This window comes from Pteronotus mesoamericanus, unplaced genomic scaffold, assembly GCF_021234165.1.
Source record: "Pteronotus mesoamericanus isolate MK-2021 breed Mesoamerican mustached bat unplaced genomic scaffold, CSHL_Meso_final scaffold_651, whole genome shotgun sequence".
In the NCBI taxonomy this organism is placed as follows: Eukaryota; Metazoa; Chordata; class Mammalia; order Chiroptera; family Mormoopidae; genus Pteronotus; species Pteronotus mesoamericanus.
The window spans coordinates 45,944,136-46,016,224 of NW_026555325.1; the positions used below are offsets into that span (position 1 = coordinate 45,944,136).

Here is a 72,089-nt window from a genome sequence, read left to right on the forward strand (position 1 = left end):
ACTCATTGAAGAACTCAATGTGTGATAAGAATGTACGTACGTACTTATTTTTCTTGCTGTAGATAAAATTTCATGTGTATTGAAGTATCAATGTGGTAAAACTAAATCTCTCTTTTTACTTTATTAGTTGCTCAAAATCTTATATTTTTAAAATTGATCCATAATCTTTGGGTAGAACATTGTATATTTGGGGAGGGGGTGCTTCTAAATTGCCTTCTTATTTTTCTTGTTGATAAAATTAATGTGCCCCCCTTCAATCCTTAAGTGTATGTTTTTTTTATTTGTTTTGTTTTTCTGAAGACATTTCTTCTGAGACTCTTCAATGTGTGCAGCTGTTTCATACACACACACACACACACACACACACACACATCTTGATTATTCTTGATTATATCAACCCTTTATCACTCTGCTCTTTGTATCTGCAACACCAAATTCTCCTGGAACTCCACTCAACAATTAAATTCTTGTCTACCAATAAGCCCAACTTTATCATTTGTAAGGTCTCAGGTAAGAGAATAAACAGGCCCATGTAACATATGACAAAATATTTAAAGGTTATAAATTAAGAAACTGTTAATAAATTATGCTTTATCCTGTATTTTAACAAATATGTACTCATAAAAATATAATTTAAAATATGTGTAAAGGTATGGTTTGCATACTACTGAATGTTAAAATAATATCAAGGATAACTTCATTCAGTTATTATTGTGCATGTAAGCATTCTGTTGATCACCTGACACTTTTTTTGGAAGAAGAATACAATGAAGATGTAATAAACAAATTATCATACATGCTACATAACAGTCCATAAAATTTGCTTTTATTCATTTTTATTGTAGCATAATGTTATTGTATGACGATATTAAAATATGGAACTGCAATTGAATAAAAAAAGAATAAAAGTTAAATAAAAAGTGAAAAGTAAAAATAAAAAAATCTATTGTCTGCTGTTCATCCACTGTCATTTTCTGCACTTGTATGTACTCTTACCTTTTCTTTGATTAACAGTTTTATTTAGGTACAATGAACATAATAAATTACACAAAAATACAAAATAAAATGTAATTGTATTAAAATTGTAAATTTTAAAAAACCCAAAGTGACTAATTTATATTTACACATTTTCTAAAGTTATTTTTATAAATTATTCAGAATTATCTATGAAAATTTAGGAGCAAAATATAATTATAATTTACAAATATGTAATAATTAATTAAAATTTATTTAAATAAAGCCACATTTTACATAAATCTTTGGAAATTAAATACTGTTATATCATTTAATGTCCATATAGTTGCCAATTCAAAGTATCAATAATAGTAGCCCACTTTAAACATGGTATGTCTAGGCCCCAAAGAGACAAAATAAAAATAATATGTTTAAGATTAAGAAAAAGTAATACATTATTGGTTAAATTGCAAAGTATTCCCCAGCTGCCATGATCAATCCTTGCGAATATCATGCTAATTTGTTGAGAATCTCCAAAACCACATATTGGAACATAAAGAAAAGCAAAATAAAATGGGACTCAGCACTACTGGTCAATGATACTTCCTTAGGCAAGAGTCTCTGGTAAGGAAGTCTCTTTGGAAGGATATGACACAATGAATTTTTCTTTTCTAAACACTTCTGCCATTCAGATCTCTAGACACTTCTGAACACTGTCAGTCTGCAAATTTGGCATCACACGAAATTTTCGCAGCAGTAGGACCACATTGACTTGAGCTTCAAGAACAAAGGACAAGAAAAGCAGAATGTTTCCTAAGGCTCTGAATGGTGTTGGTCCAGAGTGTGGATAATTAGAGTAACAGTTTCCTGTGCTTTGGTAGTAAGTGCTAGATCTTGAGTCGCAGAGGAACTCATGGGTTGCTTAATGTGTAGCGAAAAATAAACTCTACCCAAAGACAGGTCTGGTCTTTGTCCTGAGCTACTGGGAGGTGACTCCAGCCCCCTGGAATGCCCTGCTTGATAAGCATATCTTTGTTTACAAGAGGTTTTGTCCATCAGACATTCTAATAATGTAATTTATGTTGGGGCAAAATATAATTATAATTTACAAATATGTAATAATTAATTAAAATTTACTTAAATAAAGCCAAATTTTACATAAATCTTTGGAAATTAAATACTGTTATATCATTTAATGTCCATATAGTTGCCAAATCAAAGTATTGATAATAGTAGCCCACTTTAAATATGGCATGTCTAGGCCCCAAAGAGACAAAATAGGAATTGGATAATAATGTAATTTATGTTGGGAGCTTTGGACCATGGCATGTTAATTCTCACCTCCGAGAACTGGACACTAATGATATTAGCTGAACACCTGATAGGGGTGTGTACTGGAGCTTACAGCTCAGCAATGTGTGTAGTATGTGATTGAGCCCTAATAAAAATTCTGGACACCCAAGACTATAGTGAGCTTCTCTGATTGAAATACTCTTTATGAGTCATCACAGTTCAATGCCAGGAAAGTAACATGTCCTAAAGGACAACAGAAGCTTCATGTTCAGAGCCCTCCCAGATATATCCTATGAGTCTCATCTTTAGCTGTTTCTAATTGGTATACTTTCACTGTAATAAAACTATAATTATAAGTATAGTACCATCCTGAGTTCTTTGAACTATTCCAGCAAATTATCAAACCTAGCGGGATTCTGGAAACATCTGAATTTTTGGTCAGTTGGTCTGAAGTGAAGGTTGCCCTGGGCGCCCAAACTTGGAGGTGATACCTGAAGTGAGGTCAATGTTTCCTCAGACTGTGCAGTTTGACTAAACTCCATTGCATTTGATGTATTTGCTGAAAAAAAAATGCCAAATTTTACGTTAATTGGAATTTTTAAATAAATTATGTTAATTAATTTAGGGAAGAATCTGACTTGTTCTTAGGCTTTCATATTGTAAACATGTACATTTGTGTTTTGTGGTTTGGGGAGGTCCCTCTGCAGCAGTCAGCCGTAGTTTTGTCTCCCCAACCACATCTGTATTTATATTAATTTAAAATATGGAGAATATTACATGCTTTCAAATGCCAAAATTACTCAAGAAAGTGTCACTCTTTCTACCTTATGATTTCTATTCATTTATCCCTCAAACTTTCTTATTACTCTTGTCTTTTCAAACTATTGTGAACCTTTGATTCATGTATCAAGCCATGACAACATTTGAACTTGGGGAAAATGCAACATTTATATATGAATTATTAATTTGACTTCTGCTGTTTTTCACTCTCTCTTACCCAAGTTCAATTAGAAAAGTTTTATATGGCACCAAAAAGATGTAAACAGAAACAAAGGCAGGTACTATTGTTAGGTATTACTTGATTATAGAAGTGTCATACATATTTTCAACCATGTACATAGGTGTACATGTGGATGTGTGTTTATCATGAAAATGAGAACACAGAAATATAAAATTGAATAGGAAACTCATTGACCTCTGAGTATTCGTCTGTGGATTCAAATACAAGTAATGTGTGTTTTCCCAATTCTTTCTCAGGCATCATGCCATAATCCAGAAAGAAGAAAAGAAAATGCTCTCACCTTTATTAACAGACATAAGCCATTGTTTTTTTCTCTTCAACAGTATATATTTTTCAGAAATGGGAAGTGGTATTTTGAAAAATTTGTAATATATGTAGGTTACAGTGAATACAAAATATACATGTTCTTCTTAATGGTATGAATGGTAAATATCAGGGGGAAAAAATCCTGACCTTAACTGACAAGTGATTTTTTTTCACACTCTTCATTTGAGTTTTAGTACCAAATATAGTTCATTATAAAGGATTATTTATTAACTGAAGGATGAGGATATATTTTATGATAATATTTTAATTATGGCTATAAGATAAATGAAGATTTACCCAACTACCTGTTTTCTTACACCTTTCACCTCTCTTCTCTTCTACTCCTAAGCTAACCAGCACTCCGGCTCTAATATTTTTTCCATCCCAAAATCTCAGTCCAGTCAATTCCTTTTCTGAGTTATGCCACATGTTAATTTCACATTCTTTCCTCTCACGTCTCAACTCTCATTTAAGGTAAAAAAATGTTCGTTTTATAATTGTATAAATTGCATTACAATAAATTGACAATGTTGTGGTAAACTTATATTCAATATATTATAAAATTATTTTGGTAATTGCAGATAAAGCTAAAAGAACAGTAAATAACTAGTATCAGTATTTGATATTTGGCTTTAAGTCATAAAATCTGGTGAATTCTTAGGTTAATATTTCATAATTTAAGTCCTCTTTCCCACGTTTTACTCCTTTATTTAGTTAGGAAATGGTTGTCATAATCATAGTTATCTTGTAAGCAGAACTAGAAGAAAAACATTACACCAAAATGTGTCTTGAAGATATTTGGACAAATAAAATTCAAAGCACAATAAAACAAATGAGGACTAAAATATTCCTCTGTAAAATTTTTCTCTGTAATTTTTTTTATTTTGTTATCGATATTTTATTTTTTTACTGTGTATATAATTTTGCCAATATGGTATGAAAAGAAAGTTCTATAAAATAAGATAGGGAGCTCCTCATCAGCACACTCTCCTAAGCATGAAGATTGAGTTTAGCTCTCTAATGATACCAGATGGTGTACTGTGCTGCAATGTTAGCTCATGGTCTGAGGAGAATAGCAACATGTGGCAGAGTCAGTTTAGAGATGGATTCCAAACCCTTAGCAGAGTTCTGAAAGATAGCAATAATATTTTGGCAAGGAAAAATCAATATGCATGGTCTTGGCAGCGTTTTCTCAAGCTTAGACTGGTTCCACCCTTTTTCTTCACCTACATTTCCAACTCTGTCTCAAAATGGTTATTGTTGCAGACTTGAGAGAATTTTACAAACAAAAATCCTCTAATTGGGCTATCTATTTGTGAGGGTTTACCGAGCCTTATCGACAGCAATACTTCTGGGTCCAGGCAGAGCGATAGTTGGAAATACTTGCCTCTGCATTGTTGAAAGACAGGGGCAGATTAAAAAAATGATCAAAGTAAGAAAAATAAGAGCAAAGCTAATCATCTGGTGGTTTGGAGTTGTTCAAGAAGTCTGAAAAATATTAGAAATATTGGGCATCCTAGAACATTTTGGATATTTAGTGTTAGAACAAGTGAAAAGATTAATGAACACAGTGATTAACAATTTGTGAAACTTGATTAAGAGCTGATACTGCCTAGATGTAACAATTTAATAATGACTTTGAGGAATATGTAGATAATGAAATTCAACCGACTTAAAATTACTTGATTGAAAATCTGTCATATAGAGATGACCTCTGAAAGTCCCCCCATCTGTTTCTATCAATGGAGTTACTTACTCTCAGTCTCATGTTGAACACTAAGCTGAGTGAGCCCTGTCCTGACCTCATGGAGGGCTTTCACTAAGATACAGGAACTTTACTAACACATTATCTATGTACATTTACAATGATTACCTTTTATTTGGCTGTAAAAAGAAAATGTGGCTGTAAAAAAAAAAATCAGACATTTATTTGGTGCCTGGAATGGCCTACTGAATATACTAGGTTAACTATCTGTCTCAGTTTCCCTATTTCATTTGTCCTGTCTCACCAGCCTGTCTAATTAGGATAAAAAAATATACCTAGATTACTCTAAAATTAGACATTTAGACATAACTCTTTCTCAAATGAACCACAAAATTACCTAACGCCTTTCACAGAATATAGTATGTAACAAACATCTCTCTTACTGGTAAGCATTCTTGGCATTACTGAAGAATAGGGCTGGTTCAGGGGCTAATGACTTTGTGGATGTGTTTGCTCCACCTCTGAATGTTCTGAGGATCTTGGAATAGACCTAGAAATAATAAAAATAACTAATCTGTCTTTTACATTTCTTCTATATATCCTCTACTTTATCTCATAAGAAAAAAAAAAAAGCTACTAGAGTACATGACCTGAAACAACTTTGTTTCTTATACAGGAAAAGGAAGAGTATTATGAAAGCTCTTCGGCTTTCAGAATATATCATTGCTCAGTTGCACATTTATAAGACTATTCTGGGTGGTTAAGGGAGATAAAAATGGTACCATGTTCAATCTTTCCCAGATAGTACAGATGAGGAAGAAGGATAGCAAGATCATTATAGAACAGAGCAAGCTTGGGATCTAGATGTAATAGGATGAACCTCTTTGTGTGAGACTGGTGGAAAATATAACAAATATCATTTTTTATATCAATTCCTTGGAAAATCTGTCTGGAACCTTATAGACTAGGTTATATACCTTTCACATATTTGGTACTACCTTAATCATAGCATTTATTACTCAGAGTTGAAATTGCTTCTTGTCAGTCCTGCAGACCAGACTGCGGACTGATTAAAAATATTAGTGTCTGTTTCATCACAATCTCTGTGCCCAGAAAAATGCTTAGTACATAATGGACACTCAATAAATGTATGTTTAATTCATGAGTGAGGCCATGGGCCAATTCAGCTGCCATACTTCCCAGCCAAAATCAATTAAGACCTACCAACCATTATTTTTTTTCCACATCAACTACTACTATGAGGCCATATTTTTCTTCACCATGTTCTTATGCAGGTTTTCATGGGTGCTTTTACCCTTATCTCTTTTTACAATGCTACTATGTTGATATTAGCTCACCATCACTACATTTTGAGATTTTTACTTTAATTCTAATGTTATCATGCAATATCTATCTTTGTATCACTGACAAGTTTGATCAGAATTTCTACTCTATTAGTCATTGAATATTAGTCAAACTGATTTCACACTTCCTATTTTAATATTACCCTACCGAGAGGTTTAATATGAGAGACTTTGCCAAAATTGACTAAAATGAACTTTGCAATATCAGAAAGCTTAGCATCTCCAATTAGCCCCAAGCATGTAGAACTGTCCAACCTAAAAGTCGTAATTTTGAGATTTATGTCCTGTCGTTTCCAAGCATACTCACTCTTCTCTATATAAATAAAGGTTGCATTATTGTCAGCACTTTCCTAAGTCAGAGTGAAGCATTTGATTAGAAACGCTAGAAGAAAGCATGCATGCAAAACCTTGGGCCTTATATAGGACAATATGAATCAGACTAAATTGCTTTGAATGGAAAACAGAACAATGTGGCAGCCAGATGAAAAATATGCCTGCCATAACTCAACAAAGCAGTCTCGAATGGGCTAACCATCCCACCTTTGGATCAGGAATATTAATAGTTTCAATCATTTATTATGTAGCTAATAACTAATCTTAAAGATCCTACTTCTTTCAATGTGAACATCTTTGATGTCTCGTCATAAGAAACATAATAGTTGGTGAGAAGGTAAATGTTTTCCCCCATTTTTCTAGGCTCAGTTGGCTAATCCGTACACAATAGGAAAAAAGATGTAACCTACAAGTAGTGAGAGTTTGAAGCATATGATCTTACCCTGAGTCATTGCATTCAAAATTAAAAAATATCAATTAATCAGCCTACTCCATCTGAAAACAAAAATGAATTCAAGCATAATAAAATAAATAACAACAACAAAGAATTAATATTGAGTATGTTTAACCCTCTATTTTAAGTATAAAAACCTTTAAGTGAAAAATACCTATATATCAGTTCCAGAGAGAGCGTAAATAACTTAGCAGTTGAGAAAATATTTCACAAGCAGTTAAAAAAAGTTTGGTTTTCTTTACCTGTGTTTTATAATAATGTGTGCCTGGGAAAAAAAGATAATACTCTGTTACATACAGAGAACAGATGCATCTATTTCTGAGGGAGGTAGTGGGTTGGCCAAAAAGTCTGTTTAGTTTTTTCTGTAAAAAAAGGACATATTTTTCTTTTTTACCAACAACTTTATTGATCTGGATATTTTGAATATGTCAGCTATCTCTTGCTATTGGCTTCTAGTGGGTAAGGCCAGGGGTGCTGCTAAACATCTTTCAATATATAGGACAACCCCACAGTAAAAAATTATTTGGCCAAAATGTCAATAGTACCAAGAAAATTCACAAACCACTTTTGACACTTTCAATCAGTCACAGCAGCTTCTCCACACACTGTACAAATCTTTTTTTGCATTTCAGTTGCATTTTTACCTTTTTGAAATAATAAAGCATAATAGCCAAAAATGTTTTTTCTTCCATCTTCAATATTAAAATTGCTGCACGAAACTTCACCAATTTTGATAAGTTGTTTTTAAATGCATGCTGATATGACAGTTGTCACAGTACAATCTAACATAATAGTTTAGAATGAAGTTAAAGACAACTGAACAGTATTAGAGCCATTGTATGGAAAAAAACTAAACAAACTTTTTGGTCAACCCCATATTTCGAAAACAGAAACTTGTGATAGATATAAAACATATTACAGAAAGGAGAAACAAAATTGAGAATATACTTGAAATTTCTTTTTAACTCGGGGGAAAAAAGGTTTACCATATGATTTCTTAGAACATTATTGAGTATTCTAACTAGAATAAACGAAAATCAAATTATGTTTAACCTTATCATTTCATAAATAAATTTATGTCCAGTGACCAAATGACTGGTTCAATATTAAATAGATTATATTTTTTTTAGAGCAAGGGGTTATACAATACTTTTTGGTTTATACCTTGCTTTGTACACAGTATTTGAATATCATAATTAATTAATTGAATTAAAACTATTTGAACTATCAATTAAATACAACTACTCATCTAAAGGCATTTACACTAATTATTGGAAAATAATCTGGAGCCAAAAAAAAAAAATAGTAGAAAGTGCACAGTGTCTTTGAAAATCAAAATCTGAAAAGTGAGAACAAATGACATCTTCTATCAAATAATTAAAGTAAAAAATTAATTTAAAAAATTAGAATTAGGTTAGCTGCTTAAAATTAACTGTTAATAATCCACAACACCTCCCAATTTAACGTTTTTCATGTTTTTTGATTACTTCTTGGCATTGGGTAAGAATGTACATGAAAATAAAAATGTTGTTTGAAGGAAAATTTTGTCTTTCAAATTGAAATTAATCAAGCTCTCTTTTGAAAAAAATAAGTGGTAAAAAGAGAAAGCGATTAATATCAAGCCAAGCAGAGAAGTGTTGGAAAATCTAAGGAATAATGTTGTAAAGAAAAGCCTATGATCCTCTTGGAAATATTTGTCTAAGTATGTCATTTTGGGACAGCTCCCTGCCACATATGTAAGTTTTGTTGGAAACTGTGTTCATTTCTGCACTGTCAGGATCGGATCATTTTGTACAGTTTACAACGTGGACAGGTCCCCCAAGGGAGGGACAGTGTAATTTTTCACTTTCTGGTTGCTTGGCTAATCCTTGCTTAATACTGACTACAGGAATACTTGGATGGTCCTAGCAGATTCTGAGGAAAACAAAAATAGGATTAAAAACATAATTTTTTAAAAAATGAGATTCTACTCTGGGTCTTCCAATGGGTCTTACACTCTCAATTCAATTCAATTCAACAGATTTAAAAAATCCTTCCATTTTTAAATTCCATGGAGTACTGAGGTTTTTCTTTTCTATTCTTTTCTTTTTACTAACACAACAGAGAAAAGCATATTTGGCTATAGCCTCACATTTTCAAAAACACATTTGGATCCATTCTAGGACTGTTTTTAAATGAGAGGTTACAAAAATTAGAATCATTACCTTATATTTATATTTTTCATTTTTTATGCATTGTCAAAATGGTTTAATCCTATTTATTTACCAAAAATTGTAACAAATTGTTTTTGGTAGTTTAAAAAAATTAAACCTATCTCCAATGAATCTACCAATGGAAACACTCAAAATAATATGCTTCAAACAAATATGTAATTGAGGAAAAAACTGAACTAAATAGTTACTCCAAATTTTTCATTGAAGAAGAAAAGACTGATTTGAATATAAGGTTTTGATCTGTTTAAAGGCATTTAGAGCTACTCCATTCAACATCATACTTGGGAATTTAAAAAAATGGATTTTGGAAACAAACTTTCTGGATTTGAATCTTGGCTTTGCCAGTCCACTAACCAGGTGATTTTTGGAAGTCATTTTACTCATTTGTAAAGCAAGTATAAAATAGTACAGGCTCATAGTGCCTGTACATGCGTATTAAATGCGTATTAAATGAAGTACATGCACTGTATTTGTATATATTTATTTTATATATTATATTAAATGCATATATAATTATTGTATATATAAAACTTAGACTAGAGTTGGCACATAGGAGTACTACATAAGAATTGTTATTATTATTATTGAAAAGCTTTGTTTTTTGTATTATTTATGGACTATCATCCACAATTATTTTTCCTGGCAATAACCTTCTTCATACTAATAAAACCAAAATATGTAAACCCACTCCATAATTCATTCACTAAATAGATATTTACTGACCACCTTATGTGCCAAGAACTGGATCAGGCATTAGATATTTAATATTGTTCAGATTTCATTTTGGAATGACTGAAGTTTTCTGCCTAACAGTCTTCAGGCCTAAGTACTCAAATGGCATAGTCAATACCAATTTCTGAGAATATTTTAATTGAGGAAGACTCTGCTTCTCTTTCTTACTCATTCCTTGCCCTTATCTATGCAAACTAACATTTAAAGGCCAATTTTTTTTTTCTTACAAGCTTTAAAAAAGAAAATCTTTTGGATAGCGATTCAAAATAAACAATTCAAACAAGATATGCTTTGAGAAAATATTAATAAACTTGCCTTTGGCAAATTATTTAAATTTGCTTGTATTTCTTTCACTTGGCAGGGACTTTATTTTGAGATTTAAAAAAATAAGGAACTAAGAAAAATGTCTTAAGACATTACAGATGGATACTTTTATTCTAAAGTGATGATTTTCTTATAAAATCACTATCAAAGTTGAGCATTCAGAGTTTTTAAATTTAATTTAATTGTATGCATTAGCCTGGAAAAATAATGAAATCACAAGAAAGCTTAGAATCATTGGCATTGGACTAGCTCCTCAACATCTCATCAGCAAACAGGTCCTCACTGAGTGCCTGCTCTTTGAGACCCGCGAGCGAGGGGCTGGAGAAGCCATGACTGCAACAAGCACAACCCTTGCCTTGTGGGTTTTAAAATCTTGTGGGCAAGAAATATAAAGGGATAATTTTGAGTATTCAAGTAAATTATTATTCTAAGTAAATAACTATCAGAAAATAAATTAAGCTCATTTGGAATGTGGCCATTTAATATGGCCCATACTTTGGCACTGCTTTTAAGTATTTTAAAACCCTATGAATTAAGATTTTCTTTGCCCCAGCCTCTTAAAGCCCATTTTCCCTAAATTCTAAGCTGTTGAGAAGAGGAAATGAGAAATATTTTCTTTATCTTTTTTAGCCAAAGGGGAGAAAATTTACACCAATATAGTGCTGGGAAGAACAACAAGGAAGAAAGCTAACACCATGAGGGGTACACATGGGCACTGAAGATGTTGATGGACCATAATTACTGCTATTGTTTCCTCTCATTCACTTGTTTCCTTTGGTTCACTTGTCAAGCTTCCTTTTTATTAACAGCTAGGAAGGATTTTACTAACAAGTATGGCTGCAATCATTAAAAATTTGGTGAAATTCCAAAATCTACAAACCCTAGAAATTTTCCTGGATCCCCTACTTGGAGAAATACTGCAAGCAACTTACGACATACTAAATCAGAAAGGCTGGACTGGAAAACCATTTATGTAATTTCTCTGCTTTTGTTTTGGGGAATCTTCCAAAAGAAGTGTCTAGAGAATCCGATATAATTATGAGCAGGGTCTGCTAACGTGGCTTCAACAATGATTTTACTTTTCTTGTAACTTAGCACTCAACTCAACATCATTTTTTCCAACGGTGTGTCATGCTGTCCCAGTTGACTGTCTGGCCATATTCTACCCTGGTGTTGGCTATAGCAGGAAGTGTGGATATAAAATTTCCTTCTTCAACTTGAGGTTAATTTCAGTGAACTCTCCCAAGGTGTAGCCCCTCTCCCTTCCTCCCACCCACTAAGTCTGTATGATTTCAAAGAGCCCATCAGTTTTTAATTCTACTTAAAATAAGAAATAATAATTTTGGTATTTTAAAATAATTCAAGAGCCTTATTTTAGCTGTGAATTTCCTCTTAGTCATCATAATTAGGAACTAGTAAACACATTTCTTTGTTTTTGCCCACCTTCCCTATCATAAAAGTATACTGCTGGAAAACAGGGCCGGCCAGGGGAGTCTCTCACTGTCCTACCCAGTCTGATCAGCGCTGCCTCCAACTGCGAAGTTCAGCTGTTGCCCTCCCACTGTCGGTCACACCCTAACTGAAACCTCAGCAGTGACTCTTTTAGCTCACACCAGGCAGCAGTCAAAAGAGAAACAACATTGATGCTGAATCTAGGTCAGTGTGGCTGCCTACTTTGCAGCTAACCTTGCCCTTAACAAGTTAAAAAAAAAACAACAAAACAACAGATTCCAATTTTTACATGCAGGGGACATCTCAGTGTATCCTGACTTCTATAAATGCTTTGACATGCTTGACTAAACAGACAGCAGTTTCCACAACTGTCTAGAGAATTTAAACCAAAAAGTGCAAGCAAGGCAAAGCAAAGCTTTAAACATTTGTCTTACATTATGTATAGGGTGTCCCATGTTTGTGGAAGGGAAGGGGAATTTCAGTATTTTGATTTGATACTTTATGTTATTTTTTTCTTTTTTAAAAGTTCAGCTGCAAGGAAATGAAGTCAAATAAATGTGAAAACAAGGGGTGAGAACTTCTCTTGGAAGTATTTTGTTCTCATGATTCTCATTTACTTGCCATTTTATTTTTATCTCTAAAATAAAACAGACTAAAATTGTGATGCATTTCTATTTCAGTTATTTACATTTAAAGTTAACTTTTGACTTTTCTGTTATTCTCTCTTATAATCCTTGGTAAAATACCTGTTTCTTTCCATTTTATAATTGTGTGTGTGTGTGTAATCCCTTATTTGTGATACTTGCGGTAAACACAGAGTTTGACTGCTTTCAATTTGTTTGCTAACCAGTTTTATTGTTTACTTTTTCTATTTTAGAAATAAATTCATAACATCTGGAAGTTTTAAAAATCCATCATAAATCCAAAGACTTCCTATGTTGGAGAGAGTAACATCCCTTTTTTCAGGATGAAAATACTGGAAGTAATTAACTTACTGAAAATTACATGAGTTTTAAAGGACACAAAAGAAATAGATCACTTTTTTGTATTTTGCTGGATTATTTCATATTTTAAATCACTGCCATTTGATATTTATTGATTGCGTACTATATGCAAGGCCATGTAATAACAACTATGGGGTATAAAATGATGAATGAACTTGTATGTTGCCTTCAACTAGCTTTCAGTCTAGTAAAGGAGACAAAAAGCTCTAAGTGAAAAGAAACTAAGAGCCACAAGAAAGGTAAAGGAGATCAGAAGGGGAGGAGAATGATCTCAAAATGGAGGATCCAGCAGATTTCCTATATTAGATGATCTTTGGCCTGAGTCTTGAAACTTAGGTAAGATTTGAGCATGTAGAGGTGTGTAAAAATAATTTCAGACAGAGAGTCAGCATAAGCAAAGGCATGGGAACAAATAAATATGTTACGTAGTGGAAAAAGAGAGTAATTCAATTTATTAAGCAGGTAGTGCCTAAAACAGGATGAATTGCATATCAGAAACTGCCTTAAAAAGTCTCTTGTTGAGGTGGAGGCAGAAAATAGGAAGGATGGCTGGACATGGAAGAATAGAAAGAAATAGTGATCTATTCAGTATCACTCAAAGATGATCGCTTTGAATAATCAAGATGGCATCATTTCTATGTGGAAATTTCCTACTTGGAATGGTTTGTTTTCATTAGTCAGACTTAATCACTTCATGAAATGTAGCTAACATCTGTAAAATGGTGAAGGGTAGAGGCAGATTCCTGGTCTGGGTCTTATAAATTTTAAGAAATGCCTACATTATTAAACACCTAATTTTCCCCCACAATTTTATTTATTTGCTTTTCAATAAGTTTAAATCCATGAGGGGTACATAAACATATGGCTTCTGAGTCCAAAGGCCTTAGCAGGAAGATTGTTTCAGAACTTGGCATGAACCACGCCACTGTTTCCAGGGGCACGAGTTACCTTTCCCTAAATCACTTTGGTTTTATTCAGTTTGCCACCAGAAGTCACTCTGTTGTTCTCTGACATGTAAACGCAGTTCTTGCTCAAATGGAGTTCAGTTTTATCTCAAGCATAAGCATATTCAAGTTTACGAAGAACTGTGTGTTCCTTCCGTTCCAAAGATGCTACTTAAGCCAGCAAAAATGGCTTTGGACCACAGCCCTCCAGGCATATCTGCCATTTTAGAAATCCTGCTTCCGGCAGGTTTCCACAGGCCCCAAAATGGCTGGAGGAGAACACCTAATCTTTCGAAAACTCCATTTCAATTCACTCGTTTTTGTTTTTTTTTCCACATCTATTAATACTTATTATGTACAAGAGACTATTCTTGCAACTATGCATGCTTTTAAAAAGGGGTTGGTATAAAAAATAAAAATGGCATGTAAGAAAGAGTAATATAAATCAATAAATATAAATATAAAGCAGAGCTGCTGAAATGGACATTGCCACATGAAAACCAACACTCCAGAGGCAATGCTTAGATCCCTGGAAACAAAAAAAAGCACTATGGAAACAAACAAAAAGGCTATGGCCTCCTTCTACTAAGAATCTAATGTGGGTAAGATTCCATAGACCAAAAGGGCACATAAATACAGAGATTCTTTAAGAATGATTTAGCAGCTAGACAACATAAATTCTTCAGACAGTTCAGCAGAACATGAGAAATAACGCTGATCTGAAGAGGAGTTAGTCATATAGAGTGATAGTCAGGATAAGTAAAGGACGGAATGGCCACAGTTATTTCCATTTATTTGGCAAGGGAGGGGCTCTAAACCTCTGTGTCCTTAAGAATTACTTGTATTAAAATAATTCTGGATCCCCACTGAGTATATGAATATTGAAAATATTAAGAGGACGTATAACTAGTCTCCATTTGAAGCATGCAAATCCAGTAAGCCTGGCTTTGGCTTATCTTAGGCTCCTATCAGAAGATTGCAATCTGGGCCTTCTTTTTATCTTCAGACAGAATTGGCTACATTTGAAAAACTATTGCAGCTGTGTTGGATACTGCTGAAAATTCCTAAGTATGACTCAGATGACAAATTATATTTGATAGAGAGTCTAGTGGGATGTGCAGAGTGGAGCTTCAATCCTGAGAATGATTAAGTTAACCAAATACCCAACAAGGAATACTTGAACTCCTACAAAGTGTATCCCAGCCTCTCTGTCACCTCTGCGGTAAAATTTATAAAGTAATTACATTGTTCTTGGGTGAGTCAGCATGTTAGGTAATGAGATGAATTCTAACTTTCTATGAATTTTCAAATATAATTACAATAATTATGATGGAAAATCATTATCATTGAAACATAAGTATACAAAGACTTCATTTAGGAGGACATAATTATAATACTTCAAAAACTTTTGCAGTTCAGGAAATTTTACTGGTTCAAATTTTGTCAACTTTTAAACGTATATGTGTGTATTATATATAATATATATTTTTATATATAATTATGCATAGAGACACATATAAACACACACACAAACACATATGTAAATTCTCTTGCTTCCCCTAAGAATGGACTTCATCAGTCAGTATAAGTTAATGAGCATTTACTCAAATTTTTTTTAGTTATAGCAATCCTGGAAATTACTTAAAGATTCATGATAAGCCAAAGATCAGAAGAATAGGGTTTTTTAAAATTGGCCATTAACTCTATAGCTCTATCCTTTTTCTTCTCTCTATCCTTCACAATCCTCTATTAGAAAAGAATACAAGATTAAGTGTCACTTTGTATTCACACAATTCCTAAATTGTATAAAAATATTGTTATTGCAATCAGTGACTAATCTAAGTGAAAAACATGGTGAAAAATTTTTGGAAAGTGTGCTATTTAGTTCCAATTCTAATGAGTAATCTGGAGAGTCCTATAACCCCATTGAACTTCCTGTTTAATCTTGGGGTAATTTTTAGCTGAAAACTACAAGGAAAGAAATGCAAAACTTCAGGCTTAACAGCAAAATATTTAAAATAAAAAAATATATATATATAGTAAAAAGAGATATTTCATGTTTCTAAAATGATTACATTGTAGCATGCTTCATTTTACTAACTGTCAAGGAAATTTGGGTCTTGTCCAAAAGTAATATTTTTAAGCTAAAGAGAAGAGGTTATCAATATAGTTTTATAGCAACAGGGGCCAATTAATTAACTCTACCTTAGGAATTGAGAGGAAATTAAAGAAAGGGTCTTGAATAATTAGAGTAATCACTCAACTATTTCCCTATCACATCCCACGACCAATGTTATTGCCTCAGTTTTGGATATCTATGGTTAGATATGCCTCAGTTCTTCAACTACAACATGACATTTAACTATACTTCTGGCTCTACTAATACACATATTGGTATTTGTTCACATTCTTTTAAACAGAACACAATTCCCCAAATGTGATTTTTACCAATGTAAACTAAGTGAACTGATCCATCATCTCTCTAGAAATAGTGAAAAAAATTTGCATTCTATTTTACTATTATTTTATAAGTTATTTTAATTTAGGTTGCAATTCTGCTATGGATTTAGCTTATTTTTAAGTGTATCTTATCATAAATGCATTTTAAAGGGGCTTACAGTTATTTAAAAGCAAATAAAAATGTCCACAAAAATAATGCATCTCCTTGGCTTAAGAAAGAAAACCACACACGAAGCAGTACAATGAGAGAGAGGGAGGGAGGGAAGGAAGGGGAGAGAGATTCTCTTCCGTGTGTTTTCCATGATGGAGATAATTGATTTTCTATTACTATTGTAGAGAGCACTGCTGACATTCACTGGCCTACTGAGTTCATCACAGCTGTGCTTATGCATCTCTCCCAAGCTCCGTGTTTTACAGAACTGGAAAAGATTTAAATTTTTGGTTGATAATTCACCACACCCTTGCTTTGCCTCATCTTTCCAGTCCCTCTTTGTGAAAGGAGAGCCTGACTAATCAGAGCTTTAGCTGGTGAAGGTGTTTAGAAATGTGTTTAGAACTCCAAATGTAATCCAGAGAGCAAAATGGAACATTTGTGTCAGCTGGTTAATGTCAGTGAAGCTAAGGATGTATAGAAAGAAATGTGTCTAGATTCACCCCAGCGTCAGCTTAGACCCGCACCCATCTAGATACCGTATTAGAAAACATATTGACATGAGGAAGAAGACGAGGTCTGGGACACAGAATGCAAAGTATCCTGGTGCAGGACCTCCAGATATGTTTGAGGTATTGAAGAATGTGAAACCATAAAATCTGGAGTATGTGATTTCTTATCTCTGTATCTCCCATGGATGCCTTAAGAACAACAATACTTTCATGTGCAAAATATCATCTAACTTTGCTTAAACGAGGGCATCAGTCATGAATTTTTCTTATGAGTATAAATAAATATAAAACTTTTATTTGACTAGCTAAAAACAAAAATACAATAGAAATTGTACATTCAATGCCTGAAATAAAGCATAATAAGCATTATTTATAACTATTTTTTCACAATGGAAAATAATTCTAATAAATTCAATAAATTTCAACTTTATTGATCATCTACAACAATAAGATAATAAATATATATATGAATTTTTATGCAAGTTTCAAAGACACCAGGAGAAAAACAAATAATGTTTCTGAATTGATTTGAACACAAAGAAATTTTTTAAAATATAAAATGAAGATGATTGGAAGATAGAAAGATGAACATATAACAATCTTTTCCCCTAATATCTTTAGTGTGATCCAGAAGAAAAGCTTATTTTCATGACCATTCAATAGTTGTTTTTTTTCCACCAAGTAGTGACTCTCTAATCTAAAATCAGAAGATGCAGAATGATTGGTCCAACCAGTTCTCTTTTCCTGTTATCAGATGATATCATCTACATTGGGACATCTTCATTCTTTTTGTAACTGGGCCTGTAGGGAAGCAAGTGTTCCACTGTCCATGCCTGTAGAATAGATGTTCACTTGGGACTATACATTTAACATGTGAATTGAGTAAAGACTAAGTCACATGAATTGGGGGAAAGAGAAAGATGAACATAAGTTTAAAGGAAAAGAGCTTTGAGTTGGGTTTCAAAGAAGTGACATCAGTAAATTGGTGTGATGCAGGGAGAATTTTATGTGCATACACGTGTGGAGGTGGACATAGTTAAAGTTAACATGGGAAAAAAAAAAAACAAATGAAGGTGATCTTGATTAGAATGGAAAAGCCTGTGCAGAATATAGAGGTGAATGAAGGAATTATGGACTGGTGATTTGGGTATTAAATATCTTGCTTATTAGAAATATATTGATTGCTAGAAATATCTTGATATTGTAAACAGCATAATTTTCTTGCAAAGATTTATTAAAGAACTATAAATAGTATATGTCTCTTTTTCAAATATGTCCCAGAAATTATTCCTTAGATCCAGAAATACATTGAAAATCTGTGTTAATGTGACCCAAAATTTATATACATGAAAGTCCAAATTTGGAAATACTTATACTAATCTTTATATGAATTCAGATAAAATGACAACTTCTTCTGGTACTCTTTTGATATTTCATTTGATAAGATCTTTATTTCCCTGTTTCTTAAAACAATCAAGACATGAAAAGGCTAACTTTTTCTCTAGAAAAATCTGCCCTGGCTTTCACAAGCAGCATAAAAATGTGAACTCTTAGAAGAAATCACTCTTTGGCTGGCTAAAGAAACTTGTGAGAAATAGGAACTGCAATAGATAAGTATTTAACTTTTAAAATACCATTCAACCATAACTCAGATACTTAGTCTTTTGACATTTGCCTAAAATTAAACCTCCAGTACCCAGGGCAGGTGGATGAGTGAAAGGGACAACAGGCTTTTCTTTCAGTTAATCTTTTACATTTTCCTCTTGACATTGAGTTAGAGTGGAATCTGGCAAAATCCCTATGTGTGTGTTTGTGTGTGTGTGCACACACACACAAACACACACACACACACACACGCACTTCTAGGAAGATATGGTTTGCAAATTAGCTATGTGCAAGCAAAGGGCACCAAGCATTTTCTCAAAATTATGAAGGTAATGTTACAAGGGAAAATAAAAAAATACATACATTTAATTATTTTATTAAAACTCAAGGCAGAGTATTTTGATGTATATTCTTAAGTTACATAAACATATATGTGACTGAAATATGTAACAAACTTATGTGTAAATAGATGCACACAAGTTCCAGATGTGCTATTTTTCTTCGTGGGTTGTGTCTTCTATAAGGGAAAAAGACATATTAATCATTTCTCTTTCTGCTAAGGGGATGGGTGCTGCTCTCATATTTCAGAAAGGGGCTGGAAAGTGAGGGAAGCCAAACTTTTTCCTATTTAAGGCCAAAGCAAAGGAATCTCAGTGGCTGACTTTTATGACGGGCCCGGTGCTGAAGGGCAGGGAACAACTGATGGTGCTACTTTGAACTGCTTTTCTTTTCTCCTTTTTGCACAAAGAGTCTCATGTCTGATATTTAGACATGATGAGCTTTGTGCAAAAGGGGACCTGGTTACTTCTTACTCTGCTTCATCCCACTGTTATTTTGGCACAACAGCTCCCGGGAGGTGAGTAGATACTGATTTTTTTAAAAAAGAAAACTTTATGGGCTTTTTTCTTTACTTCTGCTTGCAAAAAAGTTATCAAGGGGAAAGCAGTCTCCTAAACAATACTTTCTTCTGTAAGATCCCAATTGTGAAGCATAGAACTGACCATGATAGTACTTTTTTATTACATTCGCTCAGAAAGAATATTGTCATTTTTGTATTTAACAGTTTGCTCGTTGTTTAAGATAAAGATGTTTTTGTACTAACTTGTTTTCACGCTGGTGGCACTGGAAACTCTTAAAATGACCTTAAAAAGTTGTTCTTCTCCTGGATTGTAAACGTCTTGGAATGCTTCCCTAGGCAGTCTGGAAGCTATTGGTCTCCTGCAATACGTTTATGCTTTCCTTTGTATGTCGGGTCCTTTGTAAGGATAGAATATTGAGCATTGTTTCTCCAATAAGATAATGCATTTACAAAATAGCATGCATGAAGAATAGTCTAAAGGAAAATTCTACACATTATTAGAATTACTGATTAGATTTCCTGCAAAATGGCAACAAGATAACAATATCTCAAACCTTTAAACGAGTTCAAACTCAAAATATTTCATGGCTCCTATCTTTATTCTGTTTCAAGCACTTACATGGTTAATTAATGTGTAATTTCTAATGGATTGTTGTTAAGAATCTGGTGTTTTATGTAAGTTCTACATTTTTACCTACATTTGCATTAATAAAGAGAATATTTTCCATCATATCTGCAACAGAAATGTCTGATTTATCTGCAAACAAGGTAAAGACACAAGTACTGTTTGACTTCAAAAAGATCAGTTTGTTGTATTTTCTAATAAGTGCAAACGATGATTTTTATGTTCTAATCTCCCTAAAACCACATTTGTCTCATCATTCTATTATGTGAAAATATTCCTTTTAATTCACATGTTTCCCTTAGTCATGAAAATACTGGGCACATTGGAATACAAACAAATAGAAATAAATATTTAAATGTTATATTTGAAGGATGCTAGAGGAACGCATTACACATCAATTTCTATTTGCACATAATCAAAAATGCTTACATTTAAACCTATAGTTTTTGCAAACATGGTATCTGAAAATGGTTCTTTGTTTTTAGTATCAAATATTTTTGATGTCCTCATAGGTCATATATGTAAATAGGGGAAACACCCAATGACATTTCTTCATTTATACTCAGTCTATGGCCACAAAAGAAAAGAAACACCCATATTTCTTGTTCCTTTCATCCCCCCCACCCCCTTATTCCTCTTCTCCTTTCCTTTCCGTCCTTCTTATCTCTCCACCCCTTTTGGCTCCTTTGCACTTCCTCCCTCTTTTAATTCTTTCACTCATCACCCCACCCACTTCCTAGGAAAGCCCATCTCTTCTCAACTCTTGTCTTTCCCCTTTCTTTATCACCCCCTCCCTCATCATCACGTGGTGTCCTCCCTATGCCTCCATTTCTTTCCCTCTCTCCTCTTGCCTCCACCTTTCTTTCCTAGAATCCTCAATCCTGCATCCTCTCTTATTTCTCTACTCTTTTCTTCCCCATTCTGTGTCTCCCTGAGGATGCTACAACTCCCAGTGCTTGGCTAGAATACCAAGTGGCTATTATCACATCCTCATCTCAATAAAGACTTTTACCTTTTACAAGCTCTTACATTTTTCTGATTTCTGACAAAAAAAAAATCAGAGTTCCCATTTGTTGGAAAGTCTACAAACCTTTGGTGTATACTTCAAAGACTGACAAAGTATTTGTAATTCCCTGGTGGTTATAATTTTTATAAGCACTATGGCTGTTTTTCTTCTAAATCCATCTTTAGGGAGGAAAAAATGTTTGATACTTAAACATTATCTTTATATCACATGATTTTTTAAAAAATTTTCCCTTTTCTCTTAAGCTGCAGAAAATAATAAACAGCTATAAAATTTTGCTGACACATTTGTATACTTGTAAGTTCCAAAGAAATTGAAAGGGATTTTGTTCAGCTTATTGTCCTTGTTTGTCATAAAAAAAAAAAAAAAGTTTAAGTATTTTAAAATAGGACATCTTATGTTCCTCATAGGTTTTACAAGAAAATTCTGCTACTGGATTAGCTTTGGGGAGGTTACAAGAGACAGCTGAATGAATACACAGTCCATAAAGAGCAGTCATGCCTAGTTCTGGGGTATGGGTGCCTTATGTATGCCCTGAGAATCCCAGAAAGGAAAGCACAGCTCTAATAAACACTAACTTCTAGTCTACTCACATGAATTTCCTGGAGTATAAAGCATGTCTTCACAAAGAATTGTGATCTTTTTAGAAACTTGCAAGAGTTCTATTTAATTCATGTATTTTCTTCCGCCAATGGAGAAATGTGGTCTGTTTTATATTTCCTGTAGTTTATAAACATGCCAAGTTTTAAGCACAAAGACTCACCACCTAGCGGCTGACAGGCAGAGTTACATAACTGATGCCAACATAAATGTCACACACAGCTGGATTCCTTATTTTATAATGAGATTTAAAAATATTACATGTACAAATTTTAAATATTAAATACTATTTTCCTAGGAATATAAATATATTATTGATAACATATTGCCAAATACATATTCTTACACACACTGGTAACAATATTTAGAGACTATTTGGAAATGAGCTTGACATTACGGCCATTTTCAAAATTCCACATATAACTATTCCATGTATCACATATAATGACTTTTTTAAAAATATTTTCAAGTTTCTGATGTAGTCCTTATTTGGCATAATATTTTAGTACCACTTATTGGATAGATAAATTGAAAGATGTTACTAAATAATATTACTTCAATTGGGCAGGATGCTAAACTATATTTTAATCAAAAGTATTCTAACTTTTGAGCTTACATTTTGATATTCTGCTAATTCCACTGTGAAAATGAACTGTGGGCCTTTAATTGTTTTAGAATTACAAAGCTGTAAATAGACTCAGAGAATTAGTTCCTTATTACAAGTTATAAGAATCTATCTCATTATGCTTAAAAAGAGAATTTGTAACAGATCAAGTAGCATTCAAGTTTTCTGGTTTGTGCTGCCCCTAAATTAGACAGACCTAACTAATGGGAAAAATCTGGTATAAAAATCACTAGAAACAATGATAATTTTAAGCATAAAGAATGCATAATTGCTCACACACTTCAGTGTCAGAAATCTAACACTGATTCAGTGCTTTGGTTGAAATTACACAACTAAAAAATGACGGAGTTAAACTAGAACCAAAACTCTGTTAAATTTTAGGTAATTAGAATAAATAAAATATACATTAAATTCGGGATATATGAATTTTCTTATTTTTCTGTCACTGACAAGAGATACTAAAAAATTCTATATTGTCCTAGAAAATATGAGAGCTAATGCATTTTTAAAGGTAAAACGAGGTAGTTTTTTTGTTGTTAAGCACTCCACTTTGAATTGGTATGTATCTAGTTTTAAAATGAGGGTAATTTGCTTATTACTTAACCAGAAAATATTTTCAGTTCTGTAATATAAATCTAAGTAAATAAAGTATTAATACAAAATATTTTGTTTTTCATTTATGATAACTCACATTTCCTTATCACCTCCAGAGTATGCAACATCAGACCATCTAAAGATCTATAGGTAAATAAACATTCTGATTAAATTCTGAAATTAAACATCTCAGTATTGTAGGAGCCAGCACATCCACTGGAACTGGAAAAGAAGGAAAGAGTGTGATTAAGTGCCTTTAACTAGTGAAGATTCTTGGATTGATATCTACAGGTCTTATTTTTAAAACTCTAGAACCATTGGCTCTTCTTTCCAGTCAAGCTGAGCCTCTGGATAGCTTCTCAGAATAGCCCCTGTTCCACACCTACAGAGCTGCGTGCCAGACCTCGAATTGTCATGCAGACAAGAGTGCCATCTACTGAAACCCGACGGTTTTCATAGTGGATGATGGCTCTTTGGTACAGAGTTCCAAAGGTTTTGTAGCCCAGTTCTTTTATTCTGCAACATCAAAAGATATCATCGTCTTGAAGTGATTAAAGTGTATTGCTTAAGAGTTACAGTTTAAACATGAAAGATGTTATTGCTTTTACTGGACATGAATAACATTTGTAAAGTTTTCAGGTCTACAGGAACTTTCTGGAAATATCTCAGTGGATTGTTTCTTGTGAAACAGTTTTCCCTGGAAAAAAGCTCCGTCCCACTGTTTTCCACATTCAAAATGTGGGGGTCAGGGGGAGATGTATGGTGTAAAAAAAATACAGAGGTTTGAAAAGGGAACCTTTGCCTGTTTCATGTCAAGATGACAACGGAAAAAATGAGATAGCTATTCTTACACAAATCACTTGTTAACTGCAGTTTAGGGAGTTACATTAACCACTAGAATGTCTGTCTGTGCTTAATGAAAACACAGCAGAAGTGGATTCCTTTCAGATTAACTAACAAATCCCTTGTACTTTCCGTAACTGAGGTCAAGAACTGCCATTTAAAATGCAATGTTAATGAACAAAAGGAAAGTTCAAACAAGAGAGCAAAATTAAAATGCTCAAGCAATGTAAAAGTCAAAGATAAAAGTTGCAAAAATGATTAGAAATTCAAATTGCTTTTTTAAAACTCACATTGAGAAATAACTGCTCCAGTAACATGGCATTTACTTTTCTGAAATTTTGTTTCCCGTAGTATTTGGTATGGAGGATGGCAAACAGAGACTGGGTTTCTCAAGTTAATGAGAATGAGAGAAATACTCTTTGGAGCTGCATAGTATGTTCGTAATGTCTAAACTTAGACAGGAAGCACCTAATGAAGCTAGAAGTTCATTAATATGAATTATTTAATAACTTTTCTGAAAAGCAATGTCTTAGTGTGACATTCTAATAATGTTTTTGACATTGGATACACAACCATTATTATTTGTTGTTGTTGCTGTTGGAATCCTACTTTTCTGTGTATAGTAAAATATATGCTAGGTTTTCCAGTCACATGTTAATCTTGATGGTGATCTGGATGTCATTAGGGAAGCCTTGGAGATATAATTCTTTTTCATAAGATCAGGAGAAAATCAACAACAGAATGAAACTCCAGATGTTAACTTGTTGGTCTGAGACTAGATAGGAAAGGTATTCTGCAGAAAACTAGGATCCCTTGGTGAAAAAAAAAAAAACTACCATTTTTAGACTCTGATTTTAAGTTTCCAGGGTTTAGAAATGATAAAAAGACAGAGCTTTGAAGTTGGCACCTTTAATTCTATCCTGCCCTTGAAACTGCAGAAAAGGAATGGAACACAGTAGGTGAGAGCATCAGATTGAGAGACAGCTTTCCTGGATTCAAATCTTAACTCTACCCCTCACTGTATAACTTTGGGAAAATTACTTAATGTCCTTGTGTATCAGATTCCTCACCTGTAAAATGAGGATTATGTTAGCATTTACATCTTAGGGCCTTTGGGAAGAGTAAGTAGATAGGCAAGACGCTGAGAACACTGGCTACAACACAGAAGACACTGTATAAGCTCTGTCTAACATGTTTTACTAACACTGGAAAATAAAATTACTATAAGGAAGAAATTAAAGTACTTAGTGACTTAGTGATACTTAGTATTTACTGATAAGAGAGGTAAGATATAAAATTTTGATTGTCAAATATAACATTTAAAGATATTTGCAAACTATAATAAAAAGTAGGATATATTTTATTAAGAATCATACAATTTATCATTAATCCAATTATATTGCAATACTATTGCTGATTGTTAGCTATATGATGCTTTTCATTTTAGCTCTCTAATTATTTTTATATTTTACAGGACACAATATTAATCACCTAAAAGGAAACTTCTAATTGGAGACATAAAATAAGAAAACATCTAGGAATGATGATTAATTAAGTTTTTAAGTTTTTTGGTGGGAACAAGGATAAGCAGAATCTAGCTTGTTCATGAAAATATTTTAAAGTTAAAACTATCCATCTATATATATATATATCTACAAATTTTTCCTTAAAAGCCCTTTTTGTTAACTCACATATTTAAAGATAAGTCCAACAAATATATAAGCAGCAGAAACATATTTAATAAAGTATATGTTCTCCAAACACTAGTGTCATTTAAAAGCCACGCATATTTCAGTTGAAATCTTATATATAAACTCCATATATTCACTGACAAAATATTCAACCTTCTGAAGTAACAGAAAAACATTTTGATGACTTACATATCATACATACCAGTAAAAAGAGAAGACAAAAATGTTAAACTTATCATTCAAGCTAAATTAACAATTTGGATGCTTTAGGAAATATTATTTAACTACAAAAATGGAATTGTGACAATTTGCATTTTTTTAGTTACAACAATAAGATCAGCATAAATTAACATGTGAAGGATGAAAACAAAAAGGAAAGCTTTAAGCATATCTAAAAATATTAGGTTATGTTACTTGGTTTTATTTTTCTCCAAAGTTCCAAAACAGAGAGCTAGGAAATAAAAGAAGCTAAGAATGAATTATGTCATATATTAGCTTCATTTTTTTTTTGTATTTTAAATACCAGTAAGAAGATGATTTAAACTAATGAGTTGCTTGTGTGACCATAAGTAAATTTATTTCAGGGCTGTACTTTGTAATAGGGAACATCAAGTGACGTGAGAGGTGGAGTTAAAAATCAATTACAAATTGGAACAGGGAGAATTAGTTTAAGCAATTACAATCACGGAAGTAATTGGAAAATCTATTACTTGTCCAGTAGTGAAAATGAGATTATTTACTTTACTTAACATTTTTGAAAATGTATTTAACTTTTTTTTTTAATCAAAGTAGCTCTGAGATTAGAAGTCTAAGAAAAGAAGGGAATGAAATGAGACTTTATAAATTCAATTTTCTATTCCCCATTTCTAAATGCTGCAAGTGGCTCACTGGATCATTTTATCCTTCTTGAAAACAAAATACTTTTTTTCCCCTTAACTGCAATGGTTTTCCCATGCATAACTAGGCTATAATACTAAAACTGAGAGCCATGAGACATCTGTGTAATAGATTTAGCTTCCGGGAGAACATGTTGCCAACCATATTTTGTCATGCACAGAACAAGAAATTAGAGGAAACTACAAAAAACTCACCATTCTTTAAAAAAAAAAAGCAACTGAGGTAATACAGTAGAGAAAAGTCTGACTTTCAGCCACAAGTTTCTACAGGAACTGATTCTTCAGGAGAGCCAAATTTCTTTCAAATGTCTGTGAAATAAGTTATGGCGATACATAAAACTGCATCAAGTCTTATTTTTAAAGCATTTCAACTTTCTTTTATTACTGAGACTGATCTTACTTTTTTAAAAAAAGAAGCACTCTAAAATAACTTAACCTTTATATTGAGACCCCTGTGTTTTAAAAACCATAAAGCACATGTTTTCTAATAAACTTTGGAAGCAGGAGGCTAAATAACAATTTTTGTTTACATACATTGGGTTTAACCCAATTTTAAAAAATTTGTGTACAATTTTAATAAGTCAATTATTGTGCTCATTTATTTAATAGTTTGCAGAGGAAATGGAAGATCACTTTCTAGTGATGTAAGGATACTTCAATGGGACATAAACATGAGAGGATGAATACACAAGGGAAAAATTTATGTCAATTTTAAGGCACTTTAAGAACATAAGAGAAGGTATTTAAAATATGAGCTACTTGACCCTAGCTTAAACTATTATCCTCATTTGTCTTTAATATCTTTAGAACTCAATGACTAATTTTTATATCAGGTCCTGTGCTAAACAAAAAAATATACCTGATCCAGAGAAAATTAGCTGAAAGATTCATTAGTGTAAACCAGTAGTATTTTCCCCTAGCTTTATTGAAGTGTCATTAACATAAATTGTATATATTTAAAGAGTACAATATGATATTTTGTTATACATATGCATTGTGAAATAAATACCACAATGAACTTACATAATGCATCCACCACTACATGTAGTTACTTTTGTGTGTGCGTATGGAGAAAACATTTAAGATCTAGTCTTTTGGCAAATTTCAAGTATAAATACAATATTATTACCAATAGTCAACATTCTGTATTCTAGTGGTATTCTCAAAGGGAAGGGAAGCCTGAAATCCACATTACGAATGGGGAAAGATTGAGCTAAAACTAATCATTTGGAACATTTCATAAAATTAATTTAGAGAAAAATTTTAAATGATTCATTTTTTAAAAAGGAAGCCAATGCAAAGATCAAAGGAAAGAATTTTATGCAATTTTATTAAACAGGCTTCCATCTCATTAAAGCTTTCAGATCTTTTCTGGAAAAACAGTGAACTTAGTTCTTAAACTTAAAATGTCAGCCATATTTAGAGAACAATGAGTTTAATGCTTAGACCCTCATATTATTACTGTTCATAATAACACAAAAACTTGTGTTTGTACCTCTCTTAAGCATATCTTTCATAACACTATTTAAATAGGCCTACTTCATTTGCATTAGGTAAGTATTTGACATTCAGCTTTTATCTACCTGAGAAAAGAGGAACGATCCTTTAAAAGCTTAGAAAATATTTCTTCCTAATATTCTCATATATTTGTTTCAACCATGGAAGAACTAGAATAACTTTTCCTAGTTAAAATTGCAATAAAATGATTATACTTTCTTATATTAGCTGTAGACCACATTGGGTAATTGTAACACAAAAAATGAGTTTTTAAACTTCTTGAATCCACAAAGGGTAGTGCACAACATCATGAAAGTTGTATCTGCACACATAAATGCAAGCAGGAATGGAGGCAGTTTTAGGAGGCTGTAGAGTCCATAGATTTTGAAAGTCTCTTTTTCTGTGAACTTTTACCAAGCCAACTAAACCTGTAAATCCAAAGTATTTATCATAAACCTACATCAATTACTTCAGATACTGAGAGAACATAGAAAAGGAACTTTAAAAGGTGATATCCATGACTGCATGTAGTATTCAGATATAAAAATCCCAGGGCCCACTCAAAGGCCTCTTGGGACAAGGCAGCAGGGTGTCGTTGTTAATTACCTCTCCAAGGAGGTCTCTTTCAGCAGACATTTTAAGATCTTGGCTCTGAGACAATAAAATAAAAGTTCATTTTTTACAAAAATACAAATACTTAACAGGCGGTCTATCATTTGTTGTTTGCAAAAATTTTTGCAGATGTTTAGAAACTTCTAACTTATTTACTCAATGCTGGCAAGCTATTGTAGTAGTCCTCAAGAACTAAAGTTGTACTCAACCACAACCGCAGCTAATGTTTTAAAAATTGAGACCAGGCTCTATTTTGGCAACCCTTAGGCTGATTCATTGGTAATAGCTGCTGAAACAGTCTAAAATAATGGTTGAAGCAAATTTTTGACCATTTTAAGCTTCAAATACATGGTTATGATTCTTATTTTTTTCCATTATTTTCACTTATTTCTTACCAATATTTGCTTTTAACATACACTTTCTTTTTGTAATTTGGAAACCTTTTTACATCCATATGGGACATCCAATATATTATGTCATATCACGTTGACCTAAAAGCCTAACAGAGCTGGCTGTGATATTCAATACATACATTAAGCTTTGTTAAGGCTTTCCCAGGATCCTGGAAGAGTGTTGCGTTGCCAAGAGCAGCTGAGTTTTCTTCTGAATTTCTCAACTAGGTTAATAAAATCCAGAAAGTCCACAGAGGTAGTAACAAAATTATCATTATAGTTTAATGCTCCCATCTACTGTTAAAGCAAAGAACAGCAATTGGGGCAAAAGGCTTGTTTTCAATTGCACAATTAATAATTAAATGTTTGTGTGATTTCCATTGCTGTTAAATTCTTACTATAAATGGAATTAAAATACTTTCTGCCTTAAGAAAAATTTACTATGGTGTTCCAATGTGATGTTGATAAACAGATTTGGTATTTCAAATAATCTCTTATTACTTAGCAAATTATGTAGGAAAAATATGACATCCTTGGTAATTTAATTTGTGTATTTTTTTTGCATAAGCATTTTCATAATAAGATACATATTAGTTCAATGAAAAGAATATATTATTTGCTTCATATTATCTCTGCCTATTGGAAGCAGTCATGACAGCATAATGAAAATCAAATTTCAGCAAAACATGAGAAAATATCACACCATCTTGCTTATTTTCCAGATATTGATGGAGGATGTTCCCATCTCGGTCAGTCCTATGCAGACAGAGATGTCTGGAAGCCAGAGCCATGCCAAATATGCGTCTGTGACTCAGGATCTGTTCTCTGCGATGACATAATATGTGACGACCAAGAATTAGACTGTCCCAACCCAGAGATCCCATTTGGAGAATGTTGTGCAGTTTGCCCACAGCCTCCAACTGCTGTGAGTGTAAAGAAAATGGATAGATCTCCAAGATTTATATATAAATACATGACTGGTTCCTCTATTGTAAGAGTCTGAAAAGAAGTGAAAGTAATCTCTGTCAAACAATCATGTTTTTATATTACAAATAAAAGGTGAATGAATGTTCTGATTTAAAACTAGAGATTGGATGTAATTTAAGATAAGAAATAAATGTGCAAATTGGGACACACTTCATGGAAAAGCTGTCCCTATGTCTTTTTTAATCTGTACCTTTTTTATTCCTTAGCCTACACGCCCTCCTAATGGTCATGTAGTTCGCGGCCCCAAAGGAGATCCAGTAAGTGAAGATTCTTCCATGGAACAAAATTAGATTTTTAAGTGGTTTGCTTTTTCTCTTGTAGCTTTTTTATATTTGAACTTTCATTATTTATACATTTCCTTTGGTGGCACATATTTAAATAATAATGCAAAATAAACTAAGATTCCATGATTGTACATGTGAAGTTTCAAGTTTCTCAAACTCTATATAATATTTTCATCTCCATTATCAATTTGCAAAATAAAATAAAGGTCAATGACAATGGAATAAATGACAGTGAAATTATTCATATGATTTGATTTAAAAGGTTTATAGTCTCAAGAAAATGTATTATGTATGTTGATTTCTCAAAATATAAAGCAGAGAAACTGCAGTTTGATAATGATTCTGAGACACTAAGATTTTCACTGTTTCATTCATTTTCATCTATGATATTTTTTAGGGCCCTCCTGGTATTCCTGGGAGAAATGGCAATCCTGGTATCCCAGGACAACCAGGTTCTCCTGGTTCTCCTGGCCCCCCTGGAATCTGTGAATCATGCCCTCCTGTTGGTCAGGTAATAAATTCCTGGACAAAAATATTCCCTCCATTAAAATACCTACTTATTTCCTTTTCTTTAGCCTATATTACATCTCACTTTTTTAGGTTCATTACATCTATTCTCTGATTTTATATATTTAACAAATTCTTATTTAGTGCTTTTAAGTGCTGAGCACTATTCTGAGTGTCTTATAAATATTCACTCTTCTTCATAATGCTAATGCTATTGCTACTATTTCCTTGCCACATTTCCCAGCTGCTTAGCAGACATATAACATATGCATCATGTTTGAGAAATGAACCATCAACTTCCAAAAGAATTAACCTAGAGAATTTAGGAATTGCTGCAGCTGTGCCTATTTCCCTTATCATCTGAACAGTAAAGCATCTTAAAATTTGAACAAAAAGCAGTTGAAGAGCTGTGGACAATCCTTATTGACTTTAAGTCAACGGGATTTCTCATCCTATGCATTTACACCTGCCATACCTGCACAGTACAACCTGCTTCTCTTGAAAAGCATGGCAATGAACTAACTTTGCATGTAAAACAAATAACCAAACAAATAAACAAAAGTTCTGTTGTATTGGAGTAAGGAGAAATTTAAAAACACATACAGAAATTACTGCTAGTTTTAAAAAATTTTCAAGTATCAACTCAACAGGAAGCAAAGAATATCATCTAACTTATTCTTATCCTGGTGTCAAACATAACCCATTGTAAAACCTACAATTCAAAATAATCTCTCCAAGGAAATCCAAGAGACACATGAGACTATTCTCTTGTTTGTCTGCTTCTATTCTGTGTAGATGTTTGTTTAGGGGTGAATATGTTCAGCATACTAACGAAAAGCCAGGGAATATAAATTTTACTTCTATCATTAACTGCTGGGGAAAAAATATGACTTCATTTTTCTGCTCAAGATGAGAAGGTCAGATTATACATGCTCTAAAAGCTCTTTCAGCCTCATACAGTCTATGATATTATGTTTCTAATGCTGTAGATATGGCTTAGAAATAATATTTTGAGTAAGAGCATATCGGAAAAAAATTATTTGAGATTGATATTGCATGTAGTAAGTTGAATGATTTGTAGAATACAAAGCAACTATTTCTGTAGACTATCTAAAGCTACAGAAAGACAGGATAAGCAAAATAAATAACACATATCACACCCTTTGGCATGCAGAAAGTTTTTCTCAGTGAATAGTAGATGATGCATGCACTTCTAAATGCTTTTGGGGGGAAAACCCTATTATTTATATATCCAAATGATCATATTTGTCTGATCTTTTTGCTACAGAACTATTCTCCCCAGTTCGAATCCTACGATGTCAAGGCTGGAGTAGGAGGAGGAGGACTCCCAGGCTTTCCCGGGCCAGCTGTATGTCCAAGTGTTTTTCAGCATTTTAGAGCATTATTTAGTCTTCCAATTTGTTAAATCTTGTTGGTTGTTCTAGTGATGTAGTATTATAACACAATTGTAGAAAATAGCTTTTCTCAATTAAGGCTGGGGAAGAAAGTGGTAGGATTATCATGATTTTTTCCTTACCACCTCTCATTTCATGCTTGTTTGCCCACTCGTTTCTTCTTTATACAATCACCTCTAATAGTGAGGCCCACCTGCGTTCATGCTTAGCTCTCACACTCATATATTTTTAATTTTAACCAAATGTTGTTATTTTTTACTTCCTCTTTTTCTCTCTCACTTCAATTTTTCAGAATCTTTTTTCAATGTATTTTCATTAATTAGTGATGAATGTCCAATAATACCATCTGTCTCACCATAAATCCTGGAATCAGATACAATTACTTCCAGAATTCATCAAGTCTTTAAATTCATCTGCCATAATAATAGCTACTCCCATTTTACCCAAAGAGTTAATAGAAGAAAATAGCAAAAATCATTGAAACCTGGGAACAGGCACGTGATACATGGTGTTCCATGTACATGACCCTGTTGCAGACAGTTCCTTGGGAGGGACAACGCTAGGAAAGGCTATCATTTCACTGCCAGGCAAAGGTACATAAGCATAAAAGAAACATGAGGCTGTCTTTTCCGGGATTATGGAGGACTGTTGCTCAGATCGTTGGATCCCATATCTGTGATTCTAAAAAGAGAAAGGACAAAATGTTAACTAATAAATACAAATGAGTAGTTGAAGAAAGAACATTAAAATTCACATAAATGTCAAAAAAGGAATTGCAGCCATCTCTAAAGCTTTAGGGGTTATGATGTTTTTTTTTTGGGGGGGGGGGGGGAGGTGGGTATCTTTCAAAGCCAGAAGAATTATTTCAATTATGTCAGCATCTGGTCTTACTTAGCTATATTCATATTATGAATCCTATTATTAAATCAGATATACAGTTTTTACTTTAAAAAAACCTAAAAAGCCACTAACATTCCAGAAAAGCAGTTACAAGAGAAAAATTTAATTACAACTTAGTTTTATAAATTTATTGTCTTTAAAAAATAGGTGACAACACTGAACGTTTTGGAGTTTAATTTATACTTCTGAAAAATGTCAATTGCTTATAATTGTAATTGATCATGTTGATGATTCTCATATGCACATCTAGATCTTTATGTCTACATAATTCAGTTATGTAGTTAAGAAGTTTTTAGTTGATTTACACCATTATTTTTAGAAACTGGGCTGTGTAGTATGCAGATAACTATTTTTCTACAATGTGTTGGACTACCAGGCCAAAGGGAAAAAATGCTTCTTCACCTGGACCAGTATCCCAACATTGAAGGGATTTTCATAGTATTTTGCATGTATTTTCTCAGATTTTGAATCCCAATTTGGGGGGATCAGGTCAACATCTTATAATATTAACAAATAATTTTTGTTGATTGTGTGGAATTTCATTTAGAGTAACATTTTGGTAATATCTTCATTGTAAATAAGTAAAATAAAATGCAATAAAATGAATATAATATAATAGCCATGAATAGTTATTATATAATAAGGTAGGTTGTTCACATTTTTAAAGATATCAGTGCCCTTCCTAAGCAAAGACCTCTCTTTAGTGCTCCAATACAGTGTATTTCACATACATTTACTTTGTATTTATTCTTCAAATTTACATTCCAGGGTCCCCCAGGCCCTCCTGGCCCCCCTGGTGCATCTGGTCATCCTGGCGCCCCTGTAAGTATAGCCATCAGTGGTGTTTTCCTCCTTACGCAAATGATATAAATCTAGTTAATACAGATCCTGCTGTAATGTAGTCACTTCAGCATGTATTCCCAGCTGAGTACAGAAGTCACAACCGAGAAACTATCATTCCTGTAAAGATGTTGGAATTTCATATTTAATTCCTTCCCCCAACAATTATTAGAAATTAAAACTTTGACAAAGTTAAACCACATGTTTAATTTGCAGGTCACATGACTAAGTTTGAAACAATTCAGTTTCAATGGGATGAAGTGGGTGAAATGAAATAAATTAACTTTATTCTGATCTGAAAAATTTTGGTTTCAATCTTTATAAACTGGAATAAACTTTGCTTACTACACCTAAAAATATTGACTTCATACTGTCTTCAAAATGAAAGTGAATTATATGAAAGTTAAGTTATTTTAAAAATGTGTACACCTCATTCTCCCCGCTAGGGTTCTCCAGGATACCAAGGTCCCCCTGGTGAACCTGGACAAGCTGGTCCTGCAGTAAGTAACAATTATAGCTATATTTAATAAATTGAAAATTTTATTCAAAAACCTCCTTAATTTTCTAAAATATAACTATGGTTCCTACAAAGTATTTGTTAAGTTTTATGCTTTCAATTTGTAATAATAGGTGGTATTTTAATGATAGTTGAATGGGTTTCACAGATCTTTTGTATCCTTTTAATGGTTTAAATATCTTAAAGACACTATTTCCTCTAGGAAACCTCTGGCTAATTAACCGTCACAATAGTCCACTTACTAGTGTGGATACAAATCCTCTGTCTCTTAAATGCAGATTTAATTTTTCCTATAGCCACTCAGTTCACCTTCATTCCTACTCTTCTGATAGATAATTTTTAAAACTTAATTTAGTAGAAATAAACATAATCTGATAGGTTTCTCCAAGAAAACATGCTGTGTAAATAAGCAAGTAAAGCTTTTTAATATTTCAAAAATATTAGGAAATACCTATATAATTAAAATTCAATAACTAATAACTGTAGAAGTGCATCTAAGTTTATAGACACATATAATGTAAAACATAGATGCACGATACTTTTAATTTTCATTAAAAATAAATTTAACTAACAGTAAAATCTTGATATAATATAGGTACAATACTAACTCAATGTGTCATTTTCTTGATAAGAAGTACTGAGAATATTTTCTAAAAGAAGGTTGCTTCCAGTGATGCATATAATATGTAATAACAGAATGACCGTAACAGAAAAATCTACAGATTTATTTGTTCTTTATTTCCTCATTTTCAGGGCCCTCCTGGACCTCCTGGTGCTATGGGTCCAGCTGGTCCTGCCGGAAAAGACGTAAGTTTTCAAGGATTGAATGGGGATGCAGCAAAATTCAACTTAGAATATTCTAAATAGCATATACTGTATGCCACAATTTCAGAGAGAAAACCCTTAGTCAAAAATTGTTAATATCTTAATGACATCTTGGCTCATAGTACTCTTTAAATATCTATTATAGTATTTGCATAACTACACACACCATTTGTTAAATTGCAGAACCCACAAATGTGTTTCTTGACTCTGTCAAGAAGATTTATCCAGGGACTATGTCATTTAATCGGAGCACCTAAAACTTTCTTCCCTTTGTCTCTTGCAATGGAGAAATTAATATCAGTACTTTATGAATTCCAAAACTTATAAACGCCTTTAATATTATACTACTTTTTCTTTCCCATTTAATTTTCTTTTTTAAAATTTATTTTTATTGTATTTTCCCCATTACCCTTTGTCTCCTCATACACTTCCCCCCACCGCTGCAATCACCATCACATTTAATTTTCAATTTCAATTTTTTCTCAATAGCTTGAGAGATGGTCATAATAATTCAGTTAAGAAAGTTGCCTGCATTATTTATAAGTGTACATCAAGGTGGGAAGAGCCCTCCTTACTCCTTCTGTTAAGAAATCTGGTCTCATAGTTACTTGTTTAGCCAACCATTTTCATGAGTTCTTGGTGAGAAAAATGCAAATTAATCAGTTTGTTAATTGGCTATAATGTGTTCTCACTTTTACAAACACCCATGTTTTGCTTATTTCTCTACATAGGGGGAATCAGGAAGACCTGGACGAACTGGAGAGCGAGGATTGCCTGGACCTCCTGTAAGTCTTTGGCATCCACTGAATTAGTTGGAGTAATTACAATGATCTTAGCTTGGAAATTATTACATAATTAAATTATACTAAACTTTCAAATAGAAGGCATTTTACTACTAGACTGTGATTCTCTTACATTAAAATCTTTTCTACTCATTAATTTTAGGGTATGAAAGGTCCAGCTGGTATGCCTGGTTTCCCTGGTATGAAAGGACATAGAGTAAGTAGAGTTTCTAAATTAACTATAAGCTGCTTCTTTTGGCAATGTGTACTTGCCTATCCTATATTATTAGACATTGAGTTTGTGCCAAAAATGGTTGATTTGAACAACAAACTTGTTATTTTATAGAAAGTAATTAAGATGATTTTAAGTGCACTAAAGACTTGGAAAAAATAATGTAATTTTCCTATCATGACCATCAGAAAAAAACATAAGAATGTAATAGTTATGTGTATTCATTGGCTTAGTCAATATGGTTTACAGATAGAATTAAGCAGTTTTATCCTATGCAAAATATGAGGTAGATCCAACCAACTGAGCCAAAAATCTATCAACTTAATACAAATAAAATCTGTGAAACTGATATTTGCTACTCTACAGTTAAGGCAACATCTTAACTGGACTAACTTATAATTTCTAATTAGGTCAATTTTTTTACTACAAAATCAATATCAAATATTTTTGTCTGATTAAAGGAGTTTTAAATTATTTACATTAATGTTGAAAATATCGTTATGTGGAAAACTAGTAACAAAAAATTCAATGTAAAGCTTTCAAGCATTCTGTATTATTAGTAGATTTTAATATTTTTACTGTATTTATACATTTCATAGGGCTTTGATGGGCGAGATGGAGAAAAGGGTGAAGCAGGTGCTCCTGGATTAAAGGTGAATTACAACAATATCATATTTTCATAAGTAGTAAATTTTTTAAATGTTATAGCTATATTTAAGATTTATATTTTGCGATTTAATGGTTTCTGAAGTTTACCTGAATGTTGCATTACAAGAGCTGCATATTTGTTACTAATTGAAATGTTCTATTGAAGCTTCCATGAAAGCTGGTAACTTGAACTGTCTAGACCAAAAGTGCATGAACATATCTGAGTTACTCATTAACTACTTCTATTTAGTCCCAAGTTTTTGAAATACAGAAACTGAGATTTCTGGTAAATAAAATATGCTACAAAAATTTGATATTGTTAAAATGTATATCTTTTTCTTGGGTTCCGTAATATTTTTCATAATATGCTATGATTAAAAAACTAAACATTTTCTTCCTGTTATATACAATGGTAATATATTTTATGTTTCTAGGGTGAAAATGGTCTTCCTGGTGAAAATGGAGCTCCTGGACCCATGGTAATTATGTTTCTTACATAATTTTCAGTGTTACTATTAGCCTCCAACTAACCCTAACATTGCCTTGCTCCCTCAGCAACTGTTCTTAGGCACCTTCAGTTTAGAGTAAAACCATGCTTTCGATTTTATCCTGTAGGGTCCAAGAGGGGCCCCTGGTGAGAGAGGACGGCCAGGACTTCCCGGAGCCGCAGTGAGTGTTGTTAGCAGGTAGCACCGTCACAGCCCAGAGCCACAAAGTGCCTCGGCCAGGTGTATGGGCTCTGACCATCCGCTGAAAGATTGCTTTTCCTCAATATCGCACTTAATGTCACCTCCATAAAATTTTAGTCATAATTATAGGGAAACAAGTGTTTTATAGTTATTATCCCTGTTGAGGATATGTTTTTTAAGTATTAACTTTGCATATGTCACAGAGCCATTAATTCACAGTTTGTAAAATACAAAATCCAATACTTCTGTTAGGTCATTGTTATATGGATAGGTTTTAACAATGGGACTCTACATCATATGTAATCAAGCAGATTTTAAGATATTCAAGGAAAAATTAACTTAATTGAGTGAAAATTTTAATCAAAATATTACTTGCCACCAGTCTTTCCAAATTAGGAGGATATTTAAGACAAATTTCTCTTTTCAGGGGGCTCGAGGTAATGATGGTGCTCGAGGAAGTGATGGACAACCAGTAAGTAAATTTTTATCTTGCCCTGTTTGCTTCAGGGTAATGAGCAATTATGGACTGTGGATTATTGGAATAATATGTATTGGAGACCCAGAACTCAACATTGTTCATAAACATCTGATTCAAAATGACACTAAACCCATAAATACAACATCTAGAATGAGTTAATTAGAAATGCTAAATCCATAAACAGACTTCTGATACTCCTATACTTGGCCAATCACTAACATCTGTGTGGTGCTTACAGTGTTGGTAGCCAGTATTGGGCATGACAATTAAGGTAGACAATAGTGTTAGCTCTATTTTATAAATGAGAGCTCAGGGCTGAGTAACTGGCCTATAGTCATAGAATTTGCAGCAGAGGTCTGGAGCAGGAGGGAGATCCAAATTCTCTAATTTTAGATTTTACTCCCTTTTTATATTACCACATTAGTTCTCCACATAATATTCATCCACAAATGACACATGCTATTTTTATGTGCATAATTGTCTTCTGTATTGTGTGTGTTTATTATTTACTAGTAGCTTAGCTTTTGTGTCCTTGACTCATAGCTCTTGAAATGGTACTTAATTTTTTCAGGGTCCACCCGGTCCCCCTGGAACTGCTGGATTCCCCGGTTCCCCTGGTGCTAAGGTAAACATGTATTTCTGTAGAAGAATATAATATATACCTTGGAGACAACCAAATAATTGGGTGGCTTCTTGAAGATTTTTTTTTTTTTACCAGTCAAGTAGATATCTTCTATCTATACAGATCTTTAAAGTCCTACTCTTTTTTTAAATTAAATTTATTGGAGGTAATACTGGTTAATGACATTCTATAAATTCCAGATGTCCAACTTTATAATATGACATCTGTATACTTCATTGTGTTCTTACCACTAGAAGCCTAGTCTCCTTTTGTCACTTTGTGCTTGAGCCCTTTTACCCTCTTTCTGGATTCCAAGATATCTTATACCTGGCATTCAGCTATCCTGATATCTCTTCTGATGCCATTTCCCTTTTCCCAGTCATTTTCTGGAACATAGAGGTAACACAGTCACACACATAGTTACCATTTTTCTCTTCCTTGATGATTAATGATTCATAGAGTGTATACAGACATTCCTTAGATAGAGTATGTATAGTCCTTCTACTCTAGCCTTCAAGAGATGGGTTTAAACAGGACTGAAAAGTAAATTGGCTAAGAGATTAGAAATGGCAAGGGAAACTCACTATTTAGGGCTTATCCATTAGGGTGAAGTTGGACCTGCAGGATCTCCTGGTACAAATGGCTCCCCTGGACAAAGAGGAGAACCCGGACCTCAGGGACATGCTGGTGCTCCAGGTCCTCCCGTAAGTAGCAGACATGGCTATTGAGAGGGAGGGTGTTGCTACACTTATACCATGAAAGCATATGTTCTAATATTGTTATTAATTGAAATTGCTTTTTGAAAAAAATCTTGCTTAGTGCTCTGCAATGATTCTAACATGACAAATGCCGATTTGATTGGTACTGAAAATGGTAGTTTTTGAGGTTTGCACTCTTCTAGAATTTATAAACTTAATATTTGTAAGACACAGAATGAATTAGAAGATAGATTTTTTTGATACTTAAAAGCATGTGCTCCAAACTTATCACCAATAAAAAATTCAGGGAGGAAGCCAGACTAAACCTCTTCTATTTGTTTATTTAATAATTCAGAACAAATTCATATGATCCCTAATTCATTCCGATAATGATAATATTTTGCCTACATTTTATATGTTGTGGTATAATTGGAAGAATCACCTATATAACACGACACCTACCAGTAAATTTATTTTGCAAATATATGAACACCTTCTAATACATATGCACTATTGCCTTGTTATCAATATGCTTCATTTGCCCTTTAGGGACCTCCTGGGAGTAATGGTATTCCTGGTGGTAAAGGCGAAATGGTAAGATGCCCCCACCCATCACCTTCATCTCACCCCACATACCTTATTGGCTTCCTTGATTTTGCATGACAATACAGTTGTGATGCTTAAGTTAGCTATTCAGAAAAGAAACTTCAAGATGGGCTAATGCTTGTCTTTTGGGGTTGTTTTTAGGGTCCCGCTGGCATTCCTGGAGCTCCTGGACTGTCAGGAGCTCGGGGGCCTCCAGGGCCGGCTGGTACCAATGGCGCTCCTGGACAGCGAGGTGCTCCAGTAAGTTACCTATTATTTCCTCTGTTGCCTGAAAAGTGTGGCTTTATTTTGACAACAAAAACATAAATTGCAAGCCTTTTATGCTTGTTCAGTTGAGTCTGTGTTGATTTCACTCTCATTTTATAACTGAATATTACTGGTCATGATTTTATTAGTCTATTCTCCCTGTTGTTTAAACCGAGATTTTATTTCATTTAGGGTGAACCCGGTAAGAATGGTGCCAAAGGAGAACCAGGACCACGCGGTGAACGCGTAAGTATTACTCCAACAAGTTTGGCTATCCTTTAGGAAAATACAACATAATTAGAAAGTAAACAGGTAAGAATTTTGCAGTCTAATGCAGTCACTATACCTTTGTTGACATCCTTCATCAGGGTGAAGCTGGTAACCCAGGTGCGGCAGGACCTAAGGGTGAAGATGGCAAAGATGGTTCGCCTGGAGAACCTGGTGCAAATGGAATTCCAGGAGCAGCAGGAGAAAGGGTATGTTTTCCATGAACATCTAAAGTGAAAACAACATGACTATCACCTATATAAAACTTTACCTTCAGAGTGAAGCAACCATGATTTTCCTTAAGATGAGTACCCAATATTATTTTAAAACATTTTATAACATGAAAATAATTTTCTAGCCATTCAAGAGTAATGATAGGTTTTGATGCTTTGGACTGAAATATTTGCCTTTCACAATTTCCAGGGTCAACCAGGATTTCGAGGTGCTGCTGGACCAGCTGGCCCTCCAGGAGAAAAGGTAGAAAACTCGAGTTTCAATTTTCATAAATGCTAGGACTACAAATAGGTATATTCTTCTATTCAGTTTCCCATAATTAAAACTTAAATACCTCTAAGAAATATAAGAGGGTTTTCAAAAAATATTAATGCCCACTGTAAAACAATGATTCCAGCCCTTGACGAGCCATCTTCCTACCTTTGTAACTAAAGTCACTTAACCTCTATGAGAATCCTTTAACTTACCTGTCAGTTGGGAACTATTTATCTCAACCTCATGCCTAAAAGTTCTTTGAAAACTTTTATAGTATATTTGCAAATATGCAAATATGATTTCATACTATCAAAGATATTTAACTTTATATTCATAGAAATATATTGTTAAGCCACTAATAACAGCTTTTAAACATGTGATGTTTATCAAAGTTGCCTCAAAATATTTCAAATATAATAATCCAGCTCATAGTTAACAGTGATTTTATACTGAACATGTCAGCAACGCATCAGCTCTTTTTTTTAAAGGTTTTATTTATTTATTTTTAGAGAGATGGGAAGGGTGGGAGAAAGAGGGAGGGAAACATAGATATATGAGAACTACATTGACTAGGTGCCTTTCATACGCCCCTACTGGGCATCTGGCCCGCAACCCAGGCATATGCCCTGACTGGGAATTGAACCGTGACCCTTTGGTTTGCAGGCTGGCACTCAATCCACTGAGCCACACCAGCCAGGGCACAGTAGCTCTTTTGAAGAGACCAAATGAAGTTCTCTAGATGTAACCTAAATATTGTCAATATCTAGGTCAATGAAGGCTATTTTACATATTTGTTGATTCATTTCACCATGTAGGGTGCCAATGGGGAGCGTGGTAGTCCAGGCCCCGCAGGGCCCAGAGGAGCTGCTGGAGAGCCTGGCCGAGATGGTGCCCCTGGAACACCAGGGCAAAGGGTAAAGAGAAATACTGCTATTTATTAAGGAAAAAAGTGCAAAATAAGAAGGTCCAAAGTCATCGTAATCAGACTATACGTTTTAAGGCTCACAACAAAACAAAAACATTTTTAAAGAAAACTTAAACTATTAAAAGAACAGAAAATAGAACACCTTAATTTAGACACTTTACCGGCAGAAAAAAATGTGTGCATATATGCAGCTTCATATGTAAGTGGAAATCTCAGTTTTATAGATGGATGTTATGTTTTTAAAATTATTTTTAAAAATACCTGAATGACTCTTTCAATTTAGGGTATGCCTGGAAGCCCCGGAGGACCAGGCAACGAAGGAAAACCAGGGCCTCCGGTATGTACACGCTTAACATCTCATTTTACATGTCCAGTGAATAATGGCATGCATGGTTGGACCTCTCCTTGATGTACATTTTATAGCCTTGATATGCATATTATATATTTTGATCATATTTTATCAAACCTCTATTCATGTCATTTATTTCTCATTAGGGAGCTCCAGGAGAAAGTGGTCGCGGAGGTCCTCCAGGCCCACCTGGTCCCCGGGGTCAGCCTGGTGTCATGGGTTTCCCTGGTCCTAAAGGAAATGATGTAAGTTCCTGCCTTTATTTCTTCAGTAACTACTTGACAGAAGGCCTTTTACTTTCCAAATGGGAGTACAAAAATGGCCAAAATGTGACCTCTGCTTCGAAGCACAGAAGAACATATGAAATATGAAAATCAAAACACCATGTGAGAAGGGAGTTAAAATATTTTTTTGGTAGTGTTCTTGTGGAAAAGTGGCAATGTTCACAGAAACCCAGTTATAGAAAATAGTCTTTAGTTATGAGTGTATGTGTGTAAGAGTCAGGTCAAAACTCTGAGGGAACAATATGATGAATTACTTCCTTTTCAGAATTAATAAATACTGACCATGTCTTTAGGGTGCACCTGGCAAAAATGGAGAACGGGGTCCCTCCGGAGGTCCTGGCCCTCAGGTATGTTGCTTTCATCAACTTCTTTCCCACCTTAAAAGACTGGCGTTTATCTCCAACCCTATGGCTTTTCTCTACCTCCCTAACTGCTTTTCTGTTTAGGGTCCTGCTGGAAAGAATGGTGAAGCTGGACTTCCAGGAACCCCTGGACCTGCCGTAAGTTTACTCACATAAACTGCACGTGGAGGAGGGTGGAAATAAGGCAGAGGGATGACTTTGGGAATTACATAATCTCTGATACTATATCATAATAATTCTTCAAAGCAATTATTACACTTGCTTATTTAGTTAGCTAGCTAAATGCTGACATTAAGTAAAGTTTATTTTGTATATGTTTCCTTTGCATCACTTCCATAGGCCAGACTCTACCCTCCTTTTACACCATTAACTTTTAAATTAAACCCTGGGCCTGCTGAAATGAAAACTGTGCAAACTAAATATGAAAGGTATCTTTTAATGGAGGAACTCATTACATTTTTCTACCTAGGGGCCAGGTGGTGACAAAGGAGATGCAGGACCTCCCGGTCCACAAGGACCACAAGTAAGAATGTGTCATTTAAATTGTCATTGAGCATCTGCTTCTACCAAGCAATTAAGGACTTTCCTTTGATAGCTGTATTTGTTCATTTCTGTGACACTAATAGGTTATAATTCATCTTAAGGTTAAAATTTCTGTGTTTGTGTTCTACCTTGAAATAAAATGATACACAGTGTGAATAGATAGGCATAATTAATAATTAAAAGATAAAGTTCACATAATTCTATGTGTTTACACTTATTTTCATTAGAATTTAAATTTATATAGCTAACTCCATCTTACCATCATCATCATTTCATTTTATAAACAGAAAGAATAGAAGGAACTGAGTACTGGTTTACTAGACATGATTATCCTATCTCTGTCATTGGATTTTGAGAGTCACAAGGCTTTACCTCAGAAAAGACCATTGAAACTATTTCTTAGTATTTTGAAGAAACATATGAATGAGAGTTTTTTTTTGTAAGCAATGTTTGGAGTGACTGCAAAACACAAATACGATTCTTTGCAGGGCCTACCAGGAGTCAATGGACCTCCCGGGGAGAGTGGGAAGCCTGGTGAACCAGTAAGCTGAGTGCCATTTTTTTCATAACTCAGGAACTGAAAGAACAAACTGTAATCAATCATTAAATTTTCCATTTTCTCATGCCACGATGTCTGAATTTTAAATTTAGTTTTGAAATATTCATTAACAAAACAGAAAAATGATTCAATCATAACTATTACATTGTTCAAATGTTACCATAGAATAAAAGGAACTAAAGAAAGAGTACATGGCTTGAGATTTGTACAAGTTTGACAAATTGTACAGTATGAAAACAAGTCAAATGTATATTGCTTATATTTATATAACATATATCCTGATATAGGCCTAATCATAGAATGTCAATCTCCTAGGGTCCAAAGGGTGAAGCTGGTTCACCTGGAACTCCAGGAGGCAAGGTAAATATTTTAATTTATTTCCTAATGTCTCAGCATGTTATGGAGCAATTGATTAGTGACACATTTTTAGTATATTACACCAAAGTATTCTTTTTAATAACAATATTGTGTTTGGTGAATACATTTAGGGTAACTCAAGACATTTCAAATACACTAAATTTGCTTCATTGGGAAAATCATGTTCTTTGGCATTAGTAAACACTATAGAATCAACTATGGGCCTGAAATTTCAAAGAAAAATCTTTCCAGTGCATTGACTCTATATTTTTTAAAAAGCTGTTTTGGTAGAAGAACCTTAAAAATTTGCTTTTGTGTGAAAAAAATCAGTATAATAGTTTCAAAGCTAATTCATCAGATCAGGTGTCAAAGTTTCCTTGTTTAAGCTAACTTTAAGTTTTCAGATGTATTTTATAAACATTTCCAAATGGTTCAAAAATATCAGGGAAGAACCTGGTAGTCTGCATCAAAACAATATGATTCAAGATGTTTGGGGTTTATTTTTAGCATTGGGTTTTCTAACAGAAACATTACATTTTCCTCCTCTAGGGTGAAAATGGTATCCCTGGTGAAAGGGGAGCTCCTGGAACCCCAGGGGCCGCGGGAGCTAGAGGTCCAGCTGGCCCACCTGGTCCTGCAGGAGGAAAGGTAAAATGCCACATAATTCAATTCACCTAGACTTTACCAAATGCATTGCATTTCCTTCTTATGATTTACTATTTCTCTTTTAACTTTAGGGCCCTGCTGGTCCCCCTGGGCCACCTGGTGCTGGTGGTCCTCCTGGTCAGCAAGGGGCACCTGGGGATAAAGGAGGCCCTGGACCTGCTGGCCCAAAGGGTGAAAAGGTGCTGACTTACTTTTTGTTAATTATGTAACAAAAAAGATTTTGTAGGTTCGAGGAAAATACCACTACTGGAAAGCAATACTCTTTCCAAATTAATGTTATCATTTTATAGGAAGTAAAAATTGTATGTATTCCTCAAGCAACTATTAATCAGAATATCTAATACATTGCATATATCACAGCAAATCTTGAAGGTTGCCTCTCTTCTTGGAAGATTTTCATTGAGGATATTCCTAAACTGATGACATTGGCTTTTATTTGACAGGGTGAACCAGGTGGTCCAGGTGCTGATGGTGTTCCAGGGAAAGATGGTCCAAGGGTGAGTACTCCCTGTGGGGAGAAACATGTCTTACCTGTATATGACATATAATAGTTTCCTCACCCCAACCTCTGTTTGTCCTCAAAACTATTCATGATAAGTTAGACCATACTTTGCTACCTTCTGGGCATTAAGAAAGCCCAAATGCTTTGATAGTTAAAATTTCTGATTTGTATCCCTTATTACCTGACAATTCAACAGTGATCTGAGAATGGAAAATACCAAAAGTATGAGAAAGGTTACAAGCTAAAGTCATAATGAGTCACTAAAATCCAAGACACTGCTGCTCATGAAGGAACTTTTTTGATTTTCAAAAACATTGCAATTCTGTGGAAAAGTCATACCATGGAATACGACTTAGCAATGAAAAGAAAATAAACCATTGATACCTGCAACCATTTATAAAGACCTTAGGGGCATCATGCTGAGTGAAGAAAAGTCATATAAAAAAGATACTTACTGCATGATTCCAATCATGTAACATCGTAAAATAACATAACATAGAGATGTAGAACAGCTTTATGGTTGCCAGGAGTTAGGAATGGGGGAGAGGGAGTTTGTTGTAGCTGTAGTGAGGTGACAGGAAGGAGTCATATGATGATTGTAGCTTTCGAGTACTTTGATTATTGTGGCGGTCATGCCGGGTTACATGTGATAAAATTATACAGAGCTACATACACAAATGAGTGCATGCGTAACTGGAGAAACCTGAGTAAGTCCTGTGGATTGTGCCAGTGTCAGTTTCTTGGTTTTGATCTTATACTACAGTTGTGTAAGGTGTAACATTGTGGAAAGCTGGGAGAAAGGTGTACAGGTTTGTCCCGTATGTTTCTTTGCAAACTTCTATGAATCTCTAACTATTTCAAAATGAATGTTAGAAAAAAACAAACATTATAATCCATTCTATTCACATTAGCAAATACTGTCTAGGTGTAGTCATAATAAACGTGCTAAATAAACACGAAAATTAAGCCATTACATAGATATTATATTTACTGCAGTTGCCTTGAAAAAATTCATAAATACTTCACCTTTGGCAGACTAGGTGGGTAAGCCATCATCTAATTTTAAAAAATAACCAAATTTTTTATTTATGTAAATAAGTAAAACTTTACTATTTGAAGATGTCAATTTGAAACCTTTTTATGTGCAATGACATTTTGAGTAAATGACACATTTTGAATTATTAAGCAACTGAATAAAGCAGTATGTTTTAATTTTTAAGTTATGACATAAGATCTTATATCACATCTTATCTACCTTCTGCGATAGAAAGAAAAATGAATAAATTTCCACTGACTCATATAGTCCTTTAGAGTCATTCCACAGAATTTTATATTTACTAAGCTCTGAAGTATTAACACACTGAAGAAAATATTCAAGCCACAAAAGAAATCATGTTACCTAGTTTATTAGATGAACAATATGTCTATATGCTCTCTGTTTGATTAATAAGAAAAATAATGGTTTCTATCTTCAAAATTAAAAATATATTTTTTGTTTTCTTTAGGGTTCTACTGGTCCCATTGGTCCCCCTGGACCAGCAGGTCCGCCAGGAGATAAGGTAACACTTATCACTATTTAGAAACAAAAAGAAAAAACGTCTTTGGCTTTTTGGGTGAAAGGAGTATTATTTTTCTTTTCTCTTTTTAAAGGGTGATAGCGGTGGCCCTGGAGTTCCGGGTGTAACTGGTCCTCGTGGTGGCCCCGTAAGTGTTAAAGGCATTTTCAACATACTTTTTAACCCCACGCAGGCAGCAACTACTTATATTTAACAATTCTGCCTAGTAGCCCTGAGTCTCAATGGTGAGATAGTGTCTTTAGAAGTCACGTGACATGCAACAGAAGTTAAAATTCTCAAATACAAAATTCACAAGAAAAACTTTAAATCATGCCTTATTTACTAATAATTTTGGAAAAATATAAAAATTGCACAAGTGATATACATTGGTAAATGAGTATTTTCTAAGTCTATAGAATCTTTATCTGAGGCTTCTTCTAGATCTAAAGTTTTCTGTCTTCAGGACCTGCCACTCAGGAGAGACATATAGTAAATGTTTTTAAGTAATTTTATTGATTTATTGATTTCTCAGCCCATTTACCATATATTTAAAATCCTTACATATTTTAGAAGTTATACAATTAAATGTGTTGAATACACCAGAATTCTCAAGTTATTTTTCTTGCAAATAATATCACAGTCAGAAGCAAAAGGAATCAATGGTTCTGGTGGTGGTCGCTACTAATTCTGTTCAGAAACCAAAAAGTCTCCAGATGGTAAACTATGCTAATTGATTTTGTACACTTCCTTCTTAAAGGAAATATAAGACAGTATAGAGGAGGATGTGTGGTCCCTGTGGGAAGATGTCTTCCCTGTGCTTAACAAGGATATTTTTCCCTTCAGGGGGAGAGAGGTGAACCTGGGCCTCCAGGACCTGCTGGCTTCCCTGGTGCACCCGTAAGTATGAACATTAGGTGAATAAAGTTGAAGGGATTGAGACCCACAGATCAGTAGTAATAAAATAGTCAGGAATGTAAAGTGTAGCATAAGTAATATAGTCAATAACATTATAATAACTATGTATGCTGTCAGGTAGATTCTTAAACTGTCAGAGGGAACACTTTGTAAAGTATATGATGGTCTAAGCACTATGTTATACATCTGAAACTAACACAAATTAATATTAAATATAAACTGTAATTTAAAAATATATATGTCACACAGCCCAGAATCACTGTCTTACTGAAAAATGGAAGAAGTGTAAGTTAAGTCTGGATGTAGCCCTGCCTCAGCAACTCATTCCCCGTCCAGTTATTATAGCCCTCACCCCTTTTTCCACTTTATCTCTCTTCCTACTCTTCAAAAGATGGAGATAAAAATACTTGCCCTGAATTTATGCCAGGTTAACAAGGCTAACATGATACCCTATATCAAAAACACTCTGAAACTTTAAAAGTTTTTTCATTATAAAATAATACAATTTAAATTTAGTTCGAAGCACCATCTTTCTCAAATGACATTACTGGTGCTAACTTTCAACACATTCTTGGAGGTACTTTCTCCCTTATGACAAATCAAATACATAGTCATGCTTTCTTGATAATATTCTTTTTAATACAATCCTTACCATATTTTTAAAATATTTTTCCATTACCATTGATAATATTTTTTTTATCAAGGAAATATTTTGAATGACTTTGTTTCGCCATGTCTTCTAAGAGCCTTCTTTTCTGATTTGATTTCAGCATCTCTTTCCCCAAATAGTTCTATTTTCTGTATGTAAGTAACGATAAGCCAGTGTATTTATTGTGTGCGATGTCAGCTCACAGGCTGTTGTTTTGAATGCAGGGACAGAATGGTGAGCCTGGGGGTAAAGGAGAAAGAGGCGCTCCTGGTGAAAAGGGTGAAGGAGGCCCTCCTGGACCCGCAGGAGTCCCCGGAGGTTCTGGGCCTGCTGTAAGTTTTCTCTCTTCAGGCTCATGGTGGAAAGCACTTCGTTCAGCAAGAATTTAATATGTCATAGTGTGAGAGCTTGACATGGTGACAAGTGCAGTCTTCATAAGAGTATTGCTCTGAGTTTGAAGCTTGGTTTGAACAGTCTGAGTATCGTGTCAATCAACTCTTCATAGAGTTACTCTTTGTTTTGGGGGATTATTTTAGTAGATGTTCTCATTTCTATTGTGGGTTTTCCTCCCTTGTTTTATTGAGACATATTTGACACATAAAATTGTGTAAGTTTAAGGTGCACAACAGAATTATTTGATATATGTGCAAAATAATTATCATAATATGTAACTTACTGTCCTTCAAAAACTTACTGCTTTGCCAAAAATTTGGTTTTGGTGTTATTCTTATAAATCCTTTTCACCTGCACTCCATGTAGGGTCCTCCTGGTCCCCAAGGTGTCAAAGGTGACCGTGGCAGTCCTGGTGGTCCTGTAAGTACTGATCCTCTTAAGTAACTATTAAGCACTAATTAATAAAGCATTAACTAATATCAATCTGTATAAAAACTCCTTTTAAAGCACTAGATCCCAAAATAGAGTATAAAAATTATCACATATCATATTTGAGTTATATGTAAATTCCAAGGGGATAAATAAACTACAAGTGATTCAGAGTAGAAAGCAGATCCTACTACATTTTTTGTGCTTCATATTTGTTTTTAGTGGTTAATTATTTGTTCTACTTAATTTTCAAATTCAAAAATATGTTATCATTCCACAGGGTGCTGCCGGCTTTCCTGGTGGTCGTGGGCTTCCTGGTCCTCCTGGTAGTAATGTAAGTACTTTTAAAAAAAATTTTTTTTCACCACATTCCAAAAAGAACATTCATGTATGCATAGGATGAGAAACTAGTCATTGCTGTAGTTCATTGTATTAAACGTTATATAAAGTTATTTGAATGTAAGTAAAACAGGCAAGAAAAAGGTATTATTTTTATTATAAAATACTCAAATTTCAAACATGTCTTGTAGGGTAACCCAGGCCCCCCTGGTGCCAGTGGTGCTCCAGGCAAGGATGGACCACCGGGCCCACCTGGCAACAATGGTGCTCCTGGCGCCCCTGGGATTTCTGGGCCGAAAGGTGATGCTGGTCCTCCAGGTGAGAAGGGATCACCTGGTTCCCAGGGCTCTCCGGTGAGTAGATTTATTTCTCAAATAATTAGTGACACTGTATTATTTTTAATTGTAAATTCAGTAGAGGAAAATATACTCACATAAAGAACAACTGAGGCTTCACTATCTGTCACAACAGGGACCTCCAGGCCCACTTGGACTTGCAGGGATCACCGGAGCACGAGGTCTGGCTGGACCACCAGGCATGCCAGGTCCTAGAGGAAGCCCTGGCCCTCAAGGCATTAAGGTGAGTCTAGCTGTCTTTGAATCACTGGACTCTTGTTTCCTTTAATAGCCTTGGGAGATCACTTAACTATATCAAGTACATAATGAACATATTTTTCTGTAATATATGAAAATTCTTGATATTTTTGCATTTTCGGGAAGCATGAATGTTATCCAAAGGCTCCGGAACACAAATATAATATACATCATAAACTACCAGCCTTGAACATAAGCATAAATAAATCAATATGACAAAAAAATATCTTGCCATCTCAAATGCTTCTGTTGGGAAACCTTTGAGCATTCTTCAGCTTGTTGATTGTGAGTCTTGAAGGAGGAAATAAGGTCAGCTTGTATACCTATGAAAGCCTTTAATTGATAGCAATTATTCATTTCATTATGCCCCCTTGACATGCTTTTGTTAACATTAATATCTTAATGGTTAGTATCATTTAGCAAATGGGACAATAAAATTATGTTTTATTAAGGCTCATATTTTGATACGTCAAGCACCTTAAATATATGCCATACAATATTGCAGGGAAAATACAATATAAAATTGAAGTGTATTCAATTTATATGAACAAATCTAGTAAGTATATATTCTTTAGGTAGAGCCAAATGTTCAATGTAACTTAATTGTACTGGTCACCATACGTTTATGATGGCTCATCATTATTTTTTTTATGACAGCCATGTCTGTTTCTACATCTCATATTAGAATGTATTCTGAATATGATAATCAATGGAATTATTCAGCCCTTCAGGATCCAGAGTCACTGGGCAAGTTAGAAAATACAAAAAGCTCGCTTGTCCAAAGCTTTTCCCCTCTGATGGAGACAGTTTTAGGGACAAAGTCAATAAAAATTGATTTAAACAAGGCTTTTCTTTTGTCTTAAGTTTTTAAAAAACATCATTTATTTTTTACACAGGGTGAAAGTGGGAAACCAGGACTTAGTGGACAAAATGGAGAACGTGGTCCTCCTGGACCCCAAGGCCTTCCTGGTCTCTCTGGTGCAGCTGGTGAACCTGGAAGAGATGTAAGTACTAGTTCTTAGGAAATATCTAATCAACCAGGCAGTATTTGACAGCTTATTTAAGCAAGAGTCAAATTGGGCCTTAATGGTTAAGAGTGTAAATATTGCCACATGCCAAAGTTCTCCTTCCTTGCCTAATAACAGATATGCTTTTTATTACAACTTCTAATAACCTTAAATGTTCATGTTCATTAATATTTACTCAATGAATGACCATTCGTGAAGAAGAATATGATCTCTAGCTAAATAAAGAAACAAGTTGGGGATGGGGAGGGCCCAATATACAACATTCCCTCTGGGTAAAAATGTGCTACATGTTACCTGTGATTAGTCTTTCCTCAAATTGTAGATCTCTCTCTCTCTCTCTCTCTCCTCCTTTCTTTTTTTCAATTTTCAGGGAGAGGGGAAAAGAAGGAGAAAGGGAGGGAGAGAAACTTCAATGTATGGTTGCTTCTAGTGCGCCCCCAACCAGGGACCTGGCCTGCAACCTAGCCATGTGCCCTGAGTGGGAATCGAACTGGTGACCTTTTGGTTCTCAGGCCAGCACTCAATCTGCTGAGCCACACCAGCCAGGGCAAATTGTAGATTTTTCTTACCAACTTAAATTAATGTTAGTGAAGCATTTATTCATTATCTTTCCCCTAAATGTCCTTTTTAGACATTTTCAAATAATCATTTCTCCCTTTCTCACCCCATGAAACTTTAGTACCACAGATACACTGCATTTAGGCATTATCACCCTTTAAAGGGCCATGCCCATTGTAATATCTATTTTTTACTCCCAAGAGCCATTTCTTATGCTTTTTAGGATGCTACTGCTCCCAAGAAAGCATGGCTTGAATGATCATTTAATGGCTCCAAAGAGGTTGATTTCATTTCTCCTTTTTTTAAAATTTAATCAGGGAAACCCTGGATCGGATGGTCTGCCAGGCCGTGATGGAACTCCCGGTACCAAGGTATAAAAAAGGCATGTACAATAGATTTATGCAATTAAAACAAGAGCTGCATATTGTATTTATTTTGGATCTGTGAATTTTCCCACAGGGTGATCGTGGTGAAAATGGCTCTCCCGGTGCCCCTGGTGCTCCTGGTCATCCAGGCCCACCTGGTCCTGTTGGTCCAGCTGGAAAGAGTGGTGACAGAGGAGAAAGTGTGAGTTCTAATAAGCACCATCTTTTTTTTTTTTACTTGTCTTTTCCCTCAGTAAAGAGATTAGTAGGTAGAATGTCATAGCTGACAACCAAAGGTCTACCAGCATTTGTTTTACAGTTTTTATGCTAGTCATTCCATAGGCAACTGTCATAATAAAGTAGTCAATGAAAAATTCATTACTCAAATTCAAAATGGTATTAATCAGACAAGTGTATATTCACCAAGTAAATGAAAGGCTGAATTAATAAGACTTTCTTAGCTTGTCTACTTAGAGTCCCTGGTAAAGATATAAACAGGGAAAGGACATTGAAGGAGAAAATGATACTAACTTTCAATAATAGAAGGCATATTATTATTCCCTCACAAAGAAATTATTAACTTTTAAGTCAAACAAAACTATATCAATAAACTAACAATTCTTTGTGTGTTTGTCAATTTTTATTTTAGGGCCCTGCTGGCCCTACTGGTGCCCCAGGTCCTGCTGGTGTCCGAGGTCCTCCCGTAAGTTTTTTTCCTTTCCTTCCTTTTACTGGTTCCCAAGAAAGAGGAAGGGAGGGAAAAAGAGAGAGAAAAAAACATTGATTGGTTGCTTCTTGCAAACACCCTGACTGGGGACCCAACCCTCGCATGTAGCCTGACAGGAAGTCAAACCTGCGACCTTTCAGTTTGCAGGATATCACCCAACCAACTCAGCCACGCTGGCCAGGACCTTTTCTTTCTCTCTTTCTTTTTTTTTTTTTAAGCTTATTCACAATATAGAAAATGTTCTATTATCTGGCATGTTTGAGAAAAGGGGATGACAAAATACATAACTGGAACAGAACTTAAACTTTCCTTCAATTTATATAGAAAGCAATTCAGGATGCAATATTGGGGTTTCATGCAGTTATCAGCCCAAAATGAAAACAATCCCAATTTTTATTGTTCCATGTACACAGTATCTATCGATGAGATTTCTAATGAACAGAATGTCAGAAAATGAACTTAACTGGAATAAATTCTATTTTGTTTTTCCAATGTGCATGTGTGGTTATGACATTAATTTGAAATGTGTTTTTGCAAAGGGTCCTCAAGGCCCACGTGGTGACAAAGGTGAAGCAGGTGAACGTGGTTCTACTGGCATCAAAGGACATCGAGGATTCCCTGGTAGCCCAGGTGCCCCAGGTCCTCCAGTAAGTGCACCCATTTTTTTTATAAAATCCCCTTCAATGTATTTGAACTGATAAGATAGGCAAATTTTAGATACCAATTGTATAAAATGTTCATTCCTAAAAGAGATGAGAAATGGATTCAAGGTCTTATTTGAAATAGTGACTAGCATGAGACAATGGGAGATTAAAGGAAAAGAAAATTATATTTTATTATGATCCCTATGTTTCTTGACCTGATCTTAAATGTACAGTTTCCTAACCTTTTTACAGGCTTCACTCATATTCATCCTTTCCTTTCTTTCAGGGTTCTGCTGGTCATCAAGGCGCAGTTGGTAGTCCAGGACCTGCAGGCCCCAGAGTAAGTACCACAGGAAGATATTGGAAGGTCTCTATTTTTTCACCTTTTGCACTGAAGGAAGGTATTCTAGCCTTGTGGTATCATGATAATTTTTAGGGACCTGTTGGACCTAGTGGGCCCCCTGGCAAAGACGGAACCAGTGGACATCCGGGTCCCATTGGACCACCAGGGCCTCGAGGGAACAGAGGTGAAAGAGGATCTGAGGTAAAGCATCACTTATAAACATATATGTTTAATTTCCTACAATCTTCATATTTTTAGAAACACTTTGTAATATTCTAAAACTAAGAAAGTGAGTTAAATGTAAGGCAATCACCCAACTTGATTTAGAAAATGAACGATGACTTTAAGACATTCTCTACCACATTAAGACTTTCTCCAACACACTATAATAACAGGGAGAAAAAAAATCTTTTTTATATAGTTTGACCAGATAGCAGTTATATCAAAGTAAAGATATAAACCCATTTAACCAAACAAACTCTGCCTGTGTCGATCTCACACTGGAATCTCACAACTATGATAAATATAATGATTTGCAAATACAGGGGTGGGTAAAAGTAGGCTTACAGTTGTTTGTATGGAAAAAGACATGCAGGTAAGGATTATTACAATAGCTTTATTAACTCTGTGTGTTGCATCCTCACAACTATAATCCAACTTTTGTCCACTCAGTATGTACATTCTACTTCTCAAACAGTTTCCATGATTTCTTTTTTGCTACTGATACCTTCATTCCATATACCTTGCTATCCCACACCTTTGAGGTCAGTAGAATAAAAACTATTACCCTGACAAGTTACACGTGTGGTAATTAAAACACAAATAAGTTAACTGGTCAGCCCAAAGACACAAAGTTAATGACAAATCTGGAACCAGAATCCTTATGCTAACATGACATCTCCTGTGTCATAATACTGACATCATTTATACAGAAAGTGGTATGATGGAGTAAAATTCGTGCTCTAACAACACTGATTCTTAACAGTATAACACAGTATAGCAATAAATTTTGTGGTAATTAACTGTAGTCATTATAAATTTGTTATCATTTGATCATAAAACAACTCAATCCTCTATTAAAATAATTATGATGTCCCAAGGTATTAATTGTCTTTAATGTATTTTCTTGGGCTAGCAAGACATTCTTTCAGTGGAGACCAAACAAGTACATCTCAATGATGTATGTTCTTACCCTTCCTAGGGGTCCCCAGGCCACCCAGGACAACCAGGCCCTCCTGGACCACCTGGTGCCCCTGGTCCATGCTGTGGTGGTGGGGCTGCTGCTATTGCTGGTATAGGAGGTGAAAAAGCTGGTTTTGCCCCATATTATGGAGATGAACCACTGGATTTCAAAATCAACACCGAAGAGATTATGACTTCACTCAAATCAGTCAGTGGACAAGTAGAAAGCCTCATCAGCCCTGATGGGTCTCGTAAAAACCCTGCTCGGAACTGCCGAGACCTGAAATTTTGCCATCCTGAACTCAAGAGTGGTATGTCGGTGAATATTTCAAACTTGTGGCAACAGGACTACAGATAAAGATGCTTTTATCAGTACTTAGGAAAAAGGAAAACATTACTGTGAATAGAAAATATTTTATAGCAGAAATAGTACCTAAAAAATGTTAATTGAATGGAAACCACTTAACACTATGAGAAGAAAACATGAACTTTCCAGGTGTACTTAAAATGTAACATGAATAACTTGAAAATATTCCAAATGGTCCTACATTTAAAGACAATTTTGTAGGAATTTTAACACAAATCATAGTTTGGTATGTTTCTGCAGATCATCACAATTTTATTTGAGTGACAAAGCAATGTTTATCACACCGTTCTCAGAGTCAAATATATGTAATTTGATGCAAAGTTTGGAATTTATTAATTGAAACATTCATTTAGTACAATTTAATTTTTGTAATAAAGCAAATTATTAAATTTTTCAAATTAAAAATGATTAAATAAAAATTTTCAGAGTATTATATGGAATTAAATATAATATTGTAATAGTGTAGGAGTTTGCATATATTGAGTTCTTTCAGAAAAGCAAAATTATTTCAGGCTCTTAAATATCTTGACATGGAACATTACCTCAGAGTCATTTCTGAAAATTACTTAAAATAGAAGACAATCATTAATCATGGGGACTTTAAGTTTAGACTTACTGGCATAAACCTATATTAGACAAAGAGCTTACATTAAGAAAAACCATATTAAATAAGTAGTCATCTTTTAAAAAGAGATTTTGGTAAATACAATACATAATTAAAATTTCTTCGCTTAATATATCTTCATTGTCCAATATTAAGGTGATATTTTGTACCTCAGTGGTTTCTAATTGCTGTAGCTAACTGCTTTACCTCAATAATTTCAATCTGAAAGTTTCTCTGTTGTACTATACTATTAAATACATTAATAGTCAGCATTATGAATGTCATACCAGGCAAACAAAATCATTCTGGTCTAAATTTCATTATGAGATTTTATAACCAATTTCCATTGTCCTTTTGTGACTATTCAGGAGAATATTGGGTTGATCCTAACCAAGGTTGCAAAATGGATGCTATTAAAGTATTCTGCAATATGGAGACTGGGGAAACATGCATAAATGCCAGTCCTTTGAGTGTTCCACGTAAAAACTGGTGGAAAGATTCTGGTGCTGAGAAGAAACATGTTTGGTTTGGTGAAACCATGGATGGTGGTTTTCAGGTAAGAAAGACTACAGCAATTTTTTTTAACTGAATCATCTTTGTCAATGTGACTTTCTTGACTCCAGCTATTTGTTCATCACACAGCAAAATTAATCAATGAAAGAAACCAAATGATTTTATATATTCAGATGACTACTTTTAACTTTTATAGCTTTTCCTTTAAGAGCTAAGCTAGATTGAATTATTCTTTGTATGCAATCACCTTTCTTTCAATTCTCAAAGACCTTTTATACTCTAACATTTTTGTTATGCATGCAATAAAAATATATTCATATAGTGACTGTTAATTGACTTATCTTGGTGATCACATTGTAAGGTATATAAATGTAGAATCACTATGTTGTACATCTGACACTAATATAGTATGTCAACTATAATTTAATTAAAAATTCACATATAAAATATTCCTACATAAAGTATACAAACAACCACATTACAATGGTCAAACTATATTGCACAAATCCCTTACACACAAGTTCCAAGTAAAATGTTTGATCAATTTTATTTGTTTCCTATTCCAGTTTAGCTATGGTAATCGTGAACTTCCTGAAGATGTCCTTGATGTCCAGCTGGCATTCCTCCGACTTCTCTCCAGCCGGGCCTCCCAGAACATCACATATCACTGCAAGAATAGCATTGCATACATGGACCATGCCAGTGGGAATGTGAAGAAAGCCCTGAAGCTGATGGGGTCAAATGAAGGCGAATTCAAGGCTGAAGGAAATAGCAAATTTATGTACACAGTTCTGGAGGACGGTTGCACTGTAAGTAACAACATTTTTATAAGCATGGATCACAATGAACTCAACAGTTCTAGTTTAATCACACTATTTAGAAAAGAAGAAATAAAAATAATGAGGGTGAACAAATGAAGGCATTTGGTGTGAGTTATATAAAAGCTACTGATTCATTGAAGTAAATTTTAAGTAACACAAAGAATAAATTTTCTCAACCATAAGGTAAAAAGCAGTTAAAATGAAAACAATTGAAATTTAAATCCATAATATAAATGCTATTAGATAATTTGGATGGATACTATACGTTCTACATAATAGCCATTGTATGGACACAATCTAAAATCTCTGCTTTCCTTTTAATTTTGAAGGTTAACTTTAAACCTCTTCTGTGTTATTATCATTTATGAGTAGAGGGAGAATTCACTTCTAATATTAGCAAATTCTGTAGTGAAAGATCTTCTTCCATTTCTTAGTAAATGAACTATATACCCACTAGCAATGACCAGAGCTAAAGCTTCTGAGAATGAATTGGCCTACGGCACTCTCCCTGCTGAGTTGACCCTGAAGACCTATAAGGCTTTTCATAAACAATTTGGTTATCAACTGGGAAGATACAGCTTTGAAGTGGAGCAGATCTCATGTGTATGGAAGATAGTATGGCAAAGTTAGCAACTCCCTTCAAGAAAACTAAAAAAACAAACAAACAAACACAAAAAACTTTGTCCATCACAAGTATCTAAGTACAATCATGTTTCATATAGTGACATTTGGGTCAATGGTGGACCACATATATGGCAATGTCCCCATAAGATTATAATGGAGCTGAAAAACTTCTATCACCTAGGGACATGGTAGCCATCATAAGGCCAGAGAACAATGTGTTACTCATGTGTTTGTGGTGAGGCTCATATAAAAAAACCTACTGCCCTGCCAGTTCTATAAAAGTATAATACATACAATAATGTATAGTCAGTACATAATGCTTGATAACTATAATAAACAATCATATTACTGGTTAATGTATTTATTCTACCTTACTTTTTATTGTTATTTTGGAGTGTACTCTTTCTACTTCCTCCCAAAAAGTTTTGCTGTAAAACAGTATGCTCTTTATGCTGGCAGTACCCCATACATCTCTTGTTTATCACATCTTGTTGGTTGTATTGTTTCCCCTTGTGCTTGATTTAATCTCTTGTTGTTTTGTACAGTAACATGCTGTACAGGCTTGTAAACTAGGAGCAATAGACTATACCATGTAGCCTTGGTGTATAGTAGGCTATCTCATCTTGGCTGGTGTAAGTACATGCTGTGATGTTCACACAATGAAATCACCTAATGACACACTTCTTAGAAGGTATCCCTTTTGTTAAGAAGCATACGAATATAATTGTAATGTCATGATCACTTACATTTTTTTTTTTTGCTCTTTTCTACAGAAACACACTGGGGAATGGGGCAAAACAGTCTTTGAATATCGAACGCGCAAGGCTGTGAGACTACCTATTGTAGATATCGCGCCATATGATGTTGGTGGTCCTGATCAAGAATTCGGCGTGGACATTGGCCCTGTTTGCTTTTTATAAACCAAAGTCTATCTAAAATCCCAGCAAAAAATTTCACACTCCATATGTGTTCCTCTTGTTCTAATCTTGTCAACCAGTACAAGTGACCAACTAAATTCCAGTTATTTATTTCCAAAATTTTTGGAAAAAGTGTAATTTGACAAAAAGGATACTTTTTTATTTTTGCTGTTACACCAAATACAGTTCAAACGCTCTTTGTTCTATTTTTTTAAAAATTTCAATTTCAAAATGTCTCAATGGTGCTATAATAAATAAACTTCAACTCTCTTATAATTACACTGAGTTACATTCTTTTTGAATCCTAGCCCATTTGCAGAGCAATGACTATGCTTACCATTAAAAGATAGCCTTTCTTTCTGAAAGAGTCAATCATGAAATTTGAGAAGACCTCCCTGTTTCAACTACCTCAACCTGGTCAGAAACACAGATGAATTCTCTAAGTTTCAGAAGATGAAAAAAATGTATAAATTGGTAAAACTTATGAATTTCATTGATTTATTACCTAAAATACTTGTTTTAAAAAAGTAGAGTATAGTGAAAGAATTTAAAGAGATATTTTAAAATCACAATTATTTCAATCTTGGATATCAACTGCTTTTAAAGGTGCTTTTCTCTTCTCTTGTCATTGCTAAAATTACCAAGATTACCAATATTTGGGAAGATTTTAAAGACACATGTTATGGTGCTAATGAACTTTCACTTTCAAAACTCTAGGTCAGAATTGTTGTCTTTCATTCAAAACACCAAATGCACATAATCTGTACATGTCTCCTGTCAAAAAGACTTATTGGCATGTCACTTCAGAGGACTCTGTCCTTCATTGTGTAAAAGTCAACAACAACAACAAAAAAACCAAATTATGTGGCTGATTTGTCACAATAACACAGGGAATGTATTGAAGTTTAACTTTGTAAGCTTGTATGTGGTTGTTGATCTTTTTTTTCTTACAGACACCCATAATAAAATTTCATAATGAAACATTTCTGGTTTTTGTCACTTTTCATAAATATAACAAATGCATGTTTATACTCAGGATCTTTAGTGATTTTCTACAAAAAAGAATATTGAACTCTAACTCTCTAACATAATAATGCAATGACCTTCAGAAAAACAGTATGCGTTAATATAACCTATGTTCAGAGAAGAAATAATGCCCAGTGGGGGATATTGCAGAAATTTAGATTATATTTAGTAGAACCCCTGAGACATATTGAAAATGGAAGCCTTTCTATTTGAGTCAATCCCTGGAAATAGTAACATAGTAAATCAGGTTGTCCCTAACATGGAAATAATCAGAGAGGCAGATGCTGGTTATTTATAAGGCTATAAGTAGGGCTGGCAAAACAGACATTAAGAATAATTGCAAATTTAAGCTTTTTCTATCACCTTTGCATACCACCTCATTGCTCTCTTTAGCCAGGCCCTTCTCTACCATCAAGTGCTTATTGTTTTAGTTACTATAAATAAAAGTAATATAGTCTCGCATACTTGACTTTATAGTTTGAAATTTTCTCGCTGTATATGGGTGATAAAAATTACAACTTCAAAAATAAAAATTTCACCAGTCAAATGTCAAAACTCTTAGCTGAGTTATCCTCCATGTTAGAGGCAACAAATGCTAACAGCTTCTTCTGCATCTTTCTGGGCATATATGTTATATAAATATTTGAGAGAGAGATACAGAGAGAGATGCAGAGACAGAGAGACAAAAAGCGAATTTGCATTGAGTTACAAAATTAAATTACTTGAAGTTCTAATTTTAGACATTTTCAAAGCCAGATATAGTTGGTCAAGGCTTTCACATTGCATCAAGTGGCATTGGCTCTCCTGCCTCCCTTTCTCACTTATACAGACCTTTATAAACACATTGGACCCAACTGAATAATTTAGGTTAATCTCCCCATCTCAAGGTTGGTTGATTAGCAACCTTAAGTCTGTCTACAACCTTATCCTTCCTTGCCTTCCTATATAACCTAACATATTCATAGGTTTCAGTGCTTAAAATGTGAACATATTTAGGGGTTATTTTTCTGCCTACCTACACAAAGAAGGAAGGAGAATAGAATATTCATGTGGCTGGTGGTCAACTGCAATCAAGGCAGCAATAGACATATTTCTAGAGAAGCTTGGCCAATCATGCCAAGAATGGCATCCAGTGTCCAGTTTTATGATGGTTTCATCACGCTGTCTCTGGGGTATGATTTTGAAGATGGCTCTGAACATCAGCATTCTTTTTGTTTCTGCTCATTTTATGAACCTGGGTACTTTAGTTTCCTCTGAATTTCCTGAACTTCAGATAAAAATCTACAGATTACATTTCTATTTAAATTAGCCAAATTTGTTTTAGATTGATTTCAACTGAGAAACTCAACTAGGCCAACAATTGGTAGTAACAGTGACTGTAGTGAGCAGAAACTCAGAAAAGTAGAAAGCCTATGGGGTTAAACATTTGTACTGGTTAGGGTAAAGGTAGGGAAACCCAATTTTAATCCAGGAATGAGAATTTGGCAGTCCATGGGAACAGGATTCATTATTTGTGATCATCTGGATGGTTTGTACATTAAAACTAAAGCTTAAGGCAATGAGTGGTTTCTGCTACTCAACATTATATTTAAATTTCATGAGAAATTGTAGAGCTTCATGTAGATTTAGCTGCCTTTCCTGGTTATGCACATAAAGAGAAAGACAGGCTTAAGTCCCTAACTTCTTGGCTCAAGGTGCAGAAGGAAAGCAATGACTTTTCTTTGACTGAGCTAAATAAAAACACAAATATACTTAAAATTTTTCAAACTCATCTCTTTATACAGATTTGAGATAACTGAAAAGCAAGTATAAATTTAATTCTGCAGATTACTAAACTTCAACATAAACCTAATGAATTTTTCAATTCTCTCCTCATTTGCTATATAATTGGAAAACAACAGAACCCCAGAAATTTGAGTGGGGTTTAGAGAAAAATTCTCTCCAAACATTCCCATTTCACATTAAATTTCTCTAGCCATTTAAAATAAGACCATTATTTCCCACCTGGTAATATTCCTGCTTTTCTTGTGATGCAAAATGATCCCAAGAAAAGACCTGTTCTCCTCACACTTCACTCCCACCACTGTTTACTGTTCCCAGACTTAAAGTCAGAGTCAGATCCCTGAATGTTTTCTGGGGGTAACAATTTATTTTTATTTTTTTTTAATTAATTTATTTACTTTTTAAATACATTTGTCTCTGCCTTCCCCCCCTCTTTCCCTTGCCCCCTCCCACCTTCCCTCCCTCAGCTCTTCCCCTTTGGTTTTGTCCATGAGTCCTTGCTATATGTTCCTTGACTTTCCCCTTCCCTTCCCTTTCCCTGCCCCCCCTTCCCTCTTGTCTCTGTTGATTTCTTTTCCTTTCAGTGTTGCTGGTCATATTTGCCTTGCTTCTTTGTATTGTTGGTTAGGTTCCGCTTATAGGTGAGATCATATGGTATTTGTCTTTTGCCCCCTGGCTTATTTCACTTAGCATGATGCTCTCCAGTTCCATCCATGCTGTTGCGAAGTTTAGTACTTCTTTTTTTCTTTCTGCTGCGTAGATCCCTGAATGTTTTCTGGGGGTAACAATTTAAAGGTCAATCTCAGGCTTACACATAAAAAGATGGAAAGATGTAATTAATTTTCATTTTCTAAAGCTTGGTGAATATTTGTGGAAGTGGGTTGTGAGGTGTTAGACAAATGAGAATGATGCAATTCAGATTAGACAAATTTATCAACCTGTGCATGTAACAAAGAATTCTAGGAAGATTATACGTATTATGGTTGGTTGACTGAACCAAGCCTCAGAGGCAGCCCAAACTAAATGAATTTGAGTCATCAAAAGCTTCCTGACAGGTAGAGAATGTAATTTAAAAACTTAAGAAGATAGACATGTTAGAGAGTTTTATCATATGTGACACACTGGTCATCTTCTAACTATTGTATATTCTCAAGGCTGGACCACCAAGGTCTCAGAAATACACAAGGAAATATGAGCTAACTAACACCTTTGAAAACCTCCTTTTAGTGTGTCTTCACTCTGGAGATGGAAATGGGCCCAACTGATATAAACTTCTTGGTTTCAGTACAAATTACAGGATTCCAGTAAGCAGAGGCCAAACTACTAGAAAGAAACAAAGTGAGAGTAACTGTAAGAGACAGCAGGTTGGCATGGGGAAAAACAAACAAACACACAAACAAAAAAACCCAAAACAAACATAAAAACCTTTACAAAACAACAACAAAACGGAACACCTAACTTGGAAATACTTTTGGTGGTAGTGGCTAATTGATAGTGCACCTAATAAGATGGGCCATATTAGATAGGCTGCCTGTGACAGTTGAACTTAGTTTGTGTGTGTGTGTGTGTGTGTGTGTGTGTGTGTGTATAAAACTATATATATAGACAAATATATATAGAGAGAGAGACAAATTATATAACTAGTAATGACAAATAATTCTAGTATAGGTGAAAAGAGATCTTAAATTAGCTTAGCAACCTCACAAGCAGTAAGAATTTCACCCCTAGAACCAGGACCATGAATGAAGAAATTCAGGATTTTAGAGGAAGTCACCTGCAATTACAACACAATTAATAAGCAGTTAACATGTTCCAGGTACTGTTCTTGTCACTTTAAACATATTAATATATTACTCATTGCAATTCTATAAAGTACTATTATCTTTATTTAGCCAAAAAAAAAAAAGTTGAAAGAAGTTAAGTAAATTGCCCAAGGACACCTAACAAGTAAGAACGAGGGCTAAGATTTTAGCCCAAACAATCCAACTTTAGAGCTAATAATCTATACTATAACAGTGAATAGCTTAAGGTATTATACCTTTTCTCCAAAAGAAACCTAAATTACCAAAGTTGGTGCACTAGGGAGAGAGGAAATGCATTTCTTATTGAAGAATAATTATAAATTATCACAATTCTTAGTGACTAAAAATATTACTCTAAACTTGAGTTGGGGTTTCAATTATTCACTTCCAGGATAATCATAGCTAATTCTTGTCCCATAATTCATGTAAGTATGCATTTATTTAGTAATTCATTTAGTTATAAAGTACTGACTGAGTATCTAATGTGTAGCAAGAACTGAGAAAATATCTTCTTTTAAATGAATTTCTTCCCATTGTTAGGTTATTTCTTCTCTGTCTGTCATTGTTATCTATCCAGTCATTAGAATGCCATTAGACACTCTAATGCCTCTCCTTGACATTCTCATCTATCTGCACAACTTTAGTCATTACTTTAACTGAAGATAACTAATAAAATTACATCTGCATTTCATGAAACTAAAAACTCATATTCTATGACCTAACTGAGACTTCCACTAAAGTTTTCAAATATAGTCATTTGCACTATAATGATGTTTTGTTCAACAAATTACCGCCTACATTATGGTGGTCCCATAAGATTACAATGGAGCTTTGGCTGGTGTGGCTCAGTGGATTAAGTGCTGGCCTGTGAACCAAAGCGTCACTCATTTGATTCGCAGTCAGGGCACATGCCTGGGTTGCAGGCCAGGTCCCCAGTAGGGGGTGCACAAGGGGCAATCACAGGTTGATGTTTCTCTCCTTCTCTTTCTCCCTTCCTTTTCCATCTCTAAAAATAAATAAAACATCTTTCAAAAAATTACAATGGAGTTGAAAAATTCCTATTGCTTACTGATGCCATTGCTGAGTTAGTTGGCAGTTAGATACCAATCTGGAGTTCAGAGGAGATGTCCAGGTTAGAGAAATATATTTAGAAGTTTTGGCATATGAATGGTTTTAACATCCATGTAAGTGGATGTGATCATCAAGTAACTGAGTACTGAGGGAAAGGAGAAAACGAATAAGGACTAAACTCTCAGGGTATTTCAATATTTATAGATTGGTAAAATAAGAAGGAAGAAGCTAAGGCAATGGAGAAGAAACAAAAGAAGACAAAGGAAGTACAATGACCTAGATGCCAAGTAAAAAAAAAATTTTGTTGTTTAAATTTTAGAATATAGCATATTAGAAGGATAAATAATCTTACAGTTGATATATTCCAAGGGCACTAATTGCACATTTTATAAATGGAGGTTATATAATGTTCTATGAATCTCCCTTTGTCTTGCCAAATAGTAATGTAAAGCAGTTTTTCAATTCATAGTCATATTAGCACATCATTATCTCTCTTGATGGAAAATTAAATACAATCCTTTTTACCTTTGGAATGACATTTAAACAAAAATTATTTCACTTTTTTGTTTGAAATAAAATCTCTTTTATAAATTATATTTGGAAAACTCAGACAAGAAGGATAATTGATTATCCATGCCCCATATCAATAGACATTTTCTTAAAGTCTTCTATGTATATTCTAACATAATATGGACAATACTACATACACAGTGTTGTATGCTGCTTATTGCATTTAACATGATACTATTTTTCCTATAAAAAGTATTTCTTGATTTTGGTAACAATGAGGGAAAATATAGAGGAAACCTTGTTTTAAGTAATGGCTTTAAAGTTAGAAATCCCAAGAAAGCTAACTTACTTTTACCTAGTTTATATTAAAATTTTACTTGTCTGGGTTCTGTTGTAGAGGAATATACTTATTTTTTAAAAGTGCATCATAAACCATGAAAAATATTTTCCTTTCATACATAACACTCCATTAAGTCATAACTCACAAAGTGAACTTGATGCAATATTGGTGAAAACATTGAAAACATTCTACACGACAGAGCATACATGAAATCTCTTCCCAAATCTTCATGTTCCCCTATTGGTCAGCCCTAAGATTTTCAGAAATCTTATAAAGAATTGCTTGATGGGAGGAAATTTGACTTGGGGTGGTGAACATACAATACAGTATACAGATGATGTGTTGTGGATTTGTGTACCTGAAATGTGGATAATTTTGCTAATCAGTGTCATCCCAATAAATCCAATAAAAAGGAAAAAAGAGAAAAAGAAAGAAAAAGAATCACTCATTGAATCAGTGCCATAGAGAAAAAAAATATCATCCACAACCAATATTTTTCTAAACAAATTTTTTATGATGAAATTTTTGCTCCCTTTTCTTCTTGTGTCTTTTATCCTTGTTCTAAAACATATTTCCCTTTAAAATTCCTAAATGTTCTCACTAAAAATGAATGGAATTACTTGGCATCCTTTAACCCTATCTGATATGATTCTTGTTAACAGAAGTCTGGCTACCCTTTGTGGTCAATAAAATTATTAAAACTATTATAAAATGGGAATTATTATATTTCACACTAGTTTACCAATGCTGTGAAAGCAAAGATATACTTATTTCAGTCTTGCCAAAGAAACATTTCACAATTAAATATGTGCAAATAAAAACAACAAGATTTAAGCTCTGTCTTAGATTAGGTTCTCTGGAAACAGAATTTAAGATACAGACATGTACAGAAGATTTATTGGAAAATCATCTCAGGAGATACATAAAGGCAGAGCTGGACAGACGAGAAGCTGATCCACATTCAAATAACACAGGTTTCAGGCAGTCCTACAAGAAACTCTGGAACTGAAATGACCCTTACTGGTTTTTATAATTCACAATGGACCAGAACTGATCACAGGTGTTTTAATTAACTGTGGGCTAGAACATTGAAGGAACAGGAGTTACCATCAGTAAAGCAGTATTAGTGAATGAGGGCAACTCTGAACATGGGGCATAACTGTGAGTGCACAGTAACAGATATTCACAGGGACTGATAGGTCAATGGTTTCCTTGGAAAAGAAAAATATGGGTGAAGCAATACATTATCTACTGTAAGTTTTTACTCCATGCCTAACACTATGCTAAACACTATAAAGAAATATAACACATGATTGCTACTCTTTTGGAATGTGTTGTCTACAACAGATAAACTGAACTCATATGAAATGGTACAAAAGCATTCAGGATGGTGAACAATTAAGTGCTAAATTGTGTTTTGCCAACCATAAGAAATATAGATAGTAGATCAGAAAAAGAATTGACCAGTGATGATTTTATTGTCAGGACAGTCTTCCTTAAGAAGACAAGACTTGCTTTTGGTAATAAAGAAGGGTTAAGATCTAGGTAAATGGTAAAGAAAAAGAACGCTATTTCAGACAAGAAACAAAAGCAAAATGAAAGATAGAAGCAGAAATGATTATTCCATGCCCATGGGACAGTAGAGTGTTCAGGCTACCTGAACTCATTCATTTCAATTCAGTAACATTATTGAGCAATTGTTAAATGCAAGGCTCACAACCAAGTGCTCAAGAAGACTCAAGGGGAGTGAGACACCATAAAATGTAAAAAATAACATATCACGAGACTCAATAAGTTGTGTTACAGGGATATGAGATACAAGACAAGCACAAGGAAGGAACAATGGCATCCACTTAGAGGCCCTCAAGAAAGGCAACACGAAGAAGGCAGCACTTGAGACAGAGTTTAAGTAATAGAATGTTTTCAGGGAAAGAATAGAAATCCATGGAAAATACTGTAAGGAAAGAGTTATGTGTTATATTTAGCAATTTAAATTACACCCATTTCAGATGGAGCATGGGTTTCGTGTGGCAGTGTAAGAGATAAGGCTGGAGGTATAGTCTGGTACAGACAGCTTGGAATAGCAAAATGACAGGGTCTTTTCATTTTGTTGTTGTTGTTGTTGTTTTAAATCTGCTTCAGTATTGAGCCATATAATGGCTTTACATCCTGGAATACTGTTGCTTGAGGGAAGCTCAAGGTCAAGGTAAGTGAGAGGAGGTAGGATCAGATTTACAGGCAACTGTGGAAAGAAAGAAGGGTTAATATACAGTTTAGGAAAGAAGAAAATAAGCCTAAAGAACCTTGGCAAGGAAATAAAGCACTTTTTTTCAAAGACAAGACTAAAGAGAGAGTCACAGAGTATAGGCATACTTGCTGTGAAAAATTAGGTTAAGAGTGGAAAATGAGGGCAGCAAAAGGAGGACATCAAAAAGTCATGCAAGAGACAATTCTGTTTAATAAGGAAGGACTAAGTGGAAAGTTACGCAAGTCCAGTCTTACAGCTTTCTACGTGGCAGTTCAACACAACAGTGATTTATTTGGAAGGGTGGTTGAACATGAAAATGTGTGACTGATTGGAGAATACTAGGTCAGGGATGGCTAAAGTAGATTTGGAAATTATTCTTATACAGATGGTCGATGAAATCATCTGGCTCCAGATGAAATCATTAGGGAGAAAACTTCCAAAGGAAAGGGGAAAAGGACAGCATGATTTATATGCGGTGGGAGAGATACTGTGAAGGAAGCATCACTGTGAGTCTGATTTGGCATCCTGTAGCTTTTAATAGTTTAAGAAAAGGGGGATTTAATTTTTAAAGCTAGGGTTGTGATTAATTCAAGGGCTATGAGCACAGAGAAGAAACTGAACAAAAAGAAGATATCATTAGTGCTCTTAATAAAAAAAGATTTAGATTTGATTATCAAATATTGTCTTGACTTGAAGCCACCTGTGGACTGTCTTCAGTGGAGTCAGCAAAGGCACAGATTTGAAGGAATGAAGACAATCACTGCCTGTGAGAACCCACAGAGCATAACATTGTAGCATTGTGCATGGAAACATGTCAGATGTCTCAGAGGAGCTTGGACTGCAGCTTCCTTTTTGAATCTTTAGGGCTCACATTTTAACTACAGATGTCTTCAATTTCTGTTGAATTTTTTTTTCATTAAAGTAGCTAACAATTGTGATCATTCTGTATCTCCAGCTGCCTTTCATTATAAGATCTATTTCATAACAGTTTCGACTGTTGAGAAAATTATTCATATTAACATTGCAGTTTCATCTTCCTGTATTTATTACCATTTGAATCCACATTTTTTTTATTTCACATATGTGTAAACCAACTTTTTATAGTATTGATGGCATTTAACCATAATTTCTTATATGTGTAAGCTGTTGGTATGCACTCCTTTAATGATGGTGAATCTTATTGTTTAATAAAAATAAATGTAGCCTTTGGGGTTTTATTTTGTTTTGTTTTACTTATAAGATAGTCACATGGTAGAGCATGATTGTGAATAAAATTAATTTGAGGAGTTTGTTGATGGCATCAAAATAAAATCCAACAGAATTATAAGTACATATTACATAGAGTTATGCTACAGTAGTATAATTTTATCTTTAGGGTTCTCTATTATAACATTTTCACTTGTATCTTCACACAGATTTATTTTCAACCACCATTTTCTTCTTTTTTTAATTCTCTTCCATTGGTCTTTTTGAGTTTAATCATTAAAGTGTAAAAATGAGAATATGAACTGCATTATAGCATCCGAGGTGGCTTCAAGTGCTCTTTCTGAAAGTTTAAGGTTATCTATAACAACCAAAATTCAGGATTCTATAACTAAGAAGTAATATTCCAAGTAATTAGAGTAGAACTTTCCTCTGTCTTTTTCCCTTAAACATCTAGGTTCCCCAGTGATCTGTCCTAGCTCACTGATCCCTTTTTACATCTTTCTTGAGTGACCCCATTCTCACCTAAAGCTTTGATTTCACATCAAAGCCTTGTTGTAATGGCTCATACACCTATGTGATGGCCCACGCTGACATATCCCATACATCTTGAGCCTGTCCCCTTCCCTACTCCCCACCATAGTAAACACCACCATCTTCCATCCAGCTACCCAAGCCAGAAACTTAAGAATAATACTACATTTCTTGTTACCTCATCCCCTCACTCTTTTATCAGATTTCGGTTAATTCTATTGATAAAATATCTCTTCAATCCAGTGGCCTTGACTTACTTATTCCCTTATGTCTTTTTTTCCAACATAGTTCTAACTCATCTCTGCTTTCAGCCTCACTTACCTTAAAAATTCTCCAAGTGTTAACCCATGTCTCTATGGTCAACTAGTATTTGACAAAATGAGCAGAAGCATAAAATGGAGTAAAGATAGCCTCTTCAACAAATGGTGTTGGGAGATGGAATAGTACATACGACAAAATGAAACTAGACTACCAACGTACACCATGCTAAAAATAGATAAACTAAAAATGGATAAAAGACAAACATAAGTGGTGACACCATAAATGTCCTAGAGAAAAACATAGGCAGTAAAATTTCAGATATCCATGCAGCAATATTTTCACGGATACATCCTCTAGCAGGAGTGTCCAATCTGAGGTCTGTGGGCTGTATGCAGCTCAGGATGGCTATGAATGTGGCCCAATACAAAATCATAAATTTCCTTAAAACATTATGAGATTTCTTTGTATTGATATGTCACAATGTATTTAATGTGTGGCCCAGAGACGCCAAAAAGTTGAACACACCTGTTAGGAAAAGAGAAATAAAGGAAAGTATAAGGAAATGGACAAACAGGACTACATCAAATTAAAAAACTTCTGCACGGCTGAAGAAAACATCAGCAAAATGAAAAAGGAACCAGCCATATGGGAAAACATATTTGCCAACGATATAACAGACAAGGGTCTGATCTCCAAAATACATAAAGAATTCATATGACTCATCATCAAGGAAGACAAACAATCCAATTTTTAAAAAATGGAAAAATGACCTGAACAGCCATTTCTTCAAGGGGGGCATACAGAGGGCCCATAGGCATATGAAAGGATGCTCAACACCACTAGCTATCAGAGAAATGCAAATTAAAACCACAATGAGATATCACCTCACACTGGTCAGAATGGCCATCATTAATATATCCACAAACAAGTGCTGGCAAGGATGCAGAAAAGGGAACTATAGTGCGCTATTGGTGGGAATGCAGACTGGTACAGCCACTGTGGACAACAATATGGAATTTCCTCAAAAAACTAAAATGGAACTGCCTTTGAGAGTGATTCCGCTGCTGGGATTATATCCTAAGAATACCAAAACATCAATTCAAAAGAACCTATGAACACCTATGTTCAAAGCAGCATTGATTACAATATCCAAGTGCTAAAAACAGCCTAAGTGCTCATCAGTAAATGAGTGGATGAAAAAACTGTGCTACAGAGGACTTCAAGATGGTGGAGGAGTGAATGGAAGTCAAAGTGACCTTCACCCAGGACCAAGATGGAATTACAACTAAATTGTGGAAAAATCACCTGGAACAAACAACTAAACAATAGTAAGAGAGGAGCCTTATAACCTAGAACAGACAAAAGAATCAGCTTTAGCCCAACCTAACTGCCACTTATCCTGCTCTCTGGCAAAGAGAGGGGCAGAGTGTGCTAGACACACCTAAGGAGAGACTGGGGAAGGAGAGAGAATTGAGTGAGTAGTTGGCTGGATCCTGGTGCTGACTCATTCTCCATATGGCAGCAGCCATCCTGCTCAGGCAGACCACTCCCCTGAGTGGCAACAACATGAGTACAAAATAGCCCTGCACCCAGGAGGGACTCTGTCCTGCCCTGTGGTGCCTCAGGCTGATTCCTGAGTGCAGAGTGACTAGATTAACAACTAAAGGAGACAGCCACAGACAGTAGATTCCTGGAAGTCTCAAACAGACTGCCTAAGGTCAGACAGGGTCAACATCTGACATCATAAGAGACAGCTCCAGACACAAAAAGCAACAGTTTCATACCATAGAAGTTCATACCACAAAGTCAGGAAATCAAGACAGATCAACTTAAGAAGGATAAGCAAAAGAGAAGAGTTTCACAAATAATGGGAAGACAAAGAAATATCCCCTAGTCAAAGGGAAAGGAAGAATCCCCAGAAAGAGAACTAAATGAAATTGAGGCAAATAAACTATCAGATATTGAGTTCAAAACAATAGTTCTAAGGAAGCTGAATGAGCTCAGTGAGCTCAGAAAGAATTTAAAAAACTACAGGGAAACTATGGGGAACTAACTGAAAACTATATCAGCATGGAAAAAGA

At 34.4% G+C, this 72,089-nt stretch overlaps 1 protein-coding gene across 1 annotated transcript; it reads left to right on the forward strand.

Annotated features, from left to right (window-relative positions):
• The first annotated feature begins 19,488 nt into the window (after positions 1-19,488).
• Positions 19,489-59,442, forward strand: COL3A1 (collagen type III alpha 1 chain). The gene is made up of 51 exons (XM_054562357.1): positions 19,489-19,683; positions 29,808-30,010; positions 30,279-30,329; positions 30,754-30,867; positions 32,152-32,232; positions 33,947-34,000; positions 34,465-34,518; positions 35,289-35,342; positions 36,092-36,145; positions 36,306-36,359; positions 36,974-37,027; positions 37,457-37,501; positions 37,638-37,691; positions 38,139-38,183; positions 38,761-38,814; positions 39,417-39,515; positions 40,059-40,103; positions 40,257-40,355; positions 40,554-40,607; positions 40,730-40,837; positions 41,052-41,105; positions 41,933-42,031; positions 42,326-42,379; positions 42,538-42,636; positions 42,969-43,022; positions 43,122-43,175; positions 43,507-43,560; positions 44,069-44,122; positions 44,455-44,499; positions 45,046-45,144; positions 45,234-45,341; positions 45,606-45,659; positions 47,170-47,223; positions 47,315-47,368; positions 48,064-48,117; positions 49,009-49,116; positions 49,544-49,597; positions 49,887-49,940; positions 50,137-50,298; positions 50,417-50,524; positions 51,435-51,542; positions 52,442-52,495; positions 52,584-52,691; positions 53,139-53,192; positions 53,756-53,863; positions 54,147-54,200; positions 54,297-54,404; positions 55,405-55,696; positions 56,725-56,912; positions 57,436-57,678; positions 59,088-59,442. The coding sequence occupies exons 1-51, from the start codon at positions 19,599-19,601 to the stop codon at positions 59,232-59,234; spliced, it is 4,401 nt and encodes a 1,466-aa protein (XP_054418332.1). The 5' UTR covers positions 19,489-19,598; the 3' UTR covers positions 59,235-59,442.
• The last annotated feature ends 12,647 nt before the right edge of the window (positions 59,443-72,089 follow it).

Bases quoted from the DNA above. Each gene is read 5' to 3' on its own strand.
- COL3A1 (XM_054562357.1), top strand. From the start codon at position 19,599: ATGATGAGCTTTGTGCAAAAGGGGACCTGGTTACTTCTTACTCTGCTT. The intron at 38,815-39,416 runs GTAAACATGTAT...CTTATCCATTAG, and splicing joins CCGGTTCCCCTGGTGCTAAG to GGTGAAGTTGGACCTGCAGG. The intron at 48,118-49,008 runs GTAAGTATGAAC...TTTTGAATGCAG, and splicing joins CTGGCTTCCCTGGTGCACCC to GGACAGAATGGTGAGCCTGG.